This window comes from Thermobia domestica, unplaced genomic scaffold (assembly GCF_964235325.1).
Source record: "Thermobia domestica unplaced genomic scaffold, izTheDome1.hap1.1 HAP1_SCAFFOLD_284, whole genome shotgun sequence".
Classification (NCBI taxonomy): Eukaryota; Metazoa; Arthropoda; class Insecta; order Zygentoma; family Lepismatidae; genus Thermobia; species Thermobia domestica.
Window position 1 is genome coordinate 165,313 of NW_027655999.1, and position 72,089 is coordinate 237,401.

At 35.9% G+C, this 72,089-nt stretch overlaps 2 protein-coding genes across 3 annotated transcripts; both read left to right on the forward strand.

The window, feature by feature from the left end:
- Nucleotides 1–18,923: 18,923 nt before the first annotated feature.
- On the forward strand, nucleotides 18,924–41,127 carry LOC145676672 (uncharacterized). Its single transcript, XM_081747517.1, has 5 exons — nucleotides 18,924–19,010; nucleotides 23,378–23,417; nucleotides 29,150–29,274; nucleotides 39,719–39,807; nucleotides 41,100–41,127. The coding sequence occupies exons 1-5, from the start codon at nucleotides 18,966–18,968 to the stop codon at nucleotides 41,125–41,127; spliced, it is 327 nt and encodes a 108-aa protein (XP_081603643.1). The 5' UTR covers nucleotides 18,924–18,965.
- On the forward strand, nucleotides 31,521–47,939 carry LOC145676670 (uncharacterized). Of its 2 annotated transcripts, XM_081747513.1 has the most exons (5): nucleotides 31,521–32,041; nucleotides 39,719–39,807; nucleotides 40,392–40,474; nucleotides 41,100–41,190; nucleotides 43,234–47,939. In XM_081747513.1, the coding sequence occupies exon 5, from the start codon at nucleotides 43,242–43,244 to the stop codon at nucleotides 47,487–47,489; it is 4,248 nt and encodes a 1,415-aa protein (XP_081603639.1). In that variant the 5' UTR covers nucleotides 31,521–32,041; nucleotides 39,719–39,807; nucleotides 40,392–40,474; nucleotides 41,100–41,190; nucleotides 43,234–43,241; the 3' UTR covers nucleotides 47,490–47,939. The 2 variants fall into 2 exon arrangements, with proteins under 2 accessions (XP_081603639.1, XP_081603640.1); XM_081747514.1 differs by lacking the exon at nucleotides 39,719–39,807.
- Nucleotides 47,940–72,089: the final 24,150 nt, after the last annotated feature.

A 72,089-nucleotide genomic window follows, 5' to 3' on the forward strand; every position in this document is an offset into this window, starting at 1 on the left:
CCGAGAAAACCTACGAGCACGATGTTGTCCACCTCAAGCTTACTTGCCTTCGGAACGAACCAAGTATCCCACTATCAGATCAGAGTTGGAATGAGTAGGTGGGTTAGTGGGTTAAGTGCGTCGAGTTTTCTGAGTGGATCAGTGAGTCGTGGTCAATAGCATGTGACCCACTGAGACCCACAATCCACCATCACTCACTCTGATCTAACGACCCACTCTACTTACTGCACTGTAGATAGTATCTTCTGAACAGTATATTTTTTCGCCTTCGACCCTAGCCATACGAACTAAATACACGTTTCTGATTTTTTGCAGCTTGCGATTGTCCAAACCTTCTGGCGTATGTGTAGTGTATTATAATAATAGAAGAAAATTGTCACTTTGTTAGAATTAAAGAAGAAGAAAAATGAAGAAGCAGCTGAGGTTAAATTAATATCATAGCAGTCAAGATGGAACAAAACGACTCCTGCGGGTCTTCTAACCCGTTCCTACTATCACTACTACTAAGCTTACTACTACTACTACTACTACTGCCTATACTATAGATCCGTGTAGCAAAACTGCATGCGTAACCTAAGTAAATCACTTTTTGAGTATTACTTATCTTATTTTAATGAAAAAACTTCTATGAAAATTTAAAAAATAAAAATAAAAAAAACTCCTTGACCCGGGTTTGAACCTGCAGCAAAAGCGAACTATAATTACTAGCCAATTGCGCTAGTACACTCGACCACGAGAACCGCCAGTAACAGCGCCTCGATTTCTGCTGTAAGTGGCGAGAAGCGGATAACTAACAAGAACCTTATATTTAGCTCCTATGAGTAAGGTCGAGCGTGATTTTAAAATATCCTTCTGAACACTTATGAATTTGTCTACGTTTTACTTTGAACGCCTTCATTACCCTTCCTTTTTCATTTGTTACTGTTTACTTACCTCAGATGAGTATCCCTAAGTGAACTGGAGGCATCTTCTGAATATTGATATTTGTAATTGCAATAATAGCAATAGGATTTATACTACTACTTGGCTATCGAGAAACACAGCCTGTGAGTTTTCAGAGGAGCTAACTACCGAAAAAATACATTTTTGAATCACTATAATATATATATTACTATATAAAAAATGGATGTAACTATGTAGTTATATCACGGCCAAATTGCAAAGTCAAATGAAATGACTTTTGATATATAGTTAGGCCTAAATTCAAAGTGGGATGTTATCATATAACTTTCAATATAATAATATCATAAGGCGTAGTGGGGATACGAATTTTTGAGTATCTCACAAGCCGTTAAACTTACAGAGCTGAAATTCAGTATATTAACTCTTTATTGAAAATGAACAGAACGTCACATAGCATCTTTTAAAATTCTTCTTTACGATAGGGTGGCACTTTCTATATGTGCAAAGTTCACCTCTGGTGCTAGGGTTTACAGGTTCGATTCCAGCCCCCGTCAAGTGAACTTTGTGGTGGACAAACACCGTGCGCGTGGGTTTTCTAGGGGTTCTCCCATTTCCTCCCATTTTCTTCATTCCACCATTTCATTCATCTCTCATCATCACCGTCTCCTTTAGCTTAACCGGCATAAACGTGGGACGTAAAACTCAAAGATTTCATTTCATTTTTCTATATGTGCAAATTCATTGGGTTGGTTTCTAAAAATTACTCAATTCAAAGTAAAATTCAAACTCTGATTAATTAGAATTTAACAACATGATTTATGACAAGTATAAACCCTTTAGTCAGTAAAGAAGAGGTCATGGATCATGTGTGAGAGTTGATGACGAAGTGTTTTGGTGGGTGGTGGGTGAGATTAGGTCATTGTGAGTGGTGGGTCAGAGTGGGTCAGGGTGAGTGGTGGGTCATGGTAGGTCGTGTTTCACGGTGGGTGGTGGGTCAAGTTGTTCATTCACGCACGTTATCACTGCCTCAGATAGTTCAGTGCTCGCGGTCCCGTGTTCGATTACCGGTGGGTGATGCTTTGAAATTGTATGTCCTTGATGTATCTGTGTTCGTGTCCCTGTCGTTCAAGGTTACTGAAAATAACTGTAAAACAAGTATTACTAAGTATAATAGAGACAAGTTACGGAGATACTTTCGGTGAAACAAAAAGAAAAGAAAATGGTCTGAGGTATCAGATTTCAGTTAAGGAGTCGAATTACTCTTAAAACCAGTTTCTACTTCATGTCCTTGCGTGTTTATATCTCTATTTTTGTTTTCTAATTTAAATTTAAAGTCTCTCGACTATAGTATTTTATTATGACTGAAATCAGTGTGTTTCGTCGTTATCGTAAACGTGTGCAATTTGCTACATACACGAAGGTTTTTTGACTCTTACGTAGCAGAGCAATCTTATCGTAGTGGCGTGAGCATTCGTTTCGTAATACAGGGTCCCGGATTCGATTCCCGCTGCTAAAAGTTGTTTTTACCAACTACAATATTCATACCTTTGATGTGTAATAAAATGAAAAATACTCAAGTTCTTTCGGTGTTACAAGTTAGAGTGGAAACGCTTTCTTCGCAGAGGAAATACTGTACTAGCAATATGACGTCACATGTCTGTCTACAATCTTGATTCGTACTGTAGGAGAACGTAACGTGGTTAGGAAACAATTCATGAATACATAAGGATCATGCTTAGGGCCTAGTATGGGTCATAAACGTGTCTGAAACGATATTGTTTCCTTGCAATTATTCCGAACGTATTCCACTATAACTCCTACTGCTACAAATAATAATATTTTCGTTCGCCATTTCCAACACGTTCCATATATATGTTCAACCAAAATTTGTAAATAGGAACTATGCTCTTTTATATTCGTGTGTATATTTTGTTAAAATATCAATATAACGCATACAAAATCGAAAGTCCTTTATCCAAAGAAAGCGTCTTACTATGTATCGTGATGAAGACAAATCCTACTTAGTTTCTGTTTAAGCATCCGAAGTTTCGAAATTAATATTGCCCAGGAGCTGACACCTTCTTTCTGCCCCCTCGTTAGCTTTCGGACACAAATCAGTCGAAAGTATCTCTTATTCTTTCTTTTTCTTTTCCTATCAACTTCAGTATGCTTATTTACATTGCAATAGGACGTAATATTGATGTCTTAAATCTTCAGTTAAAATAATAATAATAATAATAATAATAATAATAATAATAATAATAATAACATTTTCAAAGTTGCCCTAAAATTAGACAAAACTTACAGATAAGTAGGGATTTCGGGAGTTTGTCCGGACCTCCAGGACACACCTTTGCAATTACGAAAATTTTAAACGAAAGCGTTCCACTATGGTTTCATGCAGAAAATATTCTACTGTACGTTTTAAGGAAAATAACTGCAATAAAAATAACTGAATATAACTGAACAGTAAGGCATATAATAAACTAACTTTTAGGATATGCAGATGTAATTATAAAAGCTTTCTACACAAATACCTACACAGAACATGATAAATTCTATGAGCTCCGAAATTCGAAGTAACAAAATAGCGTATAAAATTCAGTCTAGAAAGCAATTGTTACTCAAAGAATGGACATAAACTATTTCAAGAATCGAGATAAAACGAGAAATGTTTACGATGCTTTTCGTCTCGCCTCAATTCTCATCTTCTATGCGAGACGATGATTTGAGTTAACCTTGTCCCGTCTCGAATGTAAAAAGTTAATTTTCGTCTCAATTTTATTTGTTTTGTTTTAGAAACAAGATGAGAATTTCCACTTCTCGTGGGCAACACTAAACAAAACCGAAATATTCTTGCCAAATATCACGTTTCTGGTTGTAATGTTATGCCCTGAGTGGTAATAAGCTCCTAAATTTTAATCTTCTATGAGATAATAGTAATTATTATTAGTTTATTATTATTACTATTGTTATTCCTAAAGATTTGATAGTTCAAGTATAGAATCATCCGAGTATTCAAATATCTGAAGATAATAGAACATGTCCCTAACAGCATAAGATGTGCTATTCATGTGGCATTTAGGTGTCCCAGCGACGTTCTCTCCGTTGCCTCTATGGCCAAGTCGGAATAGCACAAAGGTTGGTGGTTCGCTCCCGCCCTAAGGTTGCACTACATTTTTTTTACTTGTTTAGAGTATTCTTTAGATTTACCTTTATATAAACACATTACGCATATAGGCGATTTAACATATTTTTAGGGAGTAATTTGTGGTTCATTGACACTTACGGCATGGGGAACGTAACTAGAACATACTAGGTACGTTCACCAGGTACATGTGAGCCATGTGCCTAGGGGCGGACATAGACTGTGACTATCACTTCCCATCCATCTGATTTCTTTCTCAGAGGTATATAAGGCACATACTGGACACATTCCCATGTACCTAAGAGAACATGATAGGCATATGTCTGCTATGTAATTATGCTGTTAGGGGTGTCATCTTTGATCAATCGCCACCGAAAATTCTAAAGTAAAAGAAAAATGTTCTGGTCGCTCGTGGATCCTACTTGATTACCTTCAGATTACTGGTCAAGCGCCTTGACCACTGAACCATAATTACTTCACAGTAATTGATTCGTCTTTAGTTTGTTTACGAGTTTAATATACGCGCCGTATTATTAGTTAAACATTCAAACTAACTACTGTTTTTAGAAAATCTGAAATGTTAATAATTTAGTGAATACAGTGTATAATACCCTCCGAGTTCTCAATTACATATTCCTGTGTTTTCAATTTGACTATTAATAAGCCACTGTTTTGAGCGAACAGAAAAAGGCTCTTTATTTAAGCGCGCCCAAATCAGTAACGCTTTAGGTGAGCAGTTAGCACTGTGGTTTTCTAAACCGATGATCCGAGTTCGAGTCTCCCCCTCACCATTTCCAACTTTTTAAAATGTTTCATTTACAAGGCTGAGCTCCATTGGATGCTGCTGAATGAAAGATAATCTTCAGTGGAGAAATTCAGTGATGATGTAATCTTGAAAATAAAGAAAGAAAAATGAATGGAGAAAACGAATTACAGAGTTAATTCTGTTAATGGTTCTATATTTGATATTAACAGTTAATATCGTGCATTTTAAGATTGTTTATTGACACTATATTCTCCTTTTTTCTCCTTATGTCTGAATGTGTAAATTTTCACAAATATTATTCAAATCAAGAACCTGCATTTATATTTACAACCTAAGGGGAAATATGTTTCGTACGGATAAGTTCTCCAACTCGTTTGAGTGTTATCGAATTTTGCAATTTTAATATGTACAAATAAATTATTGCATACCAATATTTAGCAGCTTTAAAAATCATTTAACGAATAATGAAATAGGACAAGTTCTTCTTTCGAAGTAATATTACGTATCGATCAGGGGCGCCGGAACCTAAGAGCTCAGGCCCTGTTAGACACACAAAAATTTTAGTTAGAGGCTGGGTTCTTCCCTCGAATGATCAATTCATACTTTAACTGATTTGCAGGTAGAACTACTGCTAATAGTTTCAAAACTCGGCGCAAGGCTTTATGTTTACTTAAAAGAATAACCTAATATATACCGCATAATCTATCCGTATATTATTTGATACGCATATATGTATAGTCATTTGAAGTAAGTTAACTTGTTTATATAATCCTTCCCTTGAGTTAATTATAAGACTATTTATCTTTCCCGCCTCACTGTTATTTTCTCATCGGCGCCTCTGGTGTACGTATATTTTTTTCTTGTATTACTGTGAGTACAAACATCCAAAGACTCCTTTTTGTCATTTCGTCGGCCCATGTTTCGCTCCACTTCTGCTCAAGAATACTCTTTACGATTTGTTCTTTTAACAGTTGGGGGCAACTTCACAATGCTGCACTAGCCACTACCAGGCGTAATTAATCTTGGAGCGGGCGTTAGTTGGGTTGCCAATAACACTAAAGGATAACTCATTTATTATTAGTTAAGAAAATTTTAACTTTCTAAGTGAACCTCGTATAAAGGCAGCTCTGAGAAATTTCTCTTCGCAAATAGAGAGAAGTGTATATGTATGTGTGCGTCTTTGCGACGCAGAAAATCCTTTCGCTTCTACAAATATGGTTATAAAATGTGACCCAAAGAGGAAATCTACTCCCTCTGCATTCTTAACCACGGTGCTTCATGGCTATTTTAAACTGTTACGTTATCCATTGCGTTGTGTTGGTGGCTTGGAGCACGTTTTAGCGAAGGGACTGGCAAGAGTGCATTCATTCTGGGAGAAAACACAAAAGACGAAACATTTAAGATCAACAGTGGCTTAGTGCTTCGATCTATTTAATTCGTCAGTGAGAAAATTATTAATTACATTTAATAAGTGAATTGTAATGATAAATGAAATGGAAAAATGTCATAAACGTAAACAGAGATACTGCAAAAGTGTGGCTTCATGAGAAGAGGATGCACAAAAACCAATTCATTCAGATAAGTTACGGTTGAAAGGGTTTTTCCCGGGACGAATAGTTCGCGACGCGTTATTAAAGGAAAGGGGCCTTTTAACAAACTTAATATAATGTAATTAATATAAAACATAACTGTGCAAAACGTGTACAACTTTTTAATTGATATTCTATATAAATATGTAATTATGCACGATATCTTTGTGTTTTTGTGACTTTCTACAAGCATGAAAATAGAATACGACAAATGTGCATGAAACTAAAAGAATAGTGTATAAGTTATGTTAATATATATATTGATAATACAGCTTAATATCGTACCCTTACACAGGGTAACACCAGTACACTCTGGTCCCCGGACTCTGGACTACATAGGTCAAGAGATGGTTGTAACAGGTAAACTTTGTGGGTGCTTCTAGGTGGATCTGTGCGCGAGTCCAATATGCAATAATTTACGGTACTATTGCATGGTGGACTCGTGCGGAGTGTAGCTGGGGAACTCACAAGGTTAACCATAGTGCAAGGCGTATTAGTGTCCTTGTGCCGGCTAACGGACCAATACTCTCCCTAACCACTACTGGCATACAACCAATCACTGTCAGCCTACATTTTAATATTGAAAGTAACGGAATGCATCCAATGAGGAATAACCAAAATACTGCCACACAATGGCGCCCGAACAGGGACCGATGTAACCTTTAGTTACATATATGATTGCGTTTACGTGTAACTTTGTGTGGGGTAAATATTGAGTTGGTTTAGTATGCACTAACGGTATTTTAGTTATTAGGATTATTTTTTCATAATTGTGTGTATGTATCTTGTCAACATGTCTGAGAATGAAAATTTAAATTTGCAAACACTGCTTCAGGCAATTAAAGATTTGTCAGCGAATGTAGATCCGAAATTTGAAATATCGAACGTAGATTTGAAAGAAGGACTCTTAGAAAGCAACGCGGAATTGAAAGAAAATTTTGAAAGATTTAACGTGGAATTACACGATGGGCTAGATAGAATTACAGAAGAAAATAAAGTCGGTTTCATTTCTATTAATAAGAAAGTCACGGAAGAGGTAGATAATATACGTTCTGACTTTGAGGAAAAGTTGCAAATTGAGGAAGGTAAGGTGAAACGTTCTTGCGAAATGCACAGAAAAAATACAATCCGAAATCAATAAATGTAACGTACAATTAGTCTGTTGTCGAGAAGTTAAACGTTACGGAAAAACAAAACCAAGAGGTTTCAAAATGTATGACCGCTTTTGGTGACACTTTAATTGCACTATTCAAAGACAAAATAAATGTGAGATCAGAATAAGTACGTTGAATGTTCAAGTAGAATCTTTAGAAAGTCATGTAGATCGTGTGCATAGTGAACTAGTAGAAAAGACGGATAAATGTGAAAATTAGATGTCAAAACTTCAGGAGGTAGTTGAATCTAGTATTACTGCATGCGAAACTACGGTAATATCGCAAAAATTAGTGGAAGAAACACAAGCCGATTTTAATAGCAGAGTTGAGACTAGTGTTAACGATGTAGAACAAATAAAACAATCTCTTGCAGACAGTCAGGTAAAAAAACTTCCCACATTCTAATTAACGTTTTTTCGAATGTTCGGATTAAAAAGGAAAAAAATAGACGATCACGCTGACCAAGATACGTGTAGAAGTACTTCAGTGTATTCTGATTCTGGTAGTAGTACTCTTGAATCTAGTAGTTCTAAAGAGGAAGGTAAATCAAGTTCTTACCAAAACCGTCGTAAAACAAAAAAATAGAATCAGATAGGAAAGTTTCTGTGAATCATAGATTTAGAAGGATTTGAAAAGTTTTTCAGGTCATGAGAACGAACTTACTGCGACTGTATTTTTGAAAAAGTTCAAAGATCAGGCTTCAATTATGAATATTCCAAGTAGCCAATACTTAGATATTATAAACCAAGTATATTAACAATTGTTCTTCTTTCGATGCGTTCAAAAAGTTCAAGAAGAAATTTAAGGCTGCATTTGAAAATGAACAAGTGCAACCAAGTAAGTTAATGGTGCTTTAAAAAAACCGTATTACCCCCAAACAGATGGAAGTGTGTACAATTTTGTCTCCTATAGATGCAATAAAATAAAGGAAATCAATCATGATATTAGAGAACCACTTGCTATCAGGATGGTGCTGAATTTAATTACACTTTATTTCAGAAGTCAACTCACTACTCTTACCACTTTGACTTTGTCAACCGTGTTACAAGTCATTCAGAAACTGGAATATTGGAAGCCATTCCTAGATCTGATTCTAGAGGGTGATCTAATCATAAGTTTGTAAAGATTAATCATGTGTCATCTACTAATAGTAATTTCAACGAAAATAAGAAAGCGTAAGAATAATGGAAAGGGTAACAAATCTTCACACGAAAATACTCAGCAAAATAAAAATAACAAGCGTAGACGTGGATTTAAGAAAAACAAACGTAATAACTATAATAATAATAGTGATAAAATGCATTCTGATGCGCATTCTTGCAGTTGTAGTCAGGAAATCCTACCTAGAGTGAATTCTCCAGTGGGTAATCAGTTTTATCAGTCCTCTAATGGAAATAATCAACCTGTACATACGAATGGTAAGGTTGGAATGTATTCTCCTAATGGTCCAATGCCTGGAAATTCACCTGGTTTTCCCAATTTTGTAAATCAAGGAAATTTTAGGTCTCCAAGACCTCCATTTGTAAATTCTACTCCTTTTAATTCAAACGGACAAGTTCGTTTTCCGCACCCAAACTAAATTATCCCTGTGTGGAGGCTTTTCATCACAGGGAAGTTAGTAAAAATTCTGCTAATAAGGTAAATGCATTCACTAATGGTTGTCATACTGTGTATGTTACTATTGAAAGGAAACTTTTAAATGCTGTACAATGGGACAGCAATGAAGGTTCATCTGAGGATGAAGGGGAAAGTAGTATCCACAAACTATCCACTGCTCGGTCCATTCCTGGTTAATTACTAACCGGAATGTAATAAATGTAAAGTATCATGATTAATTATTATTGTTGTAGATGTAAGTAAAATGTGATGTTGCATTTATTATTTTTAAAATGTTTATATGTCTTTTTATTGCAATTTGATTTGTATGTGATATTTTTGTGTAGTATTGGTACCATGCTATTGATTTTTATGTTAATTAAATTTAATTGCGAATATCTTGAAATACGGTACTGTTTCATTGATAAAAGTTTCATTTAGTTACAAAGTAATGAAATATACACATGTAGTTATGAAAATTTTATTGTTTCAAATAGTGCATTAAAAAAATTTCGTTTAATGAGTATAATAGAAAGTTATTATTCATTGTATAATGGATATTTGAAAAAAAATTACAATTGATTTAAATGTATAAGTAATCGTGTTATGTAATAGTGTTAAATATTTTGTAATGCGTTAATAATTGTGTTAAGAGTTTGAGTTAGTGCATACTAAATAATAGTACATAATGTTAAATAATACTAGATATTATTGAATAGTATTAAATAAAAGTAATAGTATATTAAATTCATGATATCATGCTGTGTAGGAAATAATGTGAATGAAAACTATTAGTGACTATTAATGTGTTTGCCATGATAATCTTTAAAAAAAGAAAAGAAAAAAAGACATTGAATGACTTAATGACCCTCGTAAGTTCCAAAAATCCTTCAAAAACGACTTTTGCGTTTTTAATCGTATTTCCGAGTGAAATTTAAAAATTTTTAAACGTCACCCAATTTAGAAGACTATGAATTAACCCTTTAAAGACCAATGGATAAATGATTTTGAAGAATTGCTTGAATATCTCACACACTAGCGCAGTGAAGTGAACAGTGTTCCAGGGTTCCGTTTATTTTCAGTTCCTTCAAAACAAATATCTTGTCGAGCGCCTATAAAACACTAAAGGATAACTCATTTATTATAAGTTAAGAAAATTTTAACTTTCTAAGTGAACCTCGTATAAAGGCAGCTCTGAGAAATTTCTCTTCGCAAATAGAGAAAAGTGTATATGTATGTGTGCGTCTTTGCGACGCAGAAAATCCTTTCGCTTCTACAAATATGGTTATAAAATGTGACCCAAAGAGGAAATCTACTCCCTCTGCATTCTTAACCACGGTGCTTCATGGCTATTTTAAACTATTACGTTATCCATTGCGTTGTGTTGGTGGCTTGGAGCACGTTTTAGCGAAGGGACTGGCAAGAGTGCATTCATTCTGGGAGAAAACACAAAAGACGAAACATTTAAGATCAACAGTGGCTTAGTGCTTCGATCTATTTAATGCGTCAGTGAGAAAATTATTAATTACATTTAATAAGTGAATTGTAATGATAAATGAAATGGAAAAATGTCATAAACGTAAACAGAGATACTGCAAAAGTGTGGCTTCATGAGAAGAGGATGGACAAAACCAATTCATTCAGATAAGTTACGGTTGAAAGGGTTTTTCCCGGGACGAATAGTCGCGACGCGTTATTAAAGAAAAGGGGCCTTTTAACAAACTTAAAATAATGTGATTAATATAAAACATAACTGTGCAAAACGTGTACAACTTTTTAATTGATATTCTATATAAATACGTAATTATGCACGATATCTTTGTGTTTTTGTGACTTTCTACAAGCATGAAAATAGAATACGACAAATGTGCATGAAACTAAAAGGATAGAGTATAAGTTATGTTAATATATATATTGATAATACAGCTTAATATCGTACCCTTACACAGGGTAACACCAGTACACTCTGGTCCCCGGACTCTGGACTACATAGGTCAAGAGATGGTTGTAACAGGTAAACTTTGTGGGTGCTTCTAGGTGGATCTGTGCGCGGGTCCAATATGCAATAATGTACGGTACTATTGCATTGTGGACTCGTGCGGGGTGTAGCCCAGGGGAACTCACAAGGTAAACCTTAGTGCAAGGCATATTAGTGTCCTTGTGCCGGCTAACGGGGCAATACTCTTCCTAACCACTAATGCCATACAACCAGTGAGAAATAACCAAAATACTGCCACATGCCTAAGTCACGGACTTTGTACATGAAGAATTTCTGTGGCCCACTGTACAAAATTCCCAAACGTATGTAGCTAATTTCAAATTAGGGGTTAATCTGTTTTTGTTAACTTTAACTAGACTAGGTGTCCAAGATTAAATATGTGAGTTTCATCTATTTTCTCCCGTTTGCTGCCACTAACTTGTTCATGGTCTTCAACTCGTACTCCTTTACCGTAAAAGGTATAGGACATAAATCATAATGTTGTGTTTTTATTTTATTTTGCATAAGAACTGCATGTAAATTTTAGTTTCGCGTTATACTTCATATATGCTATATATTTTCCTTCCAGATAATGTATTTAAATTGTATAACAATTGTTGACATTTTTAACAATAAAAATATTAATGTGCTGATAAAATATTACTTAGCATCAGCAAATATCCATAATTGTTTAGGCTGTTTTGGTGTGCGGATGTTTAGCTAGAAATTCTATCTTCCATATTGTATTTTTTTCATCATTTTACTTGAATTTGGTACGTGACGCATCATTAGAAATCGAAGACTATTTGGCAGTTACTGGTAAGTAACTATTTTTTTATGAATAATAGCTAAATGCAGTAGTGCATTTTCTTATGTGGGCTTTTGCATATGTAACCTACTATAGAGTGGCATGTGCTATAAATAAAACAAATACGACATAGTTGTATGCACAAGTCACGTATAGCCTCGATACTATAAGAAACACAAAACACTCCAATCCAACCAACGTTCACTTTTTTCTCACATTTTCGAGGAGGAACTTCCAAACTTTGTGCAAGATCTCCTACAGAGAATACGATATTTAAAAAAAGAAAGAAAAAGAGTGTTTCCACCATTCTTGACATTATGTCCAACTATACATAATAATGTATACATAATGTACTTTACAACAAACATAATAATGAATCCCGGGGGTTTAATGTTTCTCTTTTGTTAATAGCAACAAGGTGAATAAGGATGCCTTGAAGAAATTACTTGTTTCTTGAAGTTTAATATTCCTTTTCATCACCGAGCCAATACGGAACATGGACCTACAGTATAACAGCGAATTTGAACCACTGTAATGCATTCAAATTTTATTTCTATCCCAGTGAGAATGGAACCCACGGTCCAGTAGGCCAGAAGGGAGGACTTGAAAACATGAAATTCTACAACGACGCAATGTGCTCACACTTGAATCAAGCATACATATCCTCACCCTATTTTAACTCTGTTAAACGGAATTCCTGAAGAGTGTGCAAACAATATTACCCACCAATACACATTTCAATTATTCCATTCACAAAGAGAAATTAAACTTGACTTATATATATATATATATATATATATATATATATGAAAGTCAAGTTTAATTTCACTATACGCTACGCGGGAAAGCAAGGGGTCAATTGCCCACCTGAGTTTGAGAAATATATTTTAATTGACTGTCTACTAATATACTTAAAAAAAAAAATCAAACTCGTATGTCGATGAAGGATCTTACACCTCTCCTCAGGCAAATCTGAAACGACGAAATCTGAAAATCCGAACATACGTTGGGTATTTGTAATCTCATTTCAAATTAACTGATTTCGTTTTTAAAAAATGGAAATCTTCAATTTCATCTGTGTACGTTTTTACCTGAAAGGAAATGTTGAAACAAGTTGAAGCAGAAATATACTGATTGCAATTTTAATGACAAGAATTGCAAACTGGTGAATCTTATGATATGATACAAAAATTTAGCAGTGAATCTAACCTTTTATTTTATTCATAGAAGAAAAAAGAAGCATCCTCTCGGCCTACCTAATTTCTCGGGCTACTTATCCCCCCCCCTCTTGATTTTAATTAATTCAAATATTTACTTTTCTTTATAACTAAACAATATAAATATTCCTTTGCTATAATAACTATAGTCCTGTTATGTTGATATCCCTGCAAGTTGGTGTGGAACACTAGTTTCGCTTATCAGCTCCTCTTAGTTTTGGTATTACTGACGACGGCCGATTTAAATCACAAGTATAACAACGATCCAAAAGTATGATAGGAGAAACGAAAGAAACAACTAAGGAAAAGAAACAGAAGAGTAGAATGGGCGAAAGAAAGAGAAAAAGAACGCGGTTCTTACATGGAATGAAATTTGACAAATACATATTTCTGAACAAAGAGCACAAGAAACTGGAAAGTCAATGAAATTCTTAGAAATGGTAAGAAGCATTATTGTTGCACGTGGACTGCAAAAAACTAAGAAATTTATTTCGGAGGGGTAGGGGGCTTGAGCCTGGTAGCCTCCTAAACACTCCACTGAAACGAACTACTACTCAACATCTAATCATCACGGTCTTCAAAGAAGGAAATGAGAAGAGGTTCATCCATCACCCAACAATGACAGGAGTCATCACAGAGGAAACCAGAACGACGTTGCAAGGAAGCCGATTAAATAACGTTAGTCTTGCTCATATATGTGGTGTAGCGCTCACTGGCAATTCGTGAATTCTATTAGGACGTCTTGAACACACACACATTAATCTTGAATTGACATTAAATTCATCCCAACATAAAAACTCTGTTTTCGTTTGGTTTTACACACAGCAACCCATCGGGGTTTGGGCTGACTTAACTCACTGCGCTCAAGAGTAAATTTAGTTTCTACGGCCCCATATATATATATATATATATATATATATATATATATATATATATATATATATATATATATATATATATATATATATATATATCCAATAAGTATCTGCAATCAATTTTTATTATTTATTGCCACAAGAGTACAATGTTCTTCTTCACATCAATTTTCAACAAGTCACCTTGCTTTTCAATGCACCTGGTCCACCGTTGCACAAGTTTTCCGATACCCTCTGCCAAAAAGGTTTTTGGTTGCGCGGCAAAACCACGAATGTACCGCTTCCTTCACCTGCTGATTGAAGCTGGATCGACGGTCTCTGAGATCATTTTTAAGTGGATCAAACAGGTGGTAATCCGACGGGACGAGATCGGGACTATATGCAGGATGCACCAACATCTCGAAACGAAGTGTCTGAAGAGTTTGAGCGGTGTGGGCAAGCGGTATGTGGACACGCATTTTCATACAACACAAGAACGCCTTCCGACAATCGACCTCTGCTCTTATTACGAATTGCAGGCTTCAACTTGCTTACCAGCATATCACTGTGTACTTTACTGCTTATTGGTGACACATTTTCCTGGTAATGTGCCAGGATTGACTCTTGTGAGTCCCAGAACACTTTGAGTATCACTTTCCCTGAAGAAGGTGACTCTTGAATTTCTTATTGACGAGAGATCCGGGATGCTTCCATTCCATACTCTTCTGTTTGCTCTCCAGTTCAAAGAGATGCATCCACAAATCATCTCCAGTGATGATTCGCTTGAGATACGCTTCACCTTTGTTAGCATAACGGTCTAATAAGTGCTGACAGATTCTCACCTGTGTTCTTCATCGAGTTTTCCGGAATCCATTTCATACAGACTTTGTGAAAGTTGAGCCTACTATGCATGATGTCATATGCAGAACTGTGGCTAATCTGATTATGGGTTGCTACTTCATCAACAGTCACTCATATGTTATTCAGAATCAAGGTACAGACTCGTCAGTAATGTCATCAGTTGTTACTGTAGCTGGACACCCTGCTCTTTTCTCATCCTTCATGTTCGTTCGACCACTTCTGAACTATTCAGTTCATTGGTAAACACTTCGCTGTGGCAATATATTGTTCCCATATTGTGCTGAAAGTCTTCTATGAACTTACGCTCCAGGCACACCATCTGACCACAAATACAAATAAGAGACCGCTGTTCTTCTTTGCTGCACACAGAGAGTGACGCAGCCATCTTTACTTCGTAACATTGCAAAGCAGACTGATGCGATAACTCTGTAGCCTACCACAAGCATCGGTGCCATCTCGCATCTGGTGAACACACAATGCCGTAGAGCCAACCTGAAAAGAAATAGAAAAATATTGCTGTTACTTATTGTCTTACCATCATTTATATATACAGGGTGTTTCAAAACAACACCGACAACGTTTGGGAAATGATTCCTGACACCAAGATAAGACGAAAAGTATAGATTAACCTGGGTGCACAAGTGCTTCCTTTCGGAGTGATAGACTGCCGAAAACACGACAAAAATTAACTTTAAAGATCCATAGCTCCAAAACTATGGGACCTACCGTAGTCGGATCAAGACTTCACTTAGGAACTAATATGTACGCTATCCTGCGCTACATGTTTCAGAATCCTGCGGTACTTCCGCACCAATTTTTATAAAGATAGTGGGTGAGTGCTTCAAATTACGTGCCCGTAGCCAAACTTCCACTATAAAAATTGTTGCATGAGTACTTTAGGATTCTGAAACATTTATTTCTGGATAGCATACATATCAGTTCCTAAGTGAAGTCTTGGCCCGACTTCGGTAGGTCCCATACTTTTGGAGGTATGGGCCTTTAAATTTCAATTTTTCATGATTTCGGCAGCCTATAACTCTGAAAGGAAAAATTTGTGCACCCAGGTTTGTCTATACTTTTTGTTTTATCTTGGTGTCAGGAATCGTCTCCCAAACTTTGTCGGTGTACTTTTGAAACACCCTGTATATAAGCAGGATGGGCCAGAAGCCATGCATCTTACACTATTAGTTCTGTGGCCGAAAAGCACTACGTTAGAGGAAATCGGTTCACTCATGTGTTTTTTCTGTTTTTACACTATATACGAGTACCTAGTATCATAAAACCCAAAAGTTGTGCAATTCAAATTCAATTGTTTATAAATAAGTTGAAAAGTTCCATCGGCTACTGCAAGATGACACCATGGGTATTAACAACCACACACCTAGACGAAATTGAGGTATGTATTGAGCACGCAACACTTCTATTTGTTCTTTGTGTATTCCTTGCTGAACATGTTTTACGAAAAGCAAAGAATTTTGAATTTTCATTGTTGAACATTATTTTGCCAGTGTATATGCATATGCATGTGTTGCAGACGAATTTCGTAGAAAATATCCTGATGTGACAGTGCGTAACAATTCAACCATTACGAGATTAATCGCCCGTCTTAAAGACTGGGGATCTGTTGCAGACAAGAAGAGAACCAGGAGCGCCAAATTGACTGATTCTAAACTGGCTGAGGCTAAAAATATGATCCAGCATTTGCCCTCAAAACGCTTGAGAAGATTATCTGCGCACTCTCAGATTTCATATTTAAGTGCTTAAAGAACGATGAAGAATTACACTTTAGTGCATATCATGTTCGCAGTGTTCATTCAGGAACTGTAGGAACCGAATATACATAGGCGCGTAGCATACTGTAGGCCTACATAGTTTCGCTCATTTGTTGGCAACCATGAAATTGCAGAGATTGATTGTGTTTTCTTCACTGACGAGGCGTGGTATCACGTTATAGTGCTGTCAAAATGTCTTGAGCCGTGGCAAAAATGCAAATTAGAGCTCACACCCTCGACATACCTACACATTGAGTCAATAAGGGTTCAGCTGTTGCTAAAGCAAGAGAGCCTTAGCGAAAGGGAGTGGAATTCCTTCATCTGATAGCAGCACTTGGAACGAAAGACTAGGTGTCAAGTCAGTGTGGTATATCTATAGTGGCTACGTAAACAGTGAAAATATTTGAATTTGATCAACTGAAAATTCACATGTTACACGAAAATTCCTTGCACTCTCAGAACATTAGAATTTGGTATGGTATATCTTGTCGTCGTATAAGGAGTCAAATTTTCTTTGAAACTACAATGAACAGTGTTGTGTACCAACATATCATTACACATTCATTGCGCTAAGAGTTTCACGCTTTTTTGTTGTTATATTGTATTGCTCATTGTCATGGGGAAGGCAATTAGGCCTACCTTCTTCGCCCTTCCCAAGTGATGTTCCTAGCCAACTGTAACATTGACATATAGGCCTAAAAGAAATATGTGTACACATGATTTTCCATTTGTTATGTTATCGTTCAGTTACAAGCGCAAAATCTCAAGAACTAGTTTTAGTTAGTCTTTCTGTCCGAGCCTCTGGAATGCTGGTTTCCTCCACTTGACTGTTAACTCCCCCCCCCCCCCATATATATACATATAATTTTGATGGGAGGCTGCGACATTGTCTATAAACTGTACGGAGGGAGCGTACGGAATCCAGTGTCTCCTGAGCCAAACAAACCAATGGTTGGCAAAAACGTAGCAAGTGGGAATTACATGTCACTCTTCTATAAACAGAGCGAGTACTTCTTGCGTAGAGTCCTTCTATTTTAAGTGTGTCCCTTCTGGCGCTGCTGTCGATGTGTGTTTTTCCGTACCTGCCTTGAAGGAGGACAAGGTGACCAGACGTCCCGTTTTAGCCGGGACAGTCCCTTATTTTCAACCGTTGTCCCGTTTTTTTCTGATTTTCAAACGGGACGCTTAAATGTCCCGTCTTTAACCAAACATGATCCAGGTGTCCCGTAATTATTATTCAAAATATAAATGGCCAATGTTAATTCTACACTCTTCCGTACTAACACTCATTGGGAAGGTTCAGCCGTGGCTAGAACTTCTGAATATTCAAATGAGAATTGAGTGTTCTGTTCTTCAAGTGGGAATTCTGAGTGTTGAAGTAGTTAGAAGTATTTTGGGGTAGTACTTAAGTTAGAAACGCTGTGCTATCTTTCTTACTTGTGTATTTTGTAAATTGAAGACACTACTGAGTCCCAAAATGCTATGTGGAAGTCACCCCCCCCCCCCCCCGTCACCGATTCGCATGCGTCCCGTTTTTAAAAGTAAAAGTTCTGGTCACCTTGAAGGAGGAGGGACAACTTGCTGGGGCTGAGATCTTTCAATTGTTGGATGCAAGCGTTGCCGCAATGAATTATTTCACGGACTTTGCTATGCTGTCTTGTTAGTCATTCTAAGTAACGTACGATCATCACTGTGCTATGCTGTCTTGTTAGTCATTCTAAGTAACGTACGATCTTCACTCGTCAAGACCAAACAACTGAATTGCAAATTAGCAACACAGTTGAGGTTACTCACTTTTTTTCCCTAAGCAAAGGAAGAGTTTGGTCCGTCAGAAGGAGGCGGGGTTGTGGCCGAAGTATGTTTCTCATATTTTCCGAGGGCACATCTGGAATAGACAGACGAGTTAGATCAGGTCTTCAGAGTTTGCGGCGAGGTGTGGTAGCAAACGGAACTTGTTAGACGCTTAACCACTTTTTAACGCTATTACTACCTGTGTAACACCTCTTTTGTTATTTTACATTTTTCTACTTTAAATTACTTTTCGACTGAATTGCCCAAAATGTTTTAGTACCAGGGCATTAATTAATTGAAGAAGAAGTAGATCATGTTTACGCAACTCTCGCGGTGAGTGGAGCGGGCGCCACAGTATACATTAAACAATGGTGATATTTATTTCGCAATTCGTTTGACATTTTTTTTTTTTTTTTTTACAAAAACTCAATACATTATAGATATATAGATACTATAGATACATCATAGGTGTATCATAACAGCAAGTCCTCCTAAATTTAACAACTCTCGCTCATACAGTACTTTTTTATGTTTTCTTCCAGGAAAATGGAAAGGCGGCGAAGTAAAGAAAAGGTAAATATCTTTACTTATCTATTTATTTACATACTTGTTTGAACATGTTATATAAATAGTGATTCTTCATTAAATAGAATTTCTAGTCAACATAGGTTCCCAAATGATTTATTTAGAAGTGAGAAACGTAAGAAACTGACTCGATCGCGCTTTAAACAGCTATAATTTTATAGTTACCGTTGCAACGGGTGTAAATGTAAAACATGATTTTCTCAATCCTCAGTATAATACTACTTGAAAACTTATTTTTCTAGCAGTCCACCGATATTTAACCAGGGTTACCAAACGTCCTTCTTTCTTCGATCATGAACTTTTTTTTTTTTTTTTTTTTGAAATGCGTCCGTGCAGTTTTTCAAAATTCAAGAAGGTGCTGAAAAGTTCCTTGCTTTGTTAAAAAAAAAAAAAAAAGTAGAGTTAGTGGCAAGAAATTACAGAGTTGTTCAACACATTCCCCACTAAAACTAGTGCATGGGATACTGCAATGTTGCAGCTTCTTTAACTATTGCAAATAAAACTTCTTTAGTTGGTACTGAAGCCAAGTCTCTACAAAATGTTGGGAGTCACAAATATCTGTAAAACGATACCCTTTGAGGTGTTTCTTCAAGTTTGGGAACAAATAATCAGACGGATCCAGGTCAGAAGAATAGGAGGATGGGAGCCAATTGCAATCTCAGCGTGTTCGATATGGCAGCCAAACGGGGGGCATATGACCTGGGCAATTTTCGTACTAAATAACAATCACTTTGTACAACTTTCCGAGGCGTTTCATGTTAATTATTGTCTCCTGCAGCAGCTGGTCCAGTAGGTTAGCATAATACTCGCCGGTGATGATAGAGTTCCGAAATAGATGGAGGAGCTGTCTAAACAATCGTGATATACTGTATGAGATATTTGACATATATTGGAGGGCTTTCGTGTGAAAGAACGTGGAATTACTGATTGAGTTTACGTGGGGAGACCCGAAAGAAACCGGATTAGAAGCGCGCGGCCGTTCCAAGGCTTACGTTAGTAGAGAGTTCTTCCGCTAGGTGAGTCTAGTAAGAGACCTTTCCAAATCAGTTGCACAAACGGCGTCTGCGTAGGAGGTTAACGTTTGATTGTAGTGTTGTTTTTCTCAAGTGCTCTCGTTTGCCGCCTGCGTAATCGTTATGAAAGATTTAAAGGAACAAAGAGTGTGTTTGAAATGTTGCTTTCTGCTTGAAAAATCGGCTACGGAAGCTTACCAAATGCTTCAACAAGCTTTGAAGAAGGATGATATGAAGCTCACACACGTTTCCCAGTGGTTTGGGCGCTTTAAACGTTTTCCAGTGGTTTGGGCGCTTTAAACGTGGTAAAATGAGCGTTGAAGGATCATGTTCGTTCTAGGCGCCCTTCATCATCTCGAAACGACGAAAACATTGAAAACCGCCAAAAATCAATGAAGATCGTCGTTTCAAGACCGACGAAATTTCAGAACAGACAAGAGTGAGTTGGAGCTCTTGCCAGCGAATTTTGACTGAGGATTTGGAAATGAGACGTGTTGCCGCTAAGTTTGTACCTCGCCTGCTCACACAATATCAAGAAATATTCGTCTGAATTTGAGCCAGGACTTGAAAAATCAGATTGAAAGTGACCCAAACGTTTGGACCTAGCCCCGTGCGACTTTTTTTTTCTTTTTCTCGAGAATTAAAACAAAATTTTAAAAGAGAAGCGTTTAGATTATATTGAATGTGTAAAAGGAGCTTAGCAGAGGTCTAGACGATTGTATTTAGACTGATGTGAGGGTCTGGAAGTGAAGTCCCCAGCTAGTCGAAAGCTAATATATTAATAAATGAACATGAAATATTTAAGATCCTTCCCCCCCAAAAAACCTGAAATGCTGCTGCTGGTTATAATCTTGCCCTCTTGTGATTCGCTGGAGTGTCAAGACATGAAATTCTAAATCACCCGATAAGAAACGCTAATATACAGTATTAACAAGAGATACATCTGGTACCATCATTGAATTTTATAGTGTCCAGTGAAAGAACGTCTCTGACAGCTCGCAGTGACATTGCCACTACTCGCCTGTCAAGGTTTTTTCGGTGCAACTGTAGTGGCAATTTAATTAATGGTATAAGACAGAGTGATCGTGGTTAGTAACACTGGTATCAAAGTAGGGGCTGCAATGTCCCACCGCATGTGGTAAGAAACGTCAGAGACCATCTCTTGTTGGCCGTGCTATAGTTGCATAAAATTGTAGAAATCAGTAACTTGAGCACGGCTACGCAAAACGAAAATTAGGAAATTTATCACAAGCTCCTCATTTATTTTATATTCCGAATTTATAACTCAAAAACTCGTGATACACTTGATGCTACCACTGGCCTAGAGGAATATTTCTTGCTAGCGTAAGCTAGAACTAACTATGAATATCAAATTATAAGTTAAGACTATTTATTATGTATTCTGCCATTCCTTTTATATGTAAAAGTCTCATATTTGAAGAAAATTTCTTTTGGGTACTTAACTGTGACTATTAATGAACTAACATAAGACCATGAAAATTCAAAATCACACATGCTTCATACACAAAGGTAAACTTTTAACATTTCATGTTCTAATAAATGGGAATCGCATGCTTCGGATTTCAACAATTTACTGGAAGCATTCTTCTAGAAAGGGGAATGACAAAGTAGAACAGATGACTACCTTTCGGTAGCAGCACCAGTAAAGAGCTGAACACTCAATCGAAAATAAAAGCCAGGGCAAGAAAAAGAAATCTTTCTTTAAGATGAAGAGATTTACTGTATGAAAACACTCATGCAATATTTTGTGTGGGGATGGAATAGAAATGTGTACATTATAGAAGAATGAATATCTTATTTAACCTTTCAACTATTTAAAGTGTTACAAATGTTGGTATGGAGAAGAATATACAAAAATTTGCTTAATAAAGTGAGAAACCAATTACGAAGTGTACCAGAAGTTGGTCAGATAAGAATACTGGAAACGGCTGAAAGGGTTACAAATACAAAACATTTGGGGTTTTTAGATGGAGGTTATTTTTTCATAAAACCCGGATATTTTGGGGAAAATAACGAAATTTTATCTTTCATTTTTTAAATGTCTTTCTTATTCAAGTATCACCTTTGTTTCCTATGAAATTTTATAATTGAGAGAGTGTATTTAGGACATCCAGTACCGTACTTGCGAGTCCTACGTATCGTCTCATTGTTGGTTTTAGACAGGCATTGCATTGTTTGCAATAATGTTGTGGAACCCATCTATCAATGTAGTCATTCTGGTGTTATCATTGGAATTGGGAAACTAGAATTTTACATGCTTCCCCACCACCACCACTGCAGTTTTATATGCGTCCGATTTTGACAAGTTAAAGTCCTAGTCATCTTACGTACATTTAGATTATCATGAAGCACACTTCTTCGTTACTTGTTTTACATCATTAAGTTCTTTAAATGCTAGGATACTCATCCTTTATATAAATTAGCATATTTCAATTCTAAAATTTGCAAAAAACTGACCCCATGTTCTTAATTTGCAAGAATAAACATACTGATGTTAATGTAATTTCCAACCGACCTCCTGGCGATATTGATTTCCATTATTCATGAGTTTATTTATTTTAAATTATAAAGGCCTGCAGGGGAAAGTAAGTCGTGAAATTTGTCAGTGGATATTCAGCAATACTTTTTTTTTTTTAATTTTAAAGAAAGTCATTATAATTATGTTCATTATAGGAGAGGTTTCTGTAATCACCATACTTCGGTCGAAGCTACAAAAGTGGGATGAGCCGCTACATTTCCTAGCCTGCTTCCACCTGCGGCGTTTTGAAATATATTGCAGGAAAAAAAAAAAGATTCTAGGCCTATACGTATATTCATGATTATTAATAAATCGCCACACAATATCTTTCTTTGCACAGTGCACACCCAGTTATAACTAATCTGGAGCAATAAATGTACACCTCTGTAACAACGAAACGAAGAACATTGTTGAAGGTGCTTATATGCGCTACGTCTGTTCAAACGCAACGTTGAAAACAAATCATATATAAAGTATTGCTCATGAAACTAGATTTGCGGCTGTCTCGCCTTAGAAAGGTGAAATAAAGGTAGTTTTTCGTCTCGAAAGTATATTTCTTCCCATTGGAATGTTCTGTCGTACCTTGTCACAAAAATTCTGTTTCGTGGGTAAACATTATTTTTAAGTCCTTATAAAAAGTGGAATAAGCTGATTTTAGGAGGTGCAACGTAAGTAAGTCTCCCAACAAATGCCTGGATTAACAATAGTTTAGTTTAGCTGATGTATAGTATCTGGTAGTATTTAAAAATGCTCGTATTTGTGGAAATTTTACCCTTAATATTTCTTGTTCTTTTGAATTCCAGAAAAAAAATGAGGAACTAAATTTCGAAGAGAAGAAGAAAAGTAAGTCTTCGTCTTTCTTTACAATCAATCAGAATTAAGTTATATCTTGTACTATTTAAAATACCTGTTCTTCGTACGAGAAGAATAGATTTATGAAGATAATTTATATATACAGGGTTTTTCAAAACAACACCGACAACGTTTGGGAGATTGTTCCTGACATCAAGATAAGACTAAAAGTATAGACTAACCTGGGTGCACAAATGATTCCTTTCGGAGTTATAGGCTGCCGAAAACATGAAAAAATGAACTTTAAAGGTCCATAGCTCTAATACTATGGGACCTACCCTAGTGTGGTCGGCACAAGTATGTGCCCTATCCAAAAATCCAGGGGCGCGGAGGCTCAGTGGTAGAGCTTTCACCTTCGGTGCTTGGGATCCCTGGTTCGATCCCAGCTCGCGCCGTGTGAACAAACACCGTGGTCGTGGGTTTTCTCGGGGTTCTCCCACTTTCTTCATTCCACCATTTCATTCATTTCTCATCTTCACCGTCTCCTTTAGCCTAACCGGCATATCGATAACCTAACCGGATTCGTGGGACGTAAAACTTAAAGATTTCATTTTCATTTCCTATCCAAAAATACATGTTTCAAAACCATGAGGTACTTCCGCAACATTTTTTATAGAGGGAGTTTGGCTACGGGCATATGATTTGAAGTACTCACGCACTGCCTCTATAAAAATTGTTGCGGAAGTACTGCAGGATTCTAAAACATGGAGTTTTGGATATTTGTCAGATGTCCATTTTCTTACCAGTAGGATAGTATCCTATCTAATTTTGATCAAGCACTGCCCCAAGATTCACATGTGTACCAGTCAGCAACGAGTAGTACACATTTTCTTTCTGGTGCTGTAGTTGAAAACCACAAAACGCAAGCTCTACTTACTCAACCACCAAATGCTACGACGTAATACTTCATTTTTGAAATTGGAAGTTAGATAAATAACACTAACGAAAAATATTTAGCAAGGTTAGTTGGAAATCTGACATTAACAATACTAAAGACAGAGTAAATAATAGATTGAATTTATTGAGACATTTAGCCGGAACATCTTGGAATTTAAAGCAGATATTCTTACAGATAAGTTGTTTCTACAGGGTGGTCCGGAAGTGTGCGTACCCCTCTAGTTTCAACAGTATAGTGTTAGGTTAGATAGAATGTCTGTACACAGTTACCTTGAAGTCTTAAGAGTTTTAAGAGTCATAAACATCGGTGTGATCACCATACGTGTCGTAACGCAATTGAATTCTGCACCAAGTTCTCCCAGATGTTTTGTGGAGATACTCCGGAGTCACGAGGGTGAAAGAGTGTTCCACAACTGCTCGTAATTCCTGGGTTGGGTTATATCAAGTGTTTCTTGTTGATCGTCTATTAAAATCCTTATTCCGTAGCGATTTGCGAGAACTTTACAATAGTAATCGCGCAACTGAGATGGACGGGGCCGTGTATATTTGAAGTAATTTAGTTTTGGATACTATGACCATGATATCTCTTACAGAGGTACAGTGGTCATACATTTCACATGGTGTACGACCATTTGTATACGTCCAGTGAACGTTCGAATTGGTTCAATTATTGATGAATGCGTAGGTACGTCCACAACGGACGTACTATTGATATCCCCTTACGGATGTACAATGTACGACCACTTATGTACGTCCCGAGGACGTACCAACTGGTCCGTTTCTTGAATATGTAAATAGGTCCGAGATGGACGTACTATGGACATGTCTTTATGGACATCCATTCCACGTCCAAAAGTGGACGTTCGGGAAATGTCCAGACCAGTACCTTAACTTACTAACTCCAAAGGAGATCCATGAGGGACCTCCATTCTAGGTTCACTCTTGGACGTACAATGGATATCCATAAAGACATGTTCATAGTACGTCCAATTTTGTACGTTTACCACCAACGTCCATATACGTCCAAAAGTGGACGTGTTATAGGCATACTGAAATAGATGTGTTTATCCTAAAGTGTCCAAAAATTATCCACAGATGTCCGTGGATTTATGTGGACTTTTATGGATCATCCATATTGCGTCCACTGTTAGACCTATTTAGGCATTGGTATGTAAATGGACCATTGTGGACAAAAAATGTATATCCTTTTCTGTACGTCCATTCTACATCTAATGTCGACGCCCATTGTTCTTCCAGATTGGTCCTATTACATACCAACATAGGTCCATGACGGTCGTAATATGGATGATCCATAAAAGTCCACATACGTCCATGGACGTCTGTGGACGTATGTGGACATAATATGGATGATGATCCATAAAAGTCCACGTAAATCTATGGACATCTATGGACAATTTTTTGACATGTATGGATATTTTTGGAAGTCCACTGGACGACGTGTGCTGTGTGGGTTACTTGTTGCTTTATTAAAAACTCCAGAGAGCATTGTCTGGTGTCGTAGATCAGGACTTCTTGGAGGCCAGGTATAGGGATGTGATGAAGATGCACAACCTCTTCCAATCCAGCGGGCAGGAAACGTCTGATTCAGGTAAATGCGTATGTGAATCGCGAAGTTCGCTGGTGCTCCATCCTACCAGACAATGACAGACAATGTTACTAGACAATGCCAAGCAATGCTACCAAACAAATGTGGGTAAAAATTAAAACTGTCAGAAAACACCAATTATTGGTACTCCCACTTCCGGACCACGTTATACATCTATGTCTGATAGCCAGTTATATACAATGGACTGTCGCTGGTGTTGACTTCTATAATAAGTTCAAATTTTTATAATGTCGTACTTTACAAAATGCATACCATATTAAATTCCCTAGCCCGTATGATAGCATTGGTTTTCCACCTACCGAGCATCATCTTGAAACAATGCGAGGGTGTTATGCGGAGAAAAATGAACAAAAAATATTCTCTTGTTCAGAATCGCCGAACTGGATGGATTACTGAGTACCACGAAGGAGTGCTGCAAAATGATATGACGCTAACATGTTTCGTCATGCCTGTATTGCACAAACGGATAGCATTCGGGAAGCAAAGCGGACATTAATTGATATAGAGATATGTGATCGTTGAATATTATCTGGTACCTTCGATATGTAACTGAATGGAAGCTACTACCATATTAAAATAATAAAAAAAAACGTAACAAAATCGTTTCAAAATGATAAGAAAGGCGACGTTGAGCTGAGTTATACATAGTACGTTGTTGCCACTAAACCCAGAGGACGTCAGACGACAAGGCAAGGCTTACAGATAGTGTACGTTACATGTCTAAACTAAAGTCTCAAGCTGTGTGGAGGAAGTCCTTGTGCAGTGGTGCCTACATGTGCCATGATAAGCCGAAGAAAATCGTTGTTGTCTGGGGGCAAAAGCGGTGGATATTAGTTGTTCGAAAGTGGTGGTGAAACATCTTTTACGTAGTTGTCGCATGACCATTGCACCTGTACGCGTAAATCTACGTTGTCAAGACCTGTGAGACCCAATAACTGACTTTGATATAGCAGGCACAAATGACAGTCACGACATACAGCACAACACAAGAAGCGACATGTGTTTTTGAAGCAAATATGTATGATCTGGACGGAGGAATGGCGATGAGTGATTTTCAACATGAAATAATAATAATTTAGATTATTCTGATGGCTGTGTATATTAGTAACACGGCATTAGGAAAAACGAACAGATTTCCAAGCGACAAGGGACCGGAAATAGGTACTGATGTGTCCGGGATTTTGGTGTCTGTGGCATAACAAAAGTCACCTTTTCTTGAGCGTCGTTTGACTGGCAGCCACGTACCAAACAATATTAACAGGTTGCCATTTGTCGTGCGAAATGTTAGTACACTTCTATCCACGTCGCTGGGATCGCTAGAAGCTGGTTTCGATAGAAATGTGTAGCCTACATGTTTTACCTACATGGTTGGCCTAGTAATTCTTCTTATATAAGCCCGATGAAAAGATATTTTGTGCATGAGATGTATTCAACGGCACCCAGTACAACAATGTTCATGGCTTGTAGGATGTCATCCTTGCCGCATGGGATCAATTACCCATAAACCCATTGGAAATGCTGGTAGATTGCATGTTTGATCGGATATTTCAGATAGCATTACACAATGGCACTTTCATTGACAATTAAAAGATCATTGTGCAACATTACGTGTTGTGTTTTTATGATGTTCTCTTCTTTACGCCGTATCTTCCCTTGAAAAATATGTTCTACACACTTGGTATGTATACATGTCTCTTTTGTGCATCTATGGATATCATGTTTTCGTTGGTTTCAATTGTTCAGTAAAGGTATGCCACATATTTACAGGGTTCATACCATTTTGCAACACACCTTATAACTTTTTGCAGTATTGCTAAATACTACCATAAAGCATTGCGAAATACTATCTAACTCTTTGTAGTATATTACCACAATTTACGGTTTTACACAGAACGACCACTGCAATCATTCATTTCAGTTTCATAGTCCGTCAACATTTTATTTACAGTGGAAATAATTCCACGACATGTAGTTTTTCCATGAGAAGGTATGGTGACTAGGTGATAGTACGTTCACCTATGGAACCCATGTCGTCATCCACATCATGTATACAGGGTGTTTCAAAACAACACCGACAACGTTTGGGAGCTGATTCCTGACACCAAGAAAAGACGAAAAGTATAGACCAACCTGGGTGCACAAATACTTCCTTTCGGAGTTATAGGCTGCCGGAAACATGACAAAATGAACTTTAAAGGTTCATAGCTCCAAAACCGTGCGACTTACCGTAGTCTGGTTAAGACTTCACTTAGGAACTAATATGTGCCCTGTCCAAATATCCAAGTTTCAGAATCCTGCGGCACTTTCGCAACAGTTTTTATAGAGGTAGTTGGTGGTACTTCAAATCATATACCCGTAGCCAAACTTCTTCCATAAAAATTGTTGCGTGAGTGCCGCAGGATTCTGAAACATGTATTTTTGGATAGTGCACATATTAGTTTCTAAGTGAAGTCTTGACCCGACTACGGTAGATTCCATAGTTTTGGAGCTATGGACCTTAAAAGTTCATTTTTTTTTCATATTTTCGGTAGCCTATAACTTCGAAAGGAAGCATTTGTGCACCCAGGTTGGTCTGTGCTTTTTGTCTTATCTTGGTGTCAGGAATCAGCTCCCAAACGTTGTCGGCGTTGTTTTGAAACACACTATATTGCTGTTATTGAGATTCGCCCGTTCCCTTCCACATTCTGATTACCCCAATTATTTCATAAATCGTTTCTTTCTATTAATCGCTGTCTTCTTCAACCTGAAAATCCTATCTGTGGGATGCTAAATTAAAAAAGTTTCATTTCAGGCCTTTTCATGATTGTTAACAATGATCTATTACTTAGTGAAGATAAAAAATAGATACGCATTATGAAAGGTTGTTATTATATTCTGGGCGCGTCATCCTCCTGGTTTATTGAAACTAACAAAATATAATAAATTTCGAAAACAAAATAAAATAAAATATCTATTTTAAAAAACAGTGTATAAAAATTAATTACCAAAGAAGTTAAGTGATCACCTTAGTTCTTAGGAATTAGTGTATTGCATCTATCACTTGTTAGTCCTTTTGATTTTTTCCCTTTTTTTCTTTGTTATTATTAGTATTGACTGAGATTTTTTAATTATTTTATTTCTGCTCGTATGTTTGTAAAATGTGTTCATAAGAGGTAGTAAAATAAAGAGATGATTAATAATTTTTTTCCCATGCTTATAGCCATTCTCCAACAGCTGGAAGAGTTAGGCATGATGGTAAAGGCCTGTGGGATACTTATAGAGAATGTTGACATCGATCTGGACGGAGTGAAATTGAGCCATTCCCCAGGCTGGAAACTGGAAGAGGTAATAAATGAAAATAAATCAGGTTTAAATTAAATGTTCTTAAATTTATATTGTTTTTTTTTTAAATTATCAATGGAAAGTAACATCATCACCTAAATGGCGATATGTAAAAGCAGCGGTTGCAACATCAAAGGTACAGTACATGCTTACACAAGAGTACCATCTTACCTCCACCTCTGCTTTCTTGAGTCTTATTCACATAATATTTAGGTAATAGGTAATATGAACAGGAAAATGCCTGCAAGCTCTACGTTACTCCTAACAATGGAAGTGATTTGTGTGTATATGAAATCGAAGTTTAAAATATATTCTTCTATTGTTAAACCGTTTCAAACATGAATGTTTGTGTACATAACCTACCATTTGTTTAATATGTCGACCGGACACGATTTTAGCGCCATGCCCGGCAATGTCGACCACTCTGTGTCATTGAACTATAATGATGACCCGGGTATTCATAATTTCAATACTGATGGTGGATCTGTGCATAATGATTCAGTGTGTTCTCAGTGCAACAAACAATTACTCAATGCAAGAGGTCTTGCAATCCACAACAGTAAGTGAGTAGCAATATGTCCTTCCGTCACGAAAACAAGATGGCGGACGTTTAATTAATCTGATATTACGCTGTATTACGGGCTTTTTAGTGCCGCGGTGTTGCCAAATTATGCCCTAAAGGGTTGAAATTCCCTATATTTTGTATATTTATAGTGTAAATTACGCAACATTGTAAGATATAATTTAATTAAATTTTGAGGGTCTCACTTTTTAGCCACTGGGTAACGAGTCAAGATGTGCTTACGATAGTTTTTTATATGGTTAGAGGGACTTTTTACCTGTTTGTGGATCGATAATGACGCAATTTTACCCATGATTCACCTGATTTTCCATTAAACAAACACAATTTATTTTTTATTACTCTACAAAAACCCCTATTCATTTTTTATTAGGCATTAGAAACCCCTATTCATTTTTTATTAGTCCACAGAAAGCCCTGTTTATTTTTTAGCAACCCTTAGAAGGCCCTGTTCATTTTTTATCAGTCCGCAGAAAGCCCTGTTCATTTTTTAACAGTGCTCAGAAGCACTGTTTGTTTTTTATTTACCTTATGACGCGTGTAAGATGGTTCCGTTGGCGCCCGTACTGTTTGGTTATGTTTTGACTTCCCTTTATACTTTTTCCGCCCGTCTACTTTGTATATTACTGACTGCCGCGTTGTATTGAATGTTAGTTTTTTTTTTTGCTGGCGCCATTACCGTCGCGCGTTTTAGCCCCGCCCGCTTTGTATATCCGCCGCTCGGTAACCGTGGCCGCTAATGGTATTTTCGGCGCACTGTAAGAGACAAGTTACCTTTTGATATCACCACTGATGTTTTTGACGTAGCACTTTGATGACACATGAACCGCACAGATCGTAGTTTTATGATTTTGGAGTTTTTTTAAATTTTAATTATTTGTAGAATGAACTTGATTTTTCCGAACAACTTAGAATTATTTATTGTTATAATAACATTTTCATATATTATAGTAACTTTTAGTTTTCTTTGCGGAAAGAAAATTAAAGACAAACTAGCTATGCATCTTTTTATGTGTTAATACTTTCGAAGATAGATTTCTCTTTGCGTATAAGGAGGTGCTGACATCATGTGGCAGAATTTTGTACTACAATGACTTGGAGAACTTGATAACATATATGACCTGTTTGAAATGAACCCTTAGCGATGGGTTTTCGTATGATTGAAGTGTGATATTCGTTGTTACTGGAAATTTGGAACTCAATCTTGAAAGCATATGGAACATATTTATTTTTAAAATGTCATTTACCTCTAAATGAAATACAGCTTGTTGAAATATTATTTTTGATGCTTGTGTCTATTTTGATGTACACAAGAACTATAAAGTATTTTGAAATGAGGACGGTTAATGAGTTATAAATGTAGACAATATCTGATTAACAGCGACAGCTGTTGTAATAAAAACATGCTTTGATTTCTAGTGCTATTTTTTGAACCTCTAAGGGACTTTCTCCTATAGATGATATTATCTGCAGTGATGGCCCAATGAGTGATATTATCTAAAGAACCACTTTATGGCGACTCTTTAGATATTTTAAGATTTACTTATGTGAAGATATTTATGTCTGTAAGGCGCCTCTAATTGTGTACTAATAGACGATTTGAAAGGAAGGGCCACTAAAGCTTACTTTGATGGAATGCTAGTTAAGGAAAGAAAGTGCTATGTATACAGGGGTCATTATTTACAGAGGTTATTGCCATGTAATCAGTAAACGGTTTCCACAATTTTCTCTTTTAAGTGCAATCTTATTTTGGAATAACATGCTGGCTAGAAATAAAATAAATAAATTGGTTAACTGTTTGCTTAACCCAAAAACTAGGACAAGGCAGGAGACTGACCCCCTCATTTATTATATCTGATGAAAATGCATGAGGAAATCAGATTTTATCTTTTTTTTTTTTTTTTTTTTTAAATAAGCATACCGGTAGAAAGCTGAAAGATATTTTGTAACTAATCATAGATAGGAGAAGGGAGGGCAGGTAAATGAACTTATGCTTTGACGGAATTGAAGGACTTTATAAATACATGACCGACCATAGCCGTTTTATTATTTGGGTAGTACTGCGCTTGGTATAGAGAAGATTTATTGTGTGGTCGTATTAGAATTTATTGGTGTACTAGTTTGGTGTTTGATTTCTGCAGATAGGTGTATTGATATTGAAGATTGTTTCAGCGCTTATGCAGAATTAAGGTAAGAAAACTTTAGATAATTTTATACATAGAAAATATAGAATTAAATATTGCAAAGATTGATTGATTCATGAAATTGATATTTCGTTTTAAACTTTGTTTTATTGAAAGAGATTTGTTTCACTATGTTGATTGTACTTGAGTTTATAGACCTGTTTAGCACCATTTTTTTTTTTTTTAAATGAAACGAACAAACTAATAAACAATGGAAAGCAGAGTTGAATACTACTTTGTAGGAATAAAAGAATTAATTGCCGAAGGCACATACGCTAAAAAGTTTAGCAGTAAAGAAGCTCTATTATTATTATTATTATTATTATTATTATTATTATTATTATTATTATTATTATTATTATTATTATTATTATTATTATTATTATTATTATTATTATTATGAGCTGGAATTTTGCGCATCTTGAGCTTAATTTTAAACTTGTTTTCCGTTTTGGAGATTTTCTATTTTATTATTGTGCAGTACAGAATTTGAATCAAAGTTGTAGGAAACATTATTTGTTGAAGTGATTTATTGGAGTTTACTAGTGTGAAATGCGTATTTATCACGTTGGTGTTTAAGGTTTTCTAACTAGGAATCAATTTGAGATTATATATAAAGAGAAAATCCTTCGTTTTGCGAAAAAAGGATTAATTGCAAGAATATTATCTTATTTGGTTGTTTTTCAGTGCCTTTTATCATCATTACGTTTGTTTTCCTTATTTTGTAATATGACCATTAAATTGTGATGTCAAGTCTAGTGAATTACATTTAGGATGTTTCCTTATAGTCATCGAATACTAAACTTTTTATTGATGATTTTACATACCGATAGTATAAAGTATTGACTTTATATGAAATGGGGCATTGCCAATGTTACAGGAATTGCTGCGTGACAGAATAATTAAGTTTAAAGGGTTTGAATTATAAAATTTTGTGAGTATCCAGCGAGTTGATAGCAGTAAAAAAAATAAAGAGTGTCCAGCTAGGGACAAGTCATGAGATGTAATTGTAGAATAATTTCCATTATCATCTAGATGCTTTACACCGCATAATGAGAGGAGTCTACGCTTATTGACCGTAATGTTATTTTTTATATTAGCCTTGTAATTGAATTTTATTTTCCCACTTAGATCTTTTGGATTATAACTGATCGAAAATGTACTTTTTCAATTTCACGGTTATTGAGTAAAATTACGTTTAGAGTTTAAGATAATACATAGAGTTCATTTAGAACTGTGGGTATATGAGCCATATCTTAGCGTTGCTCCCCCATTGCGGGGTTTCCCATAACTAGGACGTGTATGTTAATTGATTAGTAAGGAACAAGCTTTATTATTACTTTTAACAGCTAGGCTATAGGAGACATGGACCTATATTTTATTATTATATTCCTGAATCACAGGAAGTAACATGGGGAATCTCCACCGTGCTAAAGCCGTATATGATACTTCGAGAAAACCTTAATACTTTATAGATGTTATTTCTTTTGGACGCATATAAAATTAAATTTATGGGGAGGAGCTTAAATGAAAGTAGAAATCGCGTAGAGCGAAATAACAGTTTTTAATTTATTGGATGTCATAGAGTGAAGCAAAGCGAATAGATTCATAACTGATGTAATAGCGTAATACAGTTAATATTGACACTTAACGACATTGGATAGACTGTATGAACTAAGTTATTGCTTTTTTAATGGGTGGCGAAACATAAGTTTAAAAGTTATGGCTATTTGAGACATGAACCTTCAACGGTGTAATTATATGAGGCATATATTATTGAATTACTAGTACCGCTTTGTTTGGTTTGAGATTCTAAAGGCTGTTAGTAATTTTAAAAACGGACGGCACACACGTTTGTTTGTTTGTTTTTTTTTTTAAAAAAAAGTTTTGGAGAACAAATTTAAAGAATTCTCTCACTTTGTTTACTACATTATATTGTTTTAAGGCACTTGAGGAAAAACTAACACTTATAATGATTTGAGGAATAATTCCGATTTTTTGCAATTATAGTTGCTAAGTTATGAGGGAAATGGTGATTATTTTGATCCATTAAAATAGATAGAACCCCGAAAAATCTATGGACATTGTTATAATGCCCTAACTTGCCTTTGAAGTAAGCACTCTATCACTGATTCCCCACAAATAAAGAAATATAGGAAATATTTTGGTATGAGGACAAATTGATTAATACTAAGACTATATAAAGGAGGTGTTGTACTGATTTGATATTTAGATTAATTACACGGTATTTTAGTTTGTAGATTACATTTTTATTAAGAAATAATGAGGATTACAGGGTCCGTAGACATAATTTTAGATACAACGAGCTATAGTACTTTTGAATTTTGTTTGTAGCGTACTATTTGAGTTTATTGAAACTAGTATTTCCCGAAACTAAATTTGATTTGTACCTGATTGAGTTTTAATATTATTGGAAACATAATTTTATATTAGAATTATCAAATTAGCTATTAGTTCCGTATTTGTGTAAAATAAGTTGAACAGTATACATAAATTGTGTTTTTCGCAGCCTTGTTTACAGTAATATTTGAATATTAGCGTACCCGATTTGTTTTATATCTATTTCCGTTTGATAATACAAATGAGAAAATGTTTAGATGGAGAAAATTTTTAAATGAAATTTCTTAATTAACAAATAGAGTCTTTAGCTTCCTTAAAATATTTGATGCCGGCGAGAAATGTTATAGCACTCCTCAATACTTGTAAGGTTGATTGGTTAGATGTTCAGGACAATACTCAGAAATACATATAGAATTGGAATTGAGAATTTTAGATTTTTTTTTTTGGGCTACCTTGGATAATGACTTATTTGAGGACATGTCGTAACTTGTATATTTTGACATTTAAAATGCTTAGCGTACACCTGGTTTAACTATATAGGGAACGATACCAAACATATTTAATAGAAAAGTGCCTGAAATGTTATGTAGACTAGATAAGCACTTATGTACTGCTGGGTTGCATACAACCAGGGATACTATCATATTTCAACTTATTCTTTGAAATTTATTATTATACTGAGATGACATATTTTAGTTTAGCGTCCCACAATTATGACTTTCGTAGAATACTCACCAATTTTCTTTTAAATGTACGCCAAAGACGGGGTGGGGTCCCACCACAATTTATATAAGATTTTAAAATTGTTATGATCGGACATGGACACTAAGACCGGACACTAAGATTGGGGCAGAGGGAAATTTTGTATGTACTTGTTAGAGGATCAGTATTTTTCAGTTTATGGTGATTATGAGAAAATGAAAAAATGAAATGAAATCTTTTTTGAGTTCCCATGGTTATGCCGGTTTTTATATTGCTTCGCTTTACAAAGAAAGCTCTTAAAAGTATATAGGAAGTGGGAGGAAACCCACGCACACTGTGTTTGTCCACCACAATTTATAAAAAAAAAATAAATCCAAACAATGTTTGTCATGAAAATGTTGAAATATTTGGAGGGAGCAGGGTTTGAACCCGGGACCCGAAACACCAGAGGTGAACGCTTTACCACTTTTAAACTTCCTGACTTATTTCCTACTTTAACCACTTTCAAAATTACTAGGCACGACAGGGACACGAACACAGAAACATTGAGGACAGTTAAAATTCCACCCTTGCTACTACAGAGGGACACGAACCCCAATTGGCTTTACCTCACAATTATCAGCCTAACGCCTCAGACCGTTCGGCTACACCCACTGGCTTACTGAACCATTGCGGTCCCTTATGAGAAATGATTTTATATTGATTTGCTTTACAAAGAAAGTTGTTGAAAAAGTATATAAAAAAGTGGAAGGAAACACACGATTACGCTGATTGTTCACTACAATTTATACAAAACACTTGTTTTTTGGCATGAGAACGCTACAGGAAACCAAGAATTTTTAGCACTGGCCCCAACAATTTTACTATTGAGTATGGCATACATTCGAGTTAAATGGACACAATTTTAACTAGGATACGCATTTAATTAGAAGATTTCAATATAATCAGAGACGGAAAAACTGTACGCTGTTAATATTCGTGAAAGTATGAGGAGTAGTCAATATGAATAATAGAAGCAGAAACATTTGTTTCAATTCAATGTGAATAGTATTGTTCAAGACACTGACACATGTAAAACTAAGAAAAAACCGGTTCATTATTTGTCCAACTTATATTTGCAGATAGGACCAAGTCATTGATTTTGTCAGAAAATATAGCTGATACATTGTAAAGATTCATTTTCAAGCTTACCAATAATAATGATTAAATTTAGGCATCCCTTTTTTCTTATAAATAGTCACTAATTTAGTTCAAAGTAGAATGGTTACCCTGGACCCCTACATTAGATAAATGCTTACCCAATGAGAGTCTACGTATATGGAACCTTATTGTATATGTAACAGAAAGTATCTAATTAAAAGTAAATCTGTATTAGTTGAGTCCGCTACATATGTATTTACCTTGGGTTCTTAAGTAACTAAGTTTTGAAGTACAGATACTTTATATATGTAAAACACATGATCGTTGAAACTATATGAACTCGTATTATTACTACAACTATTGCTACTCCCACTACCACTACTACTACTACTACTATCGCTACTACCAACTACTAGTATTACCATTGTCGCCGCCACTAGCGCCACTAGTATTCTACCAGTACTACCCCCTAGTACTAGTATTACTACTATTGCTACTCTCACTACTACTACTACTACTACTACTACTTCCGACTACTAGTATTGCCATTACTATTGCTACTAATACTCTATCAGCACTACCACTGCTACTACTACTACCACCTCTATTACTACTACTACTATTACTACAACCTTTACTACTATTACAGACTAGTATTATCACTGTTAGCCACTACTGTTATTAGTATTCTACCACTACTACTACTACTACTAGTATTATCACTGTCACAATTACTACTGCTATTAGTATTCTACCAGTACTACCGTTGTTACTACTACTACTACTACTACTACCACCACTACTACTATTAGTACTACCGCTACCACTATTACTACTACTATCGACTACTAGTATTACCACTGTTAGCCACTACTGTTATTAGTATTCTACCACTACTACTACTACTACTACTACTACTATTACCACTGCCACAATTACTACTGCTACTAATACTCTATTAGTACTACCGCTGCTACTACTACTACTACTACTACTATTATCGCTACTTCCGCTACTACTACTACTACTATTACTACTGCTACTATCGCTACTTCCGCTACTACTACTACTACTATTACTACTACTATTGGTTGTATGTAAACTATCGAGTATCGATTACTACTTGTTGCTTTGCTGCTATTTCTTTTGTTCCATTTGTAATCTAACCTTCTTTCTTCTACTACCATGTAAACTTCAGTATGTATGCCTATTTTTTTTCTTTCTTTGCCTGTATGCCCTTTTTTCTAATCAAAGTTTCTTTTCTTTGTGTTTCTTTCTAACTATTTTTACCTATTTGCTCTATGCAGAATGCTATTAGATTTCTATTTCACCTTTTGTACTATTTGTACCTATTTCTATTTTACTCTTTCCTTGATCGGCTTCTAAATTCCCCGTTTCTTTCCTTGGTTTATCTCTATTGAATATTTCTCTTTTTTAGGTATGTCTATCTCTTTTTTATAGAATAATATGATGAAGTAGATAAAAAACTAAGTAAAGTACCATTAACAAGCCATCTCTTACAGGTTAGTATTTTCTCTTGCTTGAGTCTGACGACTTTTTATGTAACCTAAGCTATTCCAACTTATTGTGTGCTACCCTAATTTTGATGGGCTTCCAATTTTACATAAATTACGTCCTGATCCGCTCTTTCTTTGGTTTTCCCTACTATGCTAACATATTCTTGCTTCTGTCCACCCACCTTACTTGTTGTGTAATATATATCTGTCCTTCATTGACTCTATGGTATGGATCGCTAAATATTTTCTTTCTGTTTGTTGTTGTACTATATGATTTTCTCTTTTACTTTGCTGCCGCTACTTTTATTCTTGCTGTTATTGTACTGAACTAAATTTATTTTATTGTATTTGTGCTTTGCCTCATTCGTCAATTGCCAATGACTTACAATAAAGACCAATACGGTCATGATCTGAATAATTTGTTTTGAATTATTTTAAACTTTAAGATCTTGTCCGCAGCTAAGCTTTAACTAATTTTATGGAACCCGGAGGTTCACAGAAGCTCTCCACTGACTTTTATTCTTGCATCAATTTTTACTTTGTATTCCAATCTCTGCGAGATCCATCTTAATATTTTCCTTCCAGCTGTGCCTAGGTCTTCCTAATGGTTGTTTTCCGACTGGTCTTCCAGTCAAGAGTTTGAAAGCGTTCTTTCATTTTAGCTGCATGATTTGCTCACCTAGACTTGACGATCCTAACAATGCAGGGTAAACCATATAAATTATGTAGTTCCGCCATTTTCCATTTCCGAGGACTGAATATTCGTTTTAGGATCTTGTTTTCAAAGTTACTTTTTTAGTTTATGTTTTTCCCTCAGAGTAAGTGACCATGATTCACAACCATACAGAACAACAACTAAGCTTTAAATGTTTCCTAAACTTAAGCTCATGGTTTGCTTTTACGTGCTAACTAATTAGTTCGCTAGTTCTTAATGCTAAACCAGTATGATGCTTTTAACTAATGCATGCTCAAGTTTATGTTCCTATCCTGAACTAAGCTTAAGCTATTTGTAAAGTTTTCTGCCTCCCTGTTTGCTATTATATGTCTGTTACCAATTCTATTATTAGATGTCTCTTAGAATTTCCAATTGTGCTCCTCTTTGTAGATGATTTTAAGAGTGGTGTACGGGTTCCTTATTGTGCTAACATTATATATTTCTTAACCTGCTTGAGTACTATTTTATTGTGTTTAGTATTTTTTTTCTTACTTGACTTCTACTGCTATTTACTATTATTATTAGCACTACTACTTGTATTTTTTCAAGATGTTTGTCTGTTATTCTATTATAACTTCTTTAACCTAACCCAAACTATTTGACATAGCTATCACATGTCTTTTATCTTTCTGTATATAGCAGAAGCTTTCTGTTTGTGTATAATCCAAATTTGCTGTTTTGTCTTTACGCATGTTTTCTTCTTATGCCTGCCTTTGTTTTTTCTTTGTATTGTTTTTTGTACTCTGTTTTCGTAGACGTTTTTTATAAATGTTTCCTTTAGGTTTCTCGTAACTTATCAAAACGCCATTGACATCTCCTGCCACCTCTTCCTAGTATCTTATAGTACTGATATTTGAAAATTTAATTCTAACAGAACCAAATGATTTATACATATTTCAGAAATATATATCTTTAGATATACTCAATATCATGTTCTTCTATCTTATATTAGGCATACCATATAGTATACTAACATATAAGTTAGATATAGATATAGTTATAGATATAGATATATATAGATATAGTTATAGATATAGATATAGATATAGATAGATATATAGTTAGATATACTTATAGATATAGATATATATAAATATAGTTATAGATATAGTTATAGATAGATAGATATAGATAGATATAGTTATAGTTGTAGATATAGATGTATCTCTAATGTAAATATAGATATATAGTTAGGTATAAGGTTTTATACTACAACATATGTTCTAACATATGTTACGTTATATTTTAGGTTACCATTATTACTGGTGTACTACTAACAAGTATCGAGAAGTACCAACCAGAAGTACCAGAGGAGCAAGATATTTTCTGCTACCAAAGGTATTTTTTATTCCTTTTGTACTTAAATAGACCATTTATGTTGGTGCAAGAATATTATTGAAAATAATACGAATTATTTGTACGTTCGCAGCGTAGCTGCTTTGAATTTGTGTAAGAAAGGAGTTATTTACAGTTTTGCAGTATAGCTGCTCTTACGAGTATGCTCTGGCATACAAACCAATAAAATATTTTAAAAACGAGCTTAGTATTTTCGAAATTATTTGTAGGTTCACACTACAAGTGTTCTGAGATTTCATAGAAATCGAACCAATAAATAAGTTGAATTTGCTAAGCAAATGATCCAATAAAATAAAATAACACGAACGAATAAAATAATCACACTACAAGTGTTCTGAGTTTGCTTCGCAAACGACCCAATAAATAAGTTGAATTTGCTACGCAAATGATCCAATAAAATATTTTAATATTTCGCAGCGTAGCTGCTCTTACGAGTTTCTATAAGAATTTTTTCTATAAGTGTTCGAGTAATTTATTACGAGAGGTTAAATTAATAAGAAGCGAATCATAAAAATGATTAGGAAAATAAATTACAAGTGTTACTTAGTAATGTTTCATTGTTTCAGGGCAAGTAATTGGAGGTAACTACTTGGAGTAAAAGTTGCAGCGGAATTCAGAATTCCAAAGTATCAAAGTTCACAGAAGTAAAGTAAGTATCATTGACAACTTACATAATAGTTTGTGTTTAAGAATTTTTTTGTAAGTTCACACTGTAAGTGTTCGAGTAATTTATTACGAGAGGTTAAATTAATAAGAAGCGATCAAATTAAAGTTAACAAGGAGTTTGCTCAGCAAACGAATTATTTACAAGTTCAGAGCGTAGCTGCTTTGAGCTTGTGTAGCATGCAGATTACTTTGAAAGAATTATTTGACATCAGTTATTTTTGAAAGCCTGTACTATTTTGTAACATGCAAATTACTTTGAAAGAATTATTTTGCATTACTTATTTTTTGAGAACATGCATTTGTTTTGCACAACATAAAGTTTATAACATGTTTCCGTTTACAACATACATTTTCTTTTTTGTTAACAAATGTTAAATTTTTTTGTTCACATGAAAGTTTTTTAGCATGCAGTTTTGTTAACACCACTTAAAAATTTTTTAGCATGCAGTTTGTTAACACCACTTAAAAAAAATTTGTAGCATGCAACATAGTTAAATTTTTACAAATTAATTTCTACAGTTTAGTAATATACATTTTCAAATTTTTTTTTTTTTTATACTGAAATATAATTTCATGTAAAGTAATATTGTCTTTCTTTGTTATTACAGCATTCAAGTGTTTCATCCTCAAGTGTGAATTTATCACTTCTCATATTTTATTTGACATCTAAGAACATTTAGATAAGGATTTCCAGCGGCGGTAAGTGTTCATATACATTTTTTTTAAACTTTAAAACTTGTTAATAAATAGAAATAAAAATAATTGTTACTTACATAAATGAAATAATAAAAACAATATTTTAATCTAATAAAACTATAATATAAAGAGTATATAAGATTAATCACAAAAAAATAACATAATTATGAAGAATTGAATATTACAATTAACAAACTTTCATTAGTAGTGCATTATAAAAAATAGTTACAATAAATCAAAATTTACAAATTGAATAATAGAAAGTCACAAAATATTTATTAAATATATTAGTTTTCTTTGTTGATGCATTTCATTGAATACTGATTTTAAATTTAGTAATTGATCTTTTAAATAATGATGCTTTTCCTAATATGATTTAATTATTTTAATTTTTGCTAATCCTATTTAATAAATTTTCTCTGTTGATTGGTGTTTAACTATGATTTGTAAGTAATCGAACTTTCATTTTAACCATACGTAATTTTTCTTAACTATAATTTGTAACAATTAATTATTTGAATGCTATTTTGAATAGAACTGCATTATCTTTAAAATCTGCTGTTTCTATGCTGTTGTTTGTTTAATAATAATTGGCTTAATTAAATATGGATTTGCTAACCTATGTGGATTAATTCAGTATATTCTTTAAATCTCTGCTATATTGTTTGTCTGATAAAGTTCTGATGCTTTGGGTCATAAACTATTTTAAAACCTTTTTCTAACCTTGTTTCTTAATTGATTTTTGCTAAATTATTTCTTCTTTGATGTGTTTTGTTTCCTATGTTATTTTTATTAATTTGTGTTTCTGTTTATTATTACTTGGATTTTTATTGCCAATGTTATTTTGAAATGATTTTTATTCATTGGATTGTTCACATCAAATATGTTCATTTTTTTTAAATATGAAAATAATAATGTTCGTGAAAATTAAATATTCGGAAACATTCGGTTAAATTCGGAAATCTTCGAGAACGTCACATAACTTTAAATAATACATGTTTGTAAAATAACATTATTACTTTAGAAAATATTTTCGTTAATATATGATTAATCAGTCTGTGTATGAGATTACAACTAAATTGTCTGGGCACGAGATTACAAACTAAATTATCTGGGTACGAGATTACAAACTGAACACGATTAGGTACGAGACTTTAAAGTAAGTGTATCTGGGTACGAGATTACAAATTAAATGCATTTGGGTACGAGATTACATTTCGGAAAGTATAAATAGAGCGCAGCAGGCCGCGCCGAATCAGTATAGAAGACGTTCCTGTTTGTACGTTGTGTGCTGCAATTGCAAGACAGTTAAATAAATATTACAGGATTTTGTCATTTAGTGTTATCGGAAACTGTGAGTGGATTTGCCGATTCTGTAAAGTGAAAAACTTACGGAGTTATAGTTATCAGGATCTGTCGATAAACATTTAATTATATTTTCAATAAACAGTGTTAATATAGGATTGGTATTTTTCGGCAATCTTCGGAAAAATTCGTTAATGTTCGGAAAATTTCGTTAATGTTCGGAAAACTTCGTGTATATAAGACAGGCAAAACAAAGCGGTCAGTCAGTAGTGAAGAATTATTGAAATTGTAAAGACGTTCCTGGTTTATACTACGGGGTGCAATTAGTTATCGGAAAGTGTTGTTAGCTGATAAAATTAAACAGTATCTTCGAAGAAATTACTTGGTAAATTATAAGTTGGTTATTGTCAGAAAAGTTCGCATAAAATTTTGGGAATAATCCATATCTGCGTGTATATAAGAAGCTCAAAATTGTTAATTGATTATTCTACATGAAGCAGTTCTACTGTGCGAACCTGTGTAAGTGAGCTTTTGGCCGTAATAGTGGTTGGAAAATATACAAATTTGATCTTACGTGGAAACATAGTTCAGTTTGTTTTTGTACTCCAAGGTGTAAATATCGTATTTAGGAAATTACGTCAATTAAAGTTTACATATAAAAGTAAATTAAAATATCTGAGTAATATAAATTAGTGTATAATAATAAGGTGAAATAACTAATTAATTGTTTGTTTAAATTAGATTCAACAATGGCATCTGTTAGATCGTACGATGGCACCAACACAATTAAAACTATGTTGCAGATGTTGGAATCTCGTGGATACAACGATGCAGGAGAGATTTTCTTTACGTGGGAGGTGGTGACACAATGTCATGCATTAGGAACCCGTATATATAACGAACAGTATGCGCGTTTAATACGTGCATTATTGCAACATTTTGGGCATGACCCACTTGTTATTTTGACAAGTTGTAAGTCCGCAAAGGATATTGTTGATTTATATCGTGTGGGCTTCTTCCGTCAAAATAACATGCGGGATTTAGCGCGTAAAAAATTTAGGGAATTTGTGTCTGCAGGGAAGACTACAGGCTTAACTGTTGACGATTCTGACGAGTTATTGGGTGTTCTTCCAGGGGCTAGTACGAGTTCTGCACCAGAACATAGTACATGTTCTACATTGGAACCTACATTGTATGGTGCAGGCAAACGGGATTATTTTCGCATTGTTAATAGTAAAACTAAGCACTATCCTTACTTTGGTCTGCGTGGAAAGGAAGTTACTGTTGAGCGTATGCGCACTACTGGAATCGAAGACCCGCAAACATATATTCGCTCATTATTTGAATTTGTACAAGAACATACGCTAAATGACGTCGATGATGATATGTACATCGGTATTACTATTGAAAGTTCTGCGTCAAAATTAAACAAACCGGTGTACATGACATGGCGTCCTAAAAAGGAATTGAACCCTGATGTATTATTCCGTACCATTGAAAACGTGCTTAATAGTAATGAACATTTTCTTTTTGGGAAAAAGGTGGATTTTAAGATCCATATTGTTAATCCACGCAAGGGAAGGGGTCGAACCCGTGGATCGGCCAAATATGAGGATTATGCAACGCTTTTGGAAAAGTGTACCATCCCTATGGAAAGAAATGTCTATTGTCTTCCTAAGGCTATCATCCTCGGGAAGGGTAGGGCTGATCAGCGTCGTAACTACGTGTACGAGCTAAAGAATCATCCTGAGCGATTGTTGAAGCAGGCCAAGGATTTGTGCGATGATGCTGATGTTACCATTGAGCATCAAAATGGGTGCACTATTACTGATGCGAAAAAATTCCAAAACAAACTAACCCCCGAATATCAAATTGTTATTTATGAGAAAAACAAAATGACTCGGGAGTATAATATAATATATCCGGGAATTCATGCAAACAAACAAATATTAATTTTGTACACAGAAGGGCATTATGAGCTGATTACCAATATTACTACACTTTTGGACAAGTACAATTATTGTCACTATTGTCTGCAAGGATATAATAATGTACAATATCATAGGTGTGTATATAAGTGTCCTGCGTGTGAAAAATATCATGAGCCTTGTAATAACGATATTAAACGCGAGTGTAATGATTGTTTACGACTGTTTCCTTCGCATGAGTGTTTTGCCAATCATAAAAATGTAATTGCACGTGGCAAGACAATGTGTGAATTAAAGAAAGTTTGTCCCGATTGTGGTGATATGTTCAATATGCGAAATAGGAAGTCTGAACACAAATGTGGTGAACATTTCTGCAAAGCATGCTACATGCATGTGGATGGTGACCATATTTGTTTTGTTCAGGCTGCCAAAGTTGAGCATGTCGATACCTTCTTGTACATTGTGTTTGACGTGGAGACGATGTTATTACCCAAAAATGAACGGGGAGAACGAGAACATTGCGTGAATTTTGTAAATTGTATTAATATTTGCCATAAATGCAAAGACACAAAGTTGGATGATCCCTGCTTTGTGTGTGGAGATAAAAATGGATCCCGTAAGTTTGATTTCCAGGATATTGACGGATTTATTAGTCACGTGCTAATAAGTCGGCCAATGTTCAAAAAGATCATAGTACTTTCACATAATGGAAGTAACTATGACATGCAGTTCTGTGCAAGAACCTTAATAGAAAAACATGATCTTGTACCTGATGTAATAATGACGGGCCAAAAAATTGTAGAAATGAGACTTGGAAATAAAATCTATTTCCGTGACACATATTTGTATATGGGAGTCAAATTGTCCCGGCTCCCTGAAGCATTAGGTTTATCTGGCAATTTGCGAAAGGGATATTTCCCATATTTATTTAACACATCCGAAAATCAAAATTATGTAGGCAAAATTCCGTCTTTAGAGTATTTTGATGCAGACAGTCTCAGCCCGAAAGAACGGGGACAATTAATCGCCTGGCACCAAAAACGTGCTTTAAGCGGCGAGGAGTATGATCTCCAATACGAGATGATGGAATACTGTAGGAATGACGTTAAGATTCTTGCAGAAGCTGTGATTAAGTTTTCGAACTTAATCGAGGAAAAAACGAATGGTATCCAGTGTTTTATTTCCTCCCCTACAATTGCAAGTTTGGCAATTTTAACTTATCGGTCCTTATATTTACCAAATGAGGTCATTCCAATTATTCCGCCTTATGGGTTCGATCATCGTGATCGGCAAAGTCTAAAAGCTTTGTATTGGTTACGGTATTTAGAACGTACCAAAGGTAATAAAATTGAACATTCAGGGAATGGATTGGAAAGGCGTATTGGTAAATATAAAGTCGATGGGTATGATAGTAAAACAAATACAGTTTATGAGTTTCATGGATGTTTTTTCCACGGGTGTAAGCGTTGTTTTACAGCATTGCGCCACGTCAGTCTCGATTCTGCCTCTAAGGATAGTACATCCCTACAAGATCGCTTCGAAAAGACCATCATAAAAGCTAATTACCTCAAAAAACGAGGTGTTAATCTCGTTGAAATGTGGGAATGTGATTGGGACCACATGGTGAAAAATGACAAGAGTTTGCAAGAGTTTATTAAAACTCAGTGTAAAGATCTTGTTGATCACCTTGTACCCAAGGACGGTTTTCATGGTGGTCGGACCGAGTGTTTCAATGCGTTGTACGAATGTACTTCCGATGAGTTCATTGCATATTATGATGTAACATCATTGTATCCTTGGGTAATGGCACGTAAACCAATGCCCGTAGGTAAACCAAAAATATACAAGGGGCCGGACTTCCCAGATGTGGGAAGTATCAATGGGTTAGTAAAATGCACCATTTTGCCCCCAAAAGATTTGTATTTTCCGGTGCTCCCATATACGTGTAACGGACGACTTATGTTTGGCTTATGTCGCACGTGTATGGAAGAAGGTATCAATGATTGCATGCATTGCGACGCCGAGCGTGCCTTAACAGACACGTATTGTACCCCAGAACTTCATAAAGCGTTAAAGGCCGGATATAAAATTCTGCAAATTATTGAAGTATGGGAATTCGAACTGTTCGGTTCTGAGGATCGTAATTCGCGTAGTTTGTTCCGCAACTACGTGAATTCCTTCCTCCAAATGAAGCAGGAGGCTTCAGGTTTTCCTGCATCATGTCAAACCAAAGGAGACAAAGAAAAATACGTAGCAGATTATTATGCCCATGAAGGCATAGAGTTAATGGAGGATAATATTGAATTGAACCCGGGTCTGAGGTATATCTCCAAGATATTCCTCAATTCGCTTTATGGGAAATGGGGACAAAGAACGGACTTGTCGCAATCCGTAATTGTTGACACACCAGAAAAATTTTTGCATTATCTATGGGCACCGCAGTACGAGGTACAAAGCGTATTACCCGTCGGAGATAAACATCTTATTCTTACTTTTCATAATACGGAAAATAAGAATAAGCCCTGGAAATTTTCAAACGTTGTTCTTGCGGCGTTTATTACGTCATGGGCACGGTTAAAACTGTATGACTTGATGACAAGTGTAGGTCGCGATAAGGTGTTGTATTGTGATACTGATAGCATCATGTTTGTACAACGCCGTAATGAGAAATCTCCGCTTACATTAGGGCCCTACTTGGGTGAACTAACCGACGAAGTAAAAGAGGGGTGGGAAATAGACAAATTTATAGGTCTGGGGCCAAAAAATTATGCGTATAGGTTAAAAGAAATTGGGACGGGAAAATTTGATTATGTGTATAAAATTCGAGGTATCACTTTGGATTATAGAACACGCGAAGAAATTAATTTTGAGCATTTTTACAACCTGATTCGTGGAAAAATTGAAAGGAAAACAATAAACATCCCAGGTAGGATTACCCGTAAGCGCGGATTTGTCATCGTTTCGCGTCCTGAAACAAAGACCCATCAACTGGTATCCAACAAACGACGACGATTAAATCCTAACAGCACGACTGACTACAGGACATTACCCTTTGGGTACCGTGCCTAATGGTTGGCAAATGTGTGAATGTGTGAGTGCATGAATGGGTTGTAAATATTTGTATATATCTTGTTACTATGTAATAAAATGAACATATAAAAAAAACTGTAAATAAATGAATAAATGGGAAAATATAAATAGTGGTATAAATGAATGAAAAGGAAACACGTAACAATTATACACTCTAACATGTTATTCCCGGGTATGCTATATTATCAAATTCTTTAAATATTTTACAGCCTCTCATGCCCTAAATAATTTATATTGTAAATAATATTTTTTCATATTATAAATAGTATTTATATATTATGTATATTGTATTTTAAGTCATTTGTATCTTATTGTAAATAGTTTTCACAAATATTGTAAATATTTTTTTTTCATAATATATATATTGTATATACTATAATTCAAAAGCTTAAATTATTTTGTTAATCAAGTACAATCAATAGAACACTGTATATATCATTATATTAATCAACTGTTATATATTTTACAATTTTTATTTTTATTATATATCAACATTTTTATTTTTATTATATATCTAAATTTTAATTTTTTATTATATATTTTACATTTTCATTTTATTATATTTATATTTTTTTTATTTTTTATTATATATAATATTTTGTCAATATTTTACAATAAATTTTTTAAAACTTACATCCATGCCTTTAATTTCTACGTCCTATACAAATAGAAAGGTACCTAATACAAATAGTATGTGTATTCTGTATAAGATAAAGGAAGAATACATATGCTTCATATACCATTATATAAACTTATTTACGTACATTATACTAAAGTATGTGTATTCTGTATAAGATAAAGGAAGAATACATATGCTTCATATACTATTATATAAACTTATTTACGTACATTATACTAAAGTATGTGTATTCTGTATAAGATAAAGAAAGAATACATATACTTCATATGCATAAAAATAAAGTATAGATAAAGGCACAATATTTATACTTTTCATAAAATTACAATATCAAATTCATATATTCACTCAATGAATTATTATTTTATTAAGTTTAATAATAATCTGAATCAAAAAGTCAACCGAGGTTATAAATATATCCTAAAACAGGAAATTACAAAATGCGGTATCGCAATATTTGCTTGTTCGCTCAACAAGTTCTTCTACGTCATCATCAATAAAGCAGTGGCAGCAACCAGAAAATAAACAGCAAAATAGCGGGCATGTCATCAAAGGTAAGTAAACTTTCTCTTCTTACTTAAGTTAAAATATTAAATAAATATACAAAGTGCGCCGAAAATACCATTAGCGGCCACGGCTACCGAGCGGCGGATATACAAAGCGGGCGGGGCTAAAACTCGCGACGGTAATGGCGCCAGCAAAAAAAAAAACTAACATTCAATACAACGCGGCAGTCAGTAATATACAAAGTAGACGGGCGGAAAAAGTATAAAGGGAAGTCAAAACATAACCAAACAGTACGGGCGCCAACGGAACCATCTTACACGCGTCATAAGGTAAATAAAAAACAAACAGTGCTTCTGAGCACTGTTAAAAAATGAACAGGGCTTTCTGCGGACTGATAAAAAATGAACAGGGCCTTCTAAGGGTTGCTAAAAAATAAACAGGGCTTTCTGTGGACTAATAAAAAATGAATAGGGGTTTCTAATGCCTAATAAAAAATGAATAGGGGTTTTTGTAGAGTAATAAAAAATAAATTGTGTTTGTTTAATGGAAAATCAGGTGAATCATGGGTAAAATTGCGTCATTATCGATCCACAAACAGGTAAAAAGTCCCTCTAACCATATAAAAAACTATCGTAAGCACATCTTGACTCGTTACCCAGTGGCTAAAAAGTGAGACCCTCAAAATTTAATTAAATTATATCTTACAATGTTGCGTAATTTACACTATAAATATACAAAATATAGGGAATTTCAACCCTTTAGGGCATAATTTGGCAACACCGCGGCACTAAAAAGCCCGTAATACAGCGTAATATCAGATTAATTAAACGTCCGCCATCTTGTTTTCGTGACGGAAGGACATATTGCTACTTAAGTGTCATCTCACTAGTACCAAAGCCAAACCCACATCGCCCAATGTCACTACCATGCTTTCACCTTCACACAATTCTACTTCACACACTACATTGAGCAACTGTATTTTTAGGTCCAACGAGATGTCAATTGAAGAATGCAATACCCTCCTCGTAAAACTCAAGTCCATAACGCCTATTCTTCGTAGAGTTCCTCGAGGAGCTAGACCAGCGTTGGCTGACTCCCTCTGTCACGTTCTGCAGAATATTATATCTACTAATAACTTGCAATCGTGGAAGGAGCTCTTCTTCTTCCCCTACGTAACTCTTTGTTTACCAACAAGAACGAACAAAGTGTCCAATCTCACTACATGGGTGAAACAAAGAATCACAAGTTGGACTAATTCTCGCTGCGATGCCCTTCTTTATCGCCACCAACGACCCTCCAAACCTCGCCGAGTGACAGACCCAGTCTCCTTCAACATCAAGGTTATCGAGAACAAACTTTCCGATGGTGATGTCCATGGAGCAGTCAGACTTCTCGTCTCTGATGACACTTTGGCTCCTCCAGAAGCTACAGTGCTAGATGCATTACGCAACAAACATCCTACACACAGTCATACTTTCACACCCCCTGCACTCATTGACAACGCTCCAGCCGTCCCTAGAGTTTCTGTCAAAGAAGTACAGAAAGCTCTTCGATCCTTCTCTTCCGGCTCTGCAGGAGGTATGGACAGTTTACGCCCTTCCATTCTCAAGGATCTTTTGCTGTGCCAAGACATCGATTCTAGAGACCGTCTGTTAAGCACTATCAGTGATTTTCTTCACATAATCCTCACTGGAAACGTACCTACAGAAATTAGACCACTATTTTTTGGAGCGTCGCTTATAGCGTTAAGGAAGAAAAGTGGTGATATACGCCCCATCGCTGTCGGTAACGTTTGGAGACGGCTTTCAGCTAAGATAGTATGCCAAAGAATTAGAGAACCGTTATCTACTTTCTTGTCACCACATCAGTTGGGAGTGTGCGTTCCTCATGGCTCAGAGGTTACAGCCCATGTCGCCCGACTGTATTATTCTCATCCCCACAAACAGGAGAAAATTTTCTTGAAACTAGATTTCCGGAATGCATTTAACGAAATTAACAGAGACTCTATGCTTACAGCCGTTAAAACGCATTTCCCTTATATATACACCTTCATACATCAGTGTTACTCACAGCCTAGTCATCTATTTTTTGGTGAAGATATACTCTCCCAACGAGGTGTTCAACAAGGCGACCCCTTAGGACCTGCCTTATTTGCGTTAACACTTCACTCTATTGTCAGTAATATCAATACGGAGTTAAACATTTGGTACCTCGACGATGGGACTATAGCTGGAGACAAAGAAGATGTCCTTGAAGCTTTGTCAAAGATTCGTACTCAATCTCGTGACATTGGATTACAGCTCAATTTCTGCAAATGTGAAGTCGGTTTCCTAGGAGTCTCAAACGAACAGGCTAACACCCTTTACTCCCTTTTCAACGAAGTTGCACCTGGAATTCAACTTATATCATCCGACAGAGCCTCCCTTTTAGGGGCTGCGCTACACACTGATACTCGACGCATTTTGTTATTGGACAAGATATCTAAATTAGATCTCTTCTTCACTCGCCTGTCTAAGATATCTACCCACTCAGCTTTTTATCTCCTACGGGCCTCATTAGCCATTCCTAGATTGTTATATTTCCTTCGTAGTTCTCCATCCTGGCATGAGACAGATCTTTTGGAACAATATGATGAATCCATCCGACATGGCCTAGAATCTCTTCTAAACTGCTCTCTCACAGATAACTCATGGCTACAAGCATCTCTCCCTGTGGATCACGGAGGTCTAGGAATTCGTCGAGCCCTTGACTTGGCTACTCCATCTTTCCTTTCATCCATGTATAGCTCTATGCCTTTGATCACTTCTCTTCTTCGCCAGGATATTCATCAGGATTCAGAAGCTGAGATAAATGATTGTATCTCCCAGTGGATATCGTGCGGCGGACTTGATCTACCTGATTTTGATAAGAGAAGTTTTCAAACTTCATGGGACGCTCCTCTTATAGACTCCAGATTATCTTCTATTCTTCACTCCTCCACCAATCCTGAAGATAAGGCACGTCTTCTTGCTACTTCTTCCCCTGAAGCAGGTGCCTGGTTACAAGCTATCCCATCTTCATCCCTAGGGCTGCATCTTCCCGACGAAAGTTTTCGAGTCGCTTGTGCGTTACGTTTGGGAGCAGATGTCTGTGAACAACACCAGTGCCCTGCTTGCGGAAGTTTAGTGGATAAGAAAGGTATACATGGCCTATCATGTGTTCACAGTGCTGGCAGATACTCTCGACACTCCACTGTTAACGATCTCATTATGAGAGCCCTCATCTCCTCTGGAACGCCTTCCGTGAGAGAGCCAATAGGGTGTAGTCGCTCTGATGGCAAGAGACCTGACGGAATGTCTTTGGTGCCTTGGAAACGAGGGAAGGCTTTAATATGGGATTTCACTTGTACTGATACCCTAGCCCCCTCTAATCTTCCTTCATCTTCCACAAAAGCTGGGACGGTTGCAACTCGCAGAGAATATGAAAAGAGACGAAAATATAACAACCTCTTGGACAAATACCACTTCGTCACCATAGCCATTGAAACTTGTGGGTCCTGGGGTCAGGAAGGTCTAAACTTCATTAAGGAAGTTGGACACCGCATAACTATTAACACAGAAGACACCCGAGCCTCATCCTATCTTATTCAAAGAATAAGTATGGCTGTGCAAAGAGGGAACGTAGCCGCAATACTAGGAACTCTCCCTCCGGGAAAAGCTTTGGACGAAATTTTCCTTTTGTAATCCATCTCCTCTCACCAAACTCCTTGTGGCATTCACTTCGAAAGTTTCCAATTTTGGACAGAATATTTTATGTTACAGAAATAGCTATATTCCTCATCAAATAATAAGTATATTTGATTGTTAAATTTTAAATGTAAAATAACTAGGCAAAAATCGCTTTATTTGTGATTTATAATATATGGATATAAGATTAATTGTCGTTTTCACGATTGTAAATTATAATACTGTTCTATGTTCTGTGTTTATTGCATCAGTTTTAGTTTCCTATTTAAAAATACTCAAAACATTTTACAATGTATGTACATAAGGAATTTTAAATTAAATATAACGTTTTGTAGTAAATTGACAAATATAAGATGAAAGTTGGAACATTTCGTGTAGAATATACGTATCTTTTCAAGCTCTACTGTTATTTTTATTGATGTAAGAACATTCACCTTTATTGATTTATTGCTTTCCTGTTTTCTTCTAAACAAAGTAAACAACCATGTACGTTTGTACGTTACAGAACTTCTATAATTATATTATTGAACAAAAGATAAATAGAATACAGTACGTACTTTGAGTCGTGAATGAGGTCGTTACGAAAACATTAAAAAATGCATATCAAGGGAAAAAAAAACTAAACAAAATTATTTGTGTAAAGAAATCGTACCTTATTTAAAAAGGAAGTCCACGGTGGCTCAGTGGTGATCTTCCCTCTGGTCTAGTGATTAGCATATGAGTCTTTAGTGTATGAGGTTCCGGCTCCTCGATGTTCCTGTCCCTGTTGTTCTAGGTTACTGAAAAAGCAAGTTAAACGAGTAAAAAGAAAGTAAAATAAGTAGAAACCTAGTAATAAGTAGTTAAACAAATTAATGAAAAAAGTGGTAGAGTGTTCACCTCTGGCGCATGGGGTCCTTGGTTCGATCTCAGCTCGCGCCAAGTGAGCTTTGTGTTGGACAAGCACCGTGTACATTGGTTTTCGCGGGCTTCTCCCATTTTCTTCATTCCATCATTCCATTCATTTGTCATCATCACCGTCTCCTTTAGCTTGGCCGGCATATGCGTGGGACATAAAACTTAAAGATTTCATTTCATTTTTTAAAAGATAGGAAGTCCATCCTTTGCTCTTTCCTAGCTGCAAATTTTTCTTTTACTTGTAATTAAAATCTGAAATGCTGTTAACCGAGTTTTTTTTTTTTTTTTTTTTTTTTTTTTTTTGCAAGAGTCGCTTTATGCCTCCTGCTTGTATAATATATATTTAAAAACTTAATATCGTAGATATATATACAGGGTGTTTCAAAGCAACACCGACAACGTTTGGGAGGTGATTCCTCACACCAAGATAAGACAAAAAGTATAGGCCAACCTGGGTGCACAAATGCATCCTTTCGGGGCTATAGGCTGTCGAAAACATTGTAAATGGACTTAAAAGGTCCATAGCTCCAAAACTATGAAAGATACCGCAGTCGGGCCAAGATTTCACTTAGAAACTAATATGTGTCCTACCCAAAAATCCATTTTTCAGAATCCTAAGGTACTCACACAACATTTTTTATAGACGGAGTTTGGATACGGGCATATAATTTGAAGTACTCACCAACTACCTCTATAAAACTTGATTAAGTACCACAGATTCTGAAACATGGATTTTTGGTTAGGGCACATACTAGTTCCTAAGTGAAGTCTTGACAAGACAACGGTAGGTCCCATAGTTTTGGTGCTATGGACCTTTAAAATTCATTTTTTCATGTTTTCGGCAACCTATAACTCCGGAAGGAAGCATTTGTGCACCCAGGTTGGTCTATACTTTTTGTCTTATCTTGGTCTCAGGAATCACCTTCCAAACGCTTTCGGTGTTGTTTTGAAACAACCTCTATATATATAGAGATAGATATAGATAGATAGATAGATTTATATATATATATAAAATAATATTATATGTTTCATTATGTTAAAATTAAATAAGATTGGGATCCCAGGCCTGGGTAGCATTTAATTCATATATTCTGATTAGCTTGTAAGAAATTATTATTATTGTATATATGCTTGCATATTCCATGTACTTTTTTCTTAGAGATTCGTAAAAACTATTGACAAAAATCTTTGTTTCTCTCTTGCTAGTTTTAGAAACCAGTTTATTTCTGGATGTAGTCAGCCAAGTTTGGAGAGGGATAAGACCGTTTTTTCTTGGAGTATTAATGAAATTTTTGTAAGAGAGGTCAAGCGTCTCTTTGGGTAGTCTCTATAAATACGAGGAAGAGCTGTCCTCCTCATCTTCATTTTTGGCTAGACTTTACGTTCGACGCCTCGAAGATCCTTTTTGTCACAGCTTTATGCTGGCTTTTTTTGCCTTAGTGATGACATTATAGGTTATGTTATGTTTCTTAGAAGTTTAGCACTTTTTCGAGTCTCAGATAAGTGATGCTGAGACAGAAAGTTTCTCAGCTCTTTAAATGAGAGGCTGTATTCCTGTGTAAGATAGGTTTGGTAGGATAGTCCCTAGTTAGGTGTTTCTTTCCTTTCTGAATTATAAGGAATTTTAGTTAGAAGTTATGTTACTATATGTCAGCGTTTCCCAACCTTTCTCAACTTGCGGCACACTACGGTTGTTACTTGGATTCTCGCGGCACACTTATAGATATTATTTTTAGATATTGTTTTATTTGTAAATATAAAACACAGTGGTATTTTTTCTGTGATTATTGATATCCTAACAGAGAAGAAAGCTCTATCACTGGGTTTTTCCCGTGTTAAACCATTATGCTTATTTTTCATAAAATAGAAAACAATTGCAATAAAATATTGAATTCGTTTTTTTTTTAATACGCTTTCTTTTTGAAAACTGTGTCCAACCTTTTACAAAGAAGGAAGATCACTAAATAACGAACAAACAAACAAATCTCTTTTACTTTTAAAACACAAATGTAGGTAATTTGTCGGAAGGATTGAATGATATTTTAAATTTTCAAGTAACGAAATAGTCTGCAACAATAAAGAAGTAATAATGGTCATAACAATGATAACACTTACTTTTTTCAGCATTAGAAATGTACAGAACAGTAACCGGTATGAAACTTAAATTTGTAGATTCCTAGTAATGTGAAATACAAATATATATTTTCCCCTAAGTTTTGCAATTTGATTGCTATAAAATTAATAATTTTGTTTCGATTCCTCGCGGCACACCAGCGGCCCATTCACGGCACATCCGTGTGCCGCGGCACACCGGTTGGGAAACGCTGCTATATGTGGTTTTAATCCTAGTCCTATTTTGGAAATTGGATTTTTCTTGGAGTTTCTCTGAGGCTTTGGTAGCTCTCAGTTAAGTCTGATTCCTACTTGAGGGTCAGCAGCAGGTTAATTTGGTATTTACGGATCCTATGGTTTTTGGGTTCGATTCCCCTTTGAAGGCAGAAGACGTGATCAGCCTGCCGATAGAGTTTATAGGTCTTAGTCTTGAGCGATAGAGATTATACGCCTATATCGTTTTGTTAAACCTCCTAAATTTTAACCAGTTCCATAGTAAGAGACATATTTATTTCCTACTTGAGGAAATACTGCCTAAACCGTAACCCTACCCAATCCTTGTAAATTGATTAGATAGAATCCTTGTTTTGTGGTACTGCCTCTGACAGGGTGTACTACGAATAGGCGTTAGGCCAGGTTTCTGAACGAGTGCTGAAGGTACCTTTGAAAATTCAGGGCTCACTGAAAGGCGTGTAAGTGAATGTGAAGAAGGCGAGTCCGCAGGCCCCAAGATTTAGAGTAACTTTAGTTAAATTAAGGATTTATTTAATGTTATTTAAAGAGATATCAGAGTAGGAGCTATATCTCGAATACGGACTATAGTTTGGAATATAATTTTTCGAAAGCCAAACTTGTGGACTCGATAACTTTTCGAATTAGATTGATTCAAAGTTAAGCAAAAAGGTTTTCTTTCATAAATAAAGCATAGAGAGGAAAGGATTTAAGACTTTTATTAACAGGATATGTTCCCTATGTAATTTCATTGGCTTAAATTTATAACCCTAGACACAACCGGAAACTGATATCCTCTGGGTTAACACGATATTAAAATTTGTATAATAGCTTTATTATATACTCTTTAAAATATGCAAGAGATTTGGAGCATTTATTCTTAAGATAGAGTTAATTAATTGAGGTCGTTTGTAAGGCGGGTTGCCTAACATAATTACCATCTCGCGAGAGAATTACGCTCAGTACCTCATTATTATAATATATATATACCTATTTTTTTCTCTTTCACTTTTCAATAGACAGCATCACTAGTGCAGGTAGTATCTCTTGTGATTTGGTGTTCCCAAGAAAGATCATTGTTCTTTTAGGGTAGGGAAGTATCAGTCTGACTGTGATGAAGTCTTTGGAATATTAAGCAAAGCCTTCAGTAGTTTGGATATTTCAGAAAAGAATTTTTTCGATGTTATTGTGGTAGAAAAATTCCAATAGACTAACTGCTCCTGACATTCTATGAAAACTAGGCAATGTTGTAGCCTATATTATGGGAATTTCGAAACGAAGTTGCTTTACGTTGACAAATGAATAGAAGTCACAAACGTTTAGTGCAATTTCGTCTGGAATTTGCTTGCTGTATCCTGAAAACTTTCCATTACGTAATAAACAGCTCACTACAAGATTGTCAGTAAAACTAAATGTTCGTTTAACATTACTTATAATCAGGGATGAATTCAGGGGGTAGCCCGGGGGGAATCTCCTCCCCCCCGAAGAAAATTCATTCCCTCCGGAGAAACTCTCAAATTTCTGATAGCAGAATGCTGATCCTTTTAACTTATCACTTCCTAGTACTGCTTATAGACGGCATAAGTGGGAATGAACTTGTATTCGCACAATATGGGATATCTATAGCTAAGTTCAAGCCTATAATCAGTTATGACAATATAGAATTCTTACCTTATAGGCTCCATTTAGACTTTTCGGCAGTACACCTTCCGAATGATTCTTGTACTGGATATGAACAAATAGTATCACTTATGCACGATAAAGAACGTCAATTCATTAATAAAGTCAAAGATATAATACCTTGTGATTTTAAAACAGGGTGTTCCAAAAGACCACGACGGATGATCTTTAACCTATTACTTGGACTCGCAAATTTTGGACTTAGTGGATATAGTCTATATGAAGTTCATAAATTAAAATCAGCTATTAGCCAAATGCACGCACAGAATGATTATCTAAATTCTCAAATACAAGAAATTAAGAAAAGTAATTTTGAACTCACACATTTGGTGACGAACTTTTCAGTAGCTGTCGAAAAATTGATAAGCGAAACTCATCATAGTACAGTATTTTGAAATTGATATGTACAACGGCCACAAATGAACGTTATCTGATCGCTCTTCTTAATTTTCAAAATGTAGAACAACACTTTGATACTATAATACAAAGCATTTTTCAAAATAAAGTTAATGACGCTTTAATAAAACCTGCTTTAGCTAAAGAAATGATTAGACAGAATATAAACCTAAGAGGCACACTAATGGAAAGAGATCTTGATTTATTTTATCAATGTTCAAAAACATTTTTAATCTCATTTGACCCAGAATCTGCCAATTTAGACATTATAATACAAACACCAATTGTGCACACTAATGACTATCACATTTTATATAAAATTTATAACAATGGATTTCTAAGACAGTTCATATACGTATTCAAACACCTGAATATGCAATCTGGACGGACCAAGGAATCTATGAGTTGAACTTATCACTATGCCAATCTCATAATATGTTCTCTATATGTAAATTACAGGCACAACCTCGCTCTCAAAAAACAGGCCGTCTATATAATTTAGTTTTTCGAAATACAACTGATAGCTGCCATCTGAAACCTACTTTATCACGGAGAGAGTAATTTTATCTATATACACTCATGGGACTTCATCTTACTACACGTAAATCTGTTAAAATAGCACTCCAAAGAAACCATATGTTAGCCGCTGATGCAGTTAATCGCTCATCAACTTACTTTTTTTAAATATGAAGCATTTCAGCGTATAATAACGGATACTTTAAATTTTCCCACTAGAACATCGGCGAACTTTACATTAATATATAGGAAATTACCAGAAAACCCAAATTTGAACTTCACTTACAATTTTCAAAATCTACAACGTACCATTACTTCCATGAATTCCTTACTCCAACATGAACAAACCTTTTTGCTGGATAAGATGCCGGAATTTCATCTCTCCAATGCATTCCCATGGACCATATTTGCAATTGCTACCCTCATTATTATATTATTGATTGGACATGGCATATTTTTATATTTTGTTTATAAACGCCTTATTCAGAGCAACGCTTCATAAACATTTTATTTTATAAAGGATTTCCAATAATAACCAATCTTAATTTGATTTTTTCTCTTCTTCCAGTATGGAATATCTTTATATCTCAGTGTCAATAGCAGCTTTTTTAAATACTTCTAACTCTTATCATTTTATATAGATTATATATCCGTCTTCGCTCGTTACCAAAAATATCCAAAACGCCTCGTTTAGAAATATCTCCTCCAATTCCGATGGACACATTTAATACCAATAATTTAACTATGGAGCAACCGACATTACACGCTCCAACACCACTCACTATAAGTGAACTAATATATGTGTATTAAGGCAAAGCTTAAAACAGCCCTACCTCGAGGGAAATGAAGTGACATATACTATGCACCGATCCTGCCTGTGATTAGGGACTAACTGTTAAGTGCTTTCTTCCGCTACCTTATTGCTGCTCCGAAAAGTGATTTTTTTCAGTGTTGCAAGTGTTATTAATGTTTTTAGTGATTTTTTGTGTGTGATACCTCAGTGTTGCCAACCCTCATATGAAGAAAAATAACCCTTCGGCTTATTTTTTAAACAAGCCAGGGGGGTGTAATATCCTATGTGATGTCGTAAACAAGCAATTCCACTCATCAATGTTTACAAATACCACCACATGGTTCGGCAAGAGGATCTCCCACCAGAGGGACCTATAATCACATGCAGACGACGGCTTCTGGCCCCTCCCACGGAGCAGAAGACGACATCGGAGCAGCAGCGCCACCCAAAAGACCCTATAAAATGGATGGACGAAGGCAACTCGACACCAGTTTTCTGGTAACCCTCCTTTAGTCTGCTACGGGACTCTTGGAGTAACCTAACCCCAGGCCTCTAGTCTGCTACGGGACTACGCCTATCCCATCTCCTGGCTTAGCCTGCTATGGGGCTCTGTCTGGGAATCCTAATCTCAGCCGCTTAGCCTGCTACGGGGCTCTGTTGGCCACTTAACCCGCCTCTGCTTGCTACGGCGCATTGGTTCCTTAATTCCACTCCTCTTAGCCTGCTACGGGGCTCTGTTGGAGATCCTGTCTGCGACCTTACGGTCAAAGACCACCTATAACTAACCTTGATTCTAGAGAGATTAATTTGTACAGTATTTTGTGAAAATACTTTATAGTGGAAGTTTTATAATAAAACTGGTAGTGGGAGTCGATTCCGGACGCTCTTTTTATTAACTGCTCTACCCCAAAGATCCTATATGAGACAAAGTTTTACAATACATACATACTTGTATGCATATACATAGGCCTACTTGTATACATACTTGTATTATACATACTTGTTAATAAGATTATAGAAAGTTTGTTCATATTGTAAGTACATAAGTATTTTCTCATATACGTAGATGTGTATGCGTGTGTATACATATAAATGTATTCTTATTTTGAAGGAGAAATTGAAAGGACGGAAAGAGCGGTACATTGAAACCCTTGGTTTGCTATTAATGCGTCAGGTAACTCTAATCAAGAAGTTGTGTAAGTTAGAAGCGGAACAGAAGAACAAAGTTCCTGAGCTGGTAAGACATGATATAAAATAGATAACTGTGAACTTGTCATTTTTATTGCAGCATTCAGAGTGAATAGTAACGTTGAATGCTGCAGAATCGAAAATTACAAAATACTATATATTACTATTATTTATAACCATACACAATTTCATAGACCAGGGCCGGTTCTAGGCATGTTTTAAGTGTAAGCAAACAATATTTAAACTCCTCCCACCCAAATGATAATAGAAGAGTAGAAAGTTGTAATGAACAAAAATTCCTCCAAAAATTGTTACAATTGCAAATTTCTTGAATATACACGTTCTCTCTCTATGAATATTAACGAAAAATGGCAAAAATTATAACTAATTGACAGTGGATGAATTCTGAACAAAGTTTCATTTTTAATAATTAATAACATTTTTAATTAAATAAGCACAAAACCAACTAAGATTTATACCTAAGATGTATTCTGACAAGTCCAATTGCATCGTAAGAGTCGAAACAGAATAAAACTCATGAGCTTCAAAGTTTAACACGGGTTTGATTTTGACAAAGAGTTATGCTCTTATGCTTCATTAAAAGCATATTTACATGCTAATTAGCATAATTTCTCGTTTTCTTTGTTATCTGAAAAGTTCATATTATAAAGACACTGCTCTGCTTTGAATTTGACAAAATATTTAATTATTGCATCCGCATACATTTCATTGAGTATGCCATTATCAATGGTCATCGAAGCTAGTCCATTTAATCGTCTTGAGATATAGTTAATCTCAAATAATTCTCGATTAATTTTAGCTAAACTTGTTTAATATTCAACAAACGACAAATATGTATGAATTAATCGATATCTAATTTGTCTTCGATCCAATGACAGAACTTCAAAATCGGATCTCCCCGCAAATATTATTTTCAGGGCCCCTTAGGCCTATAAAATACTTAAGTCCTTTCACGTCTCTTTCCAACATAGACGTTCGAAATCAAGCAGTGAGTAACACAATGTAAACAAAAGTACTGGCACACCCAAGATTTGTCTTTTGAGTCCGAAGATTTTTCGGAGTAGCCTGCAAAATGCAAATAATTTTGTGTATTTTGCCCCCTGAAATTGTGTTAATTTTCTTAAAAAATTAAAAATTTTGGGAAATCCAGACTCTCGAACCACCTCCGTTGGTGCATTCTTGAAAACAAGTAACTAACAAGTCAAAACTCTACATGGCATTAGGACTATTACCAAATGTTTAAAACTATGTCTCCATCTAAATTTAACACAAGAAAATTGATTATTACTGTAATGATTGTTACACTGTTATAATACAACGAGCATAACGCTGCTGTGATTGACAATGAGAGTTCTGAAGAAAAAGTGTTACTTATAATCAGGGCCCGGATCTTGTTGACAAGTCAACTTTCTTCTGTTACGCATAGGAGAAGGCAAGTTCAAGTAAAAACGTTATCTATCAACTCTAGGTTCTAAAAATATAGATTTTTAGGATCAACTTTTGGTCCCTTTTTGCTGTTTTGAAATTTCAGGTCATTTTAAAATATTTTAAGGTAACTTTTAGGTCACTTATGGTCTTTTTATTCTCTTTCTCTACATAAGGAAATCTTTAAATGAGCACGGTTTACGGATGTGGAAAAGACGAAGTTGAATAATCTCTTTTCTTACCTCCTGACCAGGGCCGGATTTCCCAATAGGCCCGGGCCTATGGGCGCAAGCTCACAGGGGGCGCACGGCCGAGAGAAAAATAAATAAAAATATCTAGAAATAAAAATAAATAGCCATAACAGCATATTTTTTTGAATTGATTAAAGAAAATCAGGCTAATAAAGCATTCTGATTTTAAAGTTCATTGGAACAAATAATTGTTGGTAAAGTTAAACTATTTTTCAACATTATGCATCAACTTCGTTACAACATTGATCTCAAACACGGGAGAACTGGCTGTAATTTTTTTAATAAAGTTTTTTTTTTTTTTTTTTTTTTTTTTTAGGAAAGTAACCAAAGAGGTCGTATCCATTCCATTTTAATTTAACAATTAAATTGCTGCAATCATGTAAAATAAATTTACAATTTCAAAAGTTTGTTGACTTTCAAATGCTTCATTGACAGTAACTGGTATTGACAACTCCCCCACCTCAACATTAGTATGATTATCACACTTTCGTAGGGATGCGCACGAGACAACATTTGTGGCTATCCCGTCTCGAAAACGTGCTGTAAAAGTGATGTCTCGACTCGAAAAATGTATAATTCTCTATTGGAAGAGACGTGTCTCGACTCGAATTTTGTCAGGAAAATCCTGTCTCTACTCGTCTCGTGCGCATCCCTACACTTTCGAGGGAAGTCGAAAGAAACTTTTTTTAGAGCCTTTGCGTGCCTCTCATCTTTTTTTCAAGTTTTGTAACTTACTTTTCCGATAAAATGCCCATTTTTTTTTTATCGTTGGCCATTGTTATTAGATGAAAAACAGAGTACTATTGAAAAGTGAAAACATCATGAGCCACTGATATTAGGAACTTAGAAATGATCAAAAATTCCATTTGCACCGCTCTTAGTATTCGCCCTCCTTCCTGCACCAATGGGCAACAAAAGCCTATATAGTCGCTTCAACTTCGATAATGTGCATTTCATTTACGCTGACCTTTCTCAATCCTTAACTGTGGTCATTGAACCGAAGCACTATGCGGGGACACTGTTTATGACAAGGCATTTCTTGAAAACATTTCTTCCTACTGAGATAATGCCACCTAATCCATAAGCAACACGTGCAGTTGATTTCATTTTGTTTGTTGATCCATTCACATTTCATATATATATATATATATATATATATATATATATAACAATGATATTCTTGAGCAAGGTCGCGGAAGGGTTGTTGGGAGAGGAATGGAGAGTCTGTTATATTTGTATTTTGTGCATATGGTGGGATTGTAGAAAGAATGCCGCTATCTTTAGTAGTACTGCCATGCTTATTATAACTAGTAGCAATTAACGAAAGTTCAAGATAACGTTTTTCTTGATTTGATACCTTTCTTCGGCCAGAACAGTGCATCAACATCGACATCAAGTATTTACCCTTTTTTTCTAGCATAGTCACAGTCACAAGCCTTGGCCTGAAATTATAAATTTTACAGTACAATTCTGGTTTTCAACACATAATCGGTTGGCAGAGTTATGAAAGCGTTTTAATAATAATAATAATAATAATAATAATAATAATAATAATAATAATAATAATAATAATAATAATAATAATAATAATAATAATAATAATAATACAACCCCTTCTATCGTCAGTCACTCTTGCTGCACATATGTTTATGACGGTAGCTATGGCTTGATAAGGATTTTCAGTTTCTATAAATTGTACGAAAATTTTATGATTATGATATTATGGTTGTGATGTGCTTCTATGATAATTGCATTGTAATAGTTTCAGTTATGATTCTTATGTTATAGAGAAGTAGAGAAGTGTTCTGGAAATGTTTCAATATCAGAATAATTTCTGGTATATTAGCGGTGAAGTAACATCTGCTTCAAACAAATATTAAATTTCGTCATCGATAAAAGTGGTATTTTGTGTGTGTGTGTGTATATGTGGGCAGAAGCGGTTCCAGGATATGATTAAGAGAGAGGTTAGACCATAGTGTGTCGCTTTATCCATTGTAAAGAAAGTAGGATTGAAGCCCACTTTATCCAGTGTATACCTGAGCGTCAAGGAGGACGCTATAGCCCCTATAGCTCTCTCTTTGGATCCGCGCTTATATTTTAACTGTTAGAGGATCAATACCAAAAATTGGATTCACATGTACTGCACTACGTATTGATAGAAATTCTAACATGAATTAATGGAAAAGAACGCTGCATGTCATCTGTAGAATCCGTGGTTTAGTGAGGTTCTCACAGTTACATACTAACTGTTGTATCTCTGTGTAGTTCCTCCTATTAAAAAATGAATGTCTTCATGCGATTCGACCTAGGCTTCTTGATAAATGATCTCCTGTTTATGAATCTCAGGAAATGTTTCTACAAACTCTGACGAAAATAATGTTACGTTCTCTCCTCAAATTGCGAAGAGCAAAAACCATTAGCTTCCCTAAATGCGAACTAGTTTGAAAAAAAAAGAAAGAAAGAAAAACCCTTGACCGTCCCGTAAATGATCGTCGAATTACAAAAATCCATTTACTTTTATCCGTGTAGACCCGAAACAAGTAAGTCTCAGACTGGTATTGAGGACGGAGAGGATGGAGAAAAGCATGTGCCAGAGTGTCAGGATCTATATTTTAAAGTATCATATTATCCCAGCCAAGGCCGGATCCAGGATTTTCTGGTGGGGGGTACACCAATAACTACCACTACATTTGAATTAAGCTTGAGTTTTTTTAAATGCCTTTAGGCTTTGGTGGTGTGAATGAAGACTATTTGTTGTTTAGCTTGGTGAATCCTTTTCCTTCAACTCTCAGAAAATCGACTTAAATTATGCTTTTGCAAAACTTCGCTTTCTTTTAAGCCCCATATGGAAACAAACATTACGGCAGAAAGTTTCAGAAAGTGTTACTATTTTCACTGGTAGCTTCTCATTTTAGACACTGTATATTTACGACTGGGATGCACGTGAACCCCCCTAAATCCGATCATCACCATCTCTTTCAGCCTAGCCGTCATAGCCGTGGGACGTAAAATTCAAAAATTTTATTTTATCAACGAACTTAAGAAATTCGTTACTGAATTCCCTATGTCTGTGTATCTGTCTGTCTGTCTGTTATCTGCGATTTTTTTTTTCAATTTTGAGCCCTCCATTCGACAGAGCATCAAAAATTATCTCAGAAAGTGATAAAATTTTTCGCGTCACTCTTATCGTTCCTGAGATATTGGCCAGAAATGGCCGATTGCCGGAGATTTAAGGATCCATATCCGTATGTGTATTACTAACACTCACATATACGTAAAATTGAAAGAACACAAACACATGTATTTTTGAGATAAGCGTATAATTAACACTTCACAGAAAGTTCCAATGTAAGAAATCTATATCTTCTGTTACTGGAAAAGACACAAAATAAGTATTTAAAATTCCAAGTATAAACCTGCGCATGGAGCGATTCTATTAGCTATATCATAACGTACTTTCGTGAGTTGCCTGTGTGGCCAAGCGTGTTTAAATTAGGGATGGACAAAACCGGGTTTTATAAAAACCGAAACCCGAAAAACCGACATTTCGGTTTTCTCCAAAACCGGTTCGATTTTTCACCGAAACTGGTTTCGGTGAAAACTTTTCGAAAACACATAAAACTATTTCTGTGGAAATGGATTCGTTTTCCGGAGAACAACGAAACACCATTCTGGTCAGAAATAGAACAAATTTTGAAAAAAGACCGGAATCGGTTTTGAAGAAAACCGAAACCGGACCAGGTAAAAAACCGAACCGGTTTTGGAGAAAACTGATAACCGGTTTCGGTGAAAGACCGAATCGGTTTTGAAGAAAACCGAAAAAACTGTTTTTGTGCCCACCACTAGTTTAAATTGCCGTTGAAGTTCTAGAAACAGACGCCGGCGGTTCGAAGCCTGTGTAAAATAAATTTCTTTTTTCAATATATAGGTTTTCTTTTTAATATAAAGTTCTGTTTTGAAGTTCATGAAAAATCAAAATCAGATGAAATGTTACATTCAAAGCTCAGGCTCTGATCTGAGCATTCACCTTGTGTAAGTGAGGGGAAAAGTCGGGATGTTCAGCCCCGAACGTGTTCTAAGTGCGAAGCCAACGGTCTACAGGCTGACCTATTGCTGTTTCGTATGTTATTATTATTATTATTATTATTATTATTATTATTATTATTATTATTATTATTAGTAGTAGTAGTAGTAGTAGTAGTAGTAGTAGTAGTAGTAATAGTAGTAGTAATACAATATAGCAAGCAAGCCCTGGTGATACTTTGCCGAATCCTTTCCTTTAATATTGTTGTTCTTATATAGGCCTAGCAGCTGTAAAATGGTCTGAGCCGTATCTGGACTTTATTATTATTATTACTTGAAAATGCAGTACCGAAGCACATTTCATCTGGCATAAATCTGGATTTGATTTGCAGCCGGAGTACGCTGTTAATGATGCTTCAAACGCTGAGAGCATGCTCTTAAATATGCACCAAGATATTCAGTTTTTAAAATTGGGATGATATTCAGACGTGAGATAAAAATACGAACTAATGCTTCTTATTCGCTTCATCAAGTGAAAATACGTATCTGCTAAGATGCAAAACAATTATGTGATATTTTTCATTTTTTTTCTAAAGTCATGCGTTTCGCATTGTGCCTCTTTGATTTGAAAATCTGATCCCTTCCAAAATTAATCACAATATATTTCTTCTTGAAGAAAATGAAAATAATCGTATTCTACACGAGAGATCCGAAAATAGTTTTACACATTTTTTTCTTACGGTGATAGATTCAAAAGTAGATATTTCAGGAGACAAAGTTGGAGGGCATACGTAGCTCCTGTGCTTCTCTCGACTTTATGCCTTTGAGTTAGATTAATTACAGACGTTCCTAGTCGAGCTACTTGTCAATAAATAATTCCCTCACTAAACATATGACGTTCCCATAGTCATTTTAGCAGTGAGACATTCAACTCAAATAGACTCAAGTTCATGATAATGATTATGTGAAATCATTTAAAGCAATAATAATTATCTTACAGGGGAAGAAGAGAGAAAGAACGGATTTCGATCCGTCTGAGGCATCTACAAGTGATGCCTACAGACGAAGAACGACAAGAATTGTTAATACGCCAGAAGAACGGGCGCAGCCCCAGCAAGTCCCTGACGCCGTACCGAGGAGGCGCTCTTCCAGTCACAAAGTAGAGAAGGACGAACAACAAGGAGGTACTTTTTTCTTTTCTTAATAATGGATGAAAATTAATTCCCAATGATTTCATCGCTTTATGCCTACACCAGTGGCATATTTACGATTTTGTTTCGGGAGGGGCTTTGCTAACTTTCGGGGGGGGGGGCTTTGCCTGAAAATGTGAAAATTATGCAAGATATTCCATTTACTTGACTATACGAAGTAAGATTTCGGGGGGCTTAAGCCCGGAAGCCACCCCCCTAAATACGCCACTGGCCTACACTATAAAAAATGAGGTGTTGAAGCAACACAAAATGACTACCACTTTAGCGTGTTACTTGTGTGTTGATTCAGCACGAAGATTTTTTTTTTTTTGTCCGTCGTTCTGGTTAAAGTGTTTTGACCTTTCTTCGGGTGAGTGCTTCAGATATATAAAAGTTGGATAGAACTTTAATGTGGTTGGTCTAAGAGGTTACATATATTTAATTATTATGTTTTTCATTTATTAATTACATATTCATACACATACAGAGGGGTGAGAAATAACATATAATGACGTACAAGCATAATATATGAGAGACCAAGTGTGTAACAGTAATATTGTAGAAAAAATACATTTATTAGCATGCCGTGCTGAGTTATGAAGAATGTAAAACTGGAACGAATATAGTGCAGGGCGCAGTAGGCAGAGAACTAGATGAAGATGATATGCAGTGCTCTGAACGCCACATCACATCACATGGATTTGTTAGTATTGACGAATGCAAGTTATCTTCTGTTCCTGGGGCGATTCAGGAACTGAGGAAGACAGAGGAATCCCATGTCAATAAGTAGTTACGGTGCATATGATGGGTAGATGAATGATGAAAGCTCACGTGGTTCGTAGATGTGAAAGATTTCGGGATCCACTACAGCATCATCCAGTTGCAAATGATAAAGAGTCATAAAGTGCTGTAGGGGACTATCAACGTAAGTTGATGGTGCGTCGTGATCCCGATCGTATCGTAGGATATCAAGTAACATGGGATGTTGCTGGTCAATTCGCTTGCAAAAGTACCGAGTACGAAACTGTTCAAGATGATGCAATAAAGGTGGAAAATCAATCAGCTCGTAAAGTAATCGTGTCGGATGCGGTAAGCGGATACGATGTGCTAGGCGTAGAGCATGACGCTCTAGGATAGCCAATTTCTGATAGAATTTTGGCGGTGCGGATGTCTAGGCAGTGTGTCCATATGTTAGTGTACTGCGCATAAAGGCCTTATATGTATTAAGGACTGTTAGTGATTTTAGCCCCTATGTTGTACCGACTAATCCCTTGAGAAGGTTGAGCCGATTGTGTGCTTGGCGTATGATCTTAATGAGGTGTGGAATCCAAATAAGTTTGGAGTCAAATATGACACCAAGGTAAGTGAGAGTATTTGACGCCAGGACAGGTGTATGATCTACTTGGAGGTTTAATCGGCTTGGATTTCTGTATATTCGTGAACGACGTCTACGTGGCAGGAAAACAATAGCCTGAGTTTTCGTAGAATTAATACTTAACCGCCATACACTACACCAGTGAACGAATGCGTCAATTGCCGTTTCCATGGTTTTACTGATGGATTGCACTGTGCGGGCCGTCGTGAAAAAGGCGGTGTCGTCAGCAAACTGAAATATGTTTATGTTGTTCGGAACAACAAGGTCGGCAACATACAATAGGTATAGTAGAGGAGACAGTGACGAGCCTTGAGGAACAACAGATTGGAGGAAGATTGGATGAGAAAGTGTTCCGTTAATAGAGATATGCTAGCCGCCCTAATAAGAAAGAATGGATGAATCTGATATATGAGGATGGTAGAAAATAGTTATGAAGTTTGTATAGTAAACCAGGTGCCAGACTTTGTCAAAAGCTTTTTCTAGATCAAAGGCTACCAGACAAGAAGGAAAACCTGTATTGTATTGATTTAAACAGCCGTAGATAGTCGTAATAACTGATCCAGCGTACTAAATTGAGGTCGAAAACCGGCTTGGTAAATAAGAAGTAGGTTATGAGTTGCAAGATGAGCGTGCATGCGGCGGACTAGACTTTGGCATTGATACCGGAAATTCGAATCACGGTCAGGATTTAGGATTCCTACCTCTCAACATCGGACCTAACGGTCGCCAGAAAACACAGCCACGCATTGTTACGGGAACATCTCGTTCAGACCCGTAACATTATTCCTTCTTCTACTTATGCTGACTGCGTAACTAAAGGACATTGGATTCGTTCTCGATCTCTCTCTGACGGCGAACAAACCCTAGGTCCAAAGAAGCAATGAATTACTCCCAACGTGAGTCAGACTACACCTCCAGCTGGCAGTCATACTATGGATTGGAGATCCACTTCTGCCGATAATCAACAGCGGCAATATCAACCCGATCCCGTATACAACTTTTTACTAACTTACTATGATCTGAAGTATGAAACTGTTCGTGCTGTTTTTCAACAATTAGTCAAGTATTTCCCTCGTCCTGAGATTCGAGAAATTGTTAAGACACGCCGTGGCATCATTTTGAAATCCAGTAACCCGAATTTCGCCACGCATGTTCGTAACAAGGCAACTTGTGAAATTTTTGGGACGAAAGCAAAGATTTCTACTTTGCAACCGAGTACACGCAAAACTCCTCCTCCACCACGGCGACCTCCTGTGTTGTCCGTAGTTATTCGTGGTGTAGAACCTGATCTTACTGATGATGAAATTCTTGTTGAACTTCAACAGGAGAGGCTACCTATAAAGCGTTGCATTAGGATCAAGAACAACCAGGGGCCAACCTATCTCGCACGAGTGCTAACTGATCAACAGCAGTTGATCGATCAACTTCTATCTAAGGGCGCATATATATATCGACGCCGATATAACGTCGGACCATCTCGCACGCCAGCACCACTACCTGTTCGATGCGAGAAGTGTCAACAGTATTACTCACACCCAACAGCAGAATGCACAAACAACATCAAATGTGGTTATTGATCCCGCGAACATCCTACTAAAAGCTATCCAAACCTTCAAGAACCACCACGTTGTGATTGCTATTCTGAACGTCACCCAACATACAGCTATAAATGTATAGCTAAGCCTCAACCTGATCCAGCTAAGACTGAACTTGTTGTTCCTCTACGTTCGGTCGATGCACCAACTCCACCAGCAAATTTGTTACTTCATCCAGTCACTGTAGAAGATCTTCTCCGTTTTCTCACTATTTCACTACAGAACATTCATCCATTTCTTCGCAACCATATTCTAAGCCAAATCATGCACGCAGCCAAACTATTGTTTAATTTACAACTTCAGGCAGCTTACTCCGGACCAACAGTACATTTCCAAATCCAGCTACTTGAAGTTTATGTTTAATATGGATCATTCAACCTATTCACTTATATTCTTTATCATTATGAGTTACAACTTACTGTTTCTTAACATACGATCTCTGTTGACGCATCAAGTACTCTTCACAGCTTCTCCAGGAAGAACAAATTGCCGCATTTGCACTAAATGAAACTTACCTTGCACCATATTTAACATGTTATATACCAAAGCATCAGCTACTTCGTCACGACACTCCAACAGGTCCATGTCTCTAGAGGCACAGCTATTGGTATCCGGCACAATCTTCCTTATCGTGCAGTTACGGTTCCACCTACACTTTACCTTACCGAACATAACATCACGACGGTCTATTTTCGAGGCCGCACAGTTACCCTTGTCACCATTTACTATCGTCCAGGACGAGCTGTCAACAACGATTTCTTCCGCCAGATTGATTTCAATTTCCGGCATTACATTATCATCGCCGACCTAAATTTTCATAGTCGCTCACAACGTGACAAGGACAACTTTTTAGATTTTATTCAGAATGAAACAGGAGCTGAATTCCAAAATTTACCGAAACCTACACACCCTATCAGTGGCACTACTTCTGACGTAGTCATAACCTCATCTTCTTTCTCTCAGTCCATCCATATATCTGTACTAGACTCCATAGGTAGCGACCATGTTCCCATCAAAGCCGAACTTCACTCTTCTAGCACTCAGCCTAGGCCTTCTCCTCAGAAGGTCTACTGCTACCAAAGGGCAAATTGGGACCAATATCGTTCCGACTTAGACGCTGCCGTAACTTCGCTCACTATGCCTAGTTCACAATACGAACTTGATAGAACAATAACTGCTCTAACTACAGCCATACAGGACGCAGCACAACATTCCATTCCAACAATTGAAGTTCAGTTACATAAACCTAAGATACCTCCGCAATATGTACCATTTATTACAGCCTCACGCAGAGCTTTCCGTGAATATCTAACTACGGGCAACCTTGGAGCGCTGCGACTTCATCGCCAATACTTATGGATCACTCATAACTATATCGTTGCGTTTAAGAAACGTCATTGGATCGAAACTTGCAACACACTTGCTAACGAAGTACATCCTACGAAGTATTGGCGCAAATTTCATCAGCTAACTGGTAGAATTTCTCGTACGCCATACTCCATTGTTTATAACCATCAAGCAGTCCTTGCGGATACGGACAAGGCCAATATATTTGCTTCCTATTTTCAAGGCATTTTTACACAATTACCCGGTTGGTATACACCAGACCGCCTACAGTCAGCTATCAACCGACATACTGATGCAGCTTCTGGTTCCTTTCGACCATCTGCTGATCATACTTTAGGACCAAATAATCCTCTAACCATGGAAATTCACCCCGAAACTATTAGTAATCCACTTATAATAAGCAAACGGAATACTGCACCAGGCTTTGACTCTGTTACGTATGTTGTCGTCAGACAGGCGTCTCATTCTTTCTTCCTCTTTCTTAACAGCATTTATAACTTTATTCTACGAACTTCATTTTTTCCGCTCGACTGGAAGTACTCCAAAGTTCTTTTCCCTAAACCAAAGAAACCTCCATCAGAAGTCACATCGTACCGTCCTATTCACCTCACAAGTTGTCTCTGCAAAATCTTGGAACGAATCCTTGTACGCCGCATGCACGACCATCTCA

Bases quoted from the DNA above. Each gene is read 5' to 3' on its own strand.
- LOC145676672 (XM_081747517.1), top strand. From the start codon at position 18,966: ATGTTTTCTTCCAGGAAAATGGAAAGGCGGCGAAGTAAAGAAAAG. The intron at 19,011-23,377 runs GTAAATATCTTT...TTTGAATTCCAG, and splicing joins GGCGGCGAAGTAAAGAAAAG to AAAAAAAATGAGGAACTAAA. The intron at 29,275-39,718 runs GTAATAAATGAA...GTTATATTTTAG, and splicing joins CAGGCTGGAAACTGGAAGAG to GTTACCATTATTACTGGTGT.
- LOC145676670 (XM_081747513.1), top strand. From the start codon at position 43,242: ATGGCATCTGTTAGATCGTACGATGGCACCAACACAATTAAAACTATG.